The 72089-nt window shown below is 41.4% G+C and overlaps 1 protein-coding gene across 1 annotated transcript; it reads right to left on the bottom strand.

The window, feature by feature from the left end:
- Nucleotides 1-43413: 43413 nt before the first annotated feature.
- Nucleotides 43414-52903, bottom strand: Ccng2 (cyclin G2). Its single transcript, XM_042678280.1, has 8 exons — nucleotides 52677-52903; nucleotides 51548-51685; nucleotides 50766-50903; nucleotides 49437-49687; nucleotides 49147-49225; nucleotides 48964-49062; nucleotides 46376-46581; nucleotides 43414-44842 (listed from the first exon to the last, which is right to left on the bottom strand). The coding sequence occupies exons 2-8, from the start codon at nucleotides 51683-51685 to the stop codon at nucleotides 44719-44721; spliced, it is 1035 nt and encodes a 344-aa protein (XP_042534214.1). The 5' UTR covers nucleotides 52677-52903; the 3' UTR covers nucleotides 43414-44718.
- Between the last annotated feature and the right edge of the window lie 19186 nt (nucleotides 52904-72089).

Raw genomic sequence — 72089 nt, 5'->3', positions numbered from 1 at the left:
AATAGTAAATAAAAGGTCTGGAAACTGGTGTTCTGTTTTCAGGTACACTGTAGCTTCCATGTCTGCCACACTATTTTCCCATTTGCTCATGGATGTTGGCTGATACTAACAGACAGAACCAATATAGTTGTCAATATTTGGGTGCTTATAGTGGGTCTTAGCATGTGATATGAATGTGTGCATGGACTGCCGATTCATATTCCCTTCCATTGGCCCCTTGGTCTCTTGACTTAAGGCTGCTGAAAGGTGACAATCCATTGACCATGACCAAACATCAGTGCACTTTGTCACCAATTTGAACCATGTTCCTAGTCCATGAATAATTTATTAGTCTGTGCCTTGTAATTATGAGGTGAAAGTAGTGATTTTCTCAATTAGGGCTGTATTGTGTTCTCTGGACCTGCTTGTATCCAATGATAGATCTACTTATCACCCCCAGCACTGTTGCTGATGGGTTGTATGATTTATGTGGTTTAAAAAATTCCTACAATCTAAACCTACAATGAGTCCTTTTATTGGGTGCCCCATTCAAGATCGGAAGTTTCCTCCCCAACCTGGGTATCACCACAAAACACATTGAACAAGGCATTATGTACGTACACATTCCTTTCATACATGTCTGTTTATATAAAGGAATTGACTTCTGTGACCAAGGGCTGCTTACATAAGTCTGAAATTAATAGAGACAGACGTGTGCCAATAAAACAGAGCTCTTAACCGGGCGCCGGTGTCTCACGCCTGTAATCCTAGCTACTCAGGAGGCTGAGATATGAGGATCGCGGTTCAAAGCCAGCCTGGGGAAGAAAACCTGTGAGACTCTTATCTCCAATAAACGACCAGAAAACTGGAAGTGGTGCTGTGGCTCAAGTGGTAGAGCACTACCCCTGAGCTGAAGAGCTGAGGGACAGCACCTAAGCCCAGGGTTCAAGCCCCATGACCGGAAAAAAAAAATCCCAACACTATTATTCCTATTAAAAATAACATAGTTGTACAAAGAGATTATACTTCCATAAGGCAGGTTATGAGTACAATGTTTCTTGGTCAGTATCACCCCTTCCTTTGTCTCTCCTCATTCCTCCCCTCCCATCCCTGCCTTCAAGTTGAATAGTTCATTCGTGAAATGGCTTTGATCTTCAGTGTTTTGCCTTTGTTTTCATAAATATGGGAGGGGAAGTTGTTTTTAATTTAGACTAAGGAAATGTGGCTCAACTATTACAGCACTTGCCCAGCAAAAGTAAGGCCCTGAGTTTAAGCCTCAGTATTGGCACCAAAGAAAGAGAAAAGACACTTCTTTGTGTGTACAGACTTCCTGTGTTCTTTGAGTCTTAGCACTTACCAGATTGCAAGTCCTTTTAACCTGGGTGAAAAGTTAAAAGTACATTTTATGTAGCAACTAATGTACACATGCAACATAACTGAAGAACAAAGCCTTGTCTGTTTGTTTGTATGCTAGGGATCAAACCCAACGCCCCAACACCTATTGGCAAGAGCTCTACTATTGACCTACACAGAAAGTTACAAAGTGCAAGTGTTATGAAAACAATACCTATTCTGATTATGTACTGTGCCCTCACTCAGATGTGTGTGGTGCTAGGGATCAAACCCAGAGCCTTGTGTATGCTAGGTGAGGGCCCTACTATTGAAGCTCCGCCATGCTTATCATGAAGCAAGCTATATTCTGAGGAGTTAGTTTCTTAAATTCTCAGTCCAATAATTAGAAACATAACCTCAATAAGAGATTTTTTTCTTTGTTTTTTTCTTTTCTTTTTGTTTGTTTTTCTTGTCTTGTTTGTTTCTGTCTTTGGGAGGGTAAGCAGGGGGCGCACAGAAATGAAGAGACCCTTTAAAAATATATTTAAAGTGTTAGAGGCATGTCCCAAGTGGTAGAGTGACTGTAGACTAAAGACTTGAAATTCAAACTTCAGTGCCAAAAAAAAAAAAGAGGAAGAATTTTTAAAAATTCAAAGATATAAAGAGCAAGTGCAGAGAATTCTTTCATTCCTATTCTGTGGCTATCACACCTTTCTCTGAGTCCTTCTGGAGATAGGTTAGGCATTATCTTGGTCCAGGTGAACTACAGTAAGTAAAGACCGTAGGCTGAGTAGCTTATGAACAACCGAAGTTGGTTATTCCTGGGTTGTGAAGCTGGGAAGTCAAGGATAAAGGCCCTGGCAGATGTCATGTCCTGTGAGCACCCCTTGCAGGATCATTATGAAAGAGCACAGTCCTGGTCCTGCGCCACTCTGTGTTATACAGAACAGCCACTCTCAGGCTGTCCTGAGTGACTCTATTCCACAAAGCAACAATTTTGCTCCATTTTAGAACTTGACATTTTATCTTGGTAAATAAATAATCACCAGCGGCTGGACACACAGAACTTTTTTCTTTTCTTTTTTTTTTTTTGGGGGGGGGGGGGGCGGGGTCTGGTCATGGAACCTGAACTCTGGGCCTGGGCGCTGTCCCTCAGCTGTTCAGCTCAAGGCTAGCACGCTACCAGCGCCACTTCTGGCCTATAGATAATATAGTTAGTACAAATTATGCAATTGGGCCTTACCAAGTAAAGGAGAGGTTTGTGGCTTTAGTATTGCTCCTAAATGTGTTCTCATCTAGTTAAGACTGATTGATAGAAAAGGTAAAGCAACCTGAACAGATATGAGCCAAGAATACAGTGGGGAAAGCAAGAGGTTAGCTGTGTGTCCCAGGCTGTGTGTCTCAAGGCCACTCTTCCAAATAAAGGAGCATCCAGGCTTAATTCTTTCCCTGTATCATTACGTAGGGTCTTTTTCAGCAAAGACATTGGTGGCCAGTTGACTTCCTGATGCAGCCATGGCCAGAGCTCTACATCTTGGTTTTTAGTGTTCTTTGGGGTTCTCCTTCTCCCTTTTAGTGTCACTGTTATTGTGGCATTTGAGGTCCTGGAAAAGGCAGTTCAGCCCTTCACTCCTGCTTCAACAGTCTCATTTTTGTTCTTTAGTTTGCCACTCTCTGTATTAGAAATGACAAATTCCTTTGTTTTCCATTAAGTTTTTATTATGGCAAAACACATGTAACACCGACTGTTAGTTATCTTCAAGAGTACAAATCAGTGGTAGTAAGTATATTCACACTTACACAACCATTATTACTATCTCCAGAACCTTTTCTCAATGTGACTTCTTGCCTATAAAACAATCTGTTCCCACCCATCACTACTCCAGCTCTTAAGTTAACTAATGTGTCTATAAATTTGACTATTCTAGACAACTTATTCTAGACAACTCATCCAGTTTTGGCCTTCTGTCCCTAATCACTGTTCACTTAGCTCTCTTCAAGGTTCATTTATGGTATGTCATGGATCCATTCTATTCTCTTACAAAGCAGAAAATTTCAGCAGCAAATCCAATGTATTTAACTACCTGGAATGGCCTCCACTTTTCCCCTCTAGATTTCAAATCCAGTTTTGAAATCCACTGTCTATGATGCTGGCCACAATATAGGCATTTTGGAAATGGAATTCCATTTTTTTGCAGCTTTTTTTTTTTTTTTTTCTGGTTGTGGGTCTGAACTCTGGACCTGGGTGCTGTCCCTCAGCTCTTCAGCTCAAGGCTAGCGCTCTACCACTAGAGCCACAGGTCCACTTCCAGCTTCTTCTGCTTATGTGGTGCTGAGGAATTGAACCCAGGACCTCATGCATGCAAGGCAAGCACTCTACCACTGAGCCACCTTCCAGCCCTACTTTCCATCTTAATCCACTCCAGCCTGACACTGTCTCCATGAAAGAGCCAGCTGCCTGCAAGATTGTGGAGATGGTTGTCCTTTCAGCAGCTAACTGAAGCTAGTATCTCTTACACCTCCATCCATGGACATTTCTAGAATCCTATAGTCAACAGATGGCCAATAATGATACCTCACTGGGAACTGAATTCTCTTTGCCTCTACAGCCATCTCACTGTTCCCAAGAGCCTTGGAAAAGTGAGCTGAACAAATCCACAGTAGACAATGCAAGTTTGTTTCCCAGTTGTTAACACTTAAAGCCCAGCTAACACACTGGGGAGACAAGACTATCAGGTGCCTCCATAAATCAAGAGATAGTCTGCCAGGAGACACAGAGGTAGAAATCAGGCAATCATAACAGACCCCCAGTTAGCAAAATAGACTATTCCAAACTTTCAGTGGCTGGTTAGGTTTTAGTGCAATCTGGATGGTATTCCCATACCATGAAATAAGCCTTTCCTCTAGGCTATGCTTACCCTTGGACACCCACCCCCAACAGGCATTTTACCTGTGCTAGATCAAAGCATTGACAAGTAAGAATGTGGTCTGCTGGGCCTATTTTTTCCTAGTTCCTAGTGAGCTTCCCTGATACAATCGCTGAAACCCCCAAGTTAAATACAGTCCCAAGTTCCTTCCACTTTGGGAAGCAGAATCAACCCATTTAAATAGAAGCTTATGTCCTGACAAGTGGTACAGATTTCCATACAAGTTAAAGAATTACCCTTGAAGAATGCATCAGGCCAATGATAACACAAAGCTAGGTCTCAGTGGCCCATGTCACAGCAAGTGAAATCATTTAGATGTTCAATCTAGAGAACACAGGTAGTCAAAGTAATACTTTAATAAACCTAATGGAGGTTTAATAAACCCTAGGAGAGTTTTCTCCATGTTAGGCAGGGCATCCTACCAGAGTTCATCCTGAGGAACTGCTTATGTCTTGAGGCATTCTGTGGTTCTAAAAATATTCGGTGAAGTTACCTGTAAGTTCAGGAAAAAAATGCCTCTCTAACTCCAAGCTAACACCCTCCTCCTAGAATCTGTTAGATCACATAGTCCTATCATCCTGGAGGTAAAGATAGTGAAATCTCTGGTAAACCTGAATACTTAAGATGTAGATCCATAGGGTTCTAGAGCAATGTCAAACCTATGGTGCAGAATTATTCCCCATCTGAGAAACAGATGATTATCTCTCCTAGGGCCCAGTAGTTTTGAGTCCTGAACATGGAGACCATTTCTCCCTTGAAATTCGCATGAAACTCTGAGCTAGATTTTCCTGTCATAGAATCATATGTAACATGGTGCATTCTTCCTAGTCTTACCCTTCTATAGTTAATAATGACACTCTTTTATTCAGATGGCTCATACCAGGAACCTGGGAGCCAATTATGATCTCTTACTGCCCACTCCTGCAATATATCTGTATTCAGTTCTGAAGTATGGCTATGTTGAACATGGGAGTCTGACTCCTTTGCCCAACACTAGTGTCTTTCCTGTTGAGTAAGTACAAACACTTATCCCGCTCCTTATCCTGATACTGGTAATAGCACTGTGGCTGCAGACCCCATAGTCTTTCTTCTGTCTACCAAGACACTTTACGCCTCTCATATGGGAACACTTCTAAGAAGTGACTTTCCTTCTCTAACTCCCAATTACGTACTTTGGTATATCTTCCCTAATATTAACTACTCTCTTTCATCACCATAATATATATTTTATCTTGATTCCTGAAACAGGGTGTCCAGTGCTCCAAGCTTTAAAGACACAGTAGGTGTTACTAGTCACCTGAGCACATAAAGGGTTGTGAATGCAATCGGTTCCTATAGCCTTTTGTTTGCATTAATATGCATGTAAGGGGAACTCAAGAATACTAGATATCGCCGGGCGCTGGTGGCTCACGCCTGTAATCCTAGCTACTCAGGAGGCTGAGATCTGAGAATCGCGGTTCAAAGCCAGCCAGGGCAGAAGAGACCATGAGACTCCTATCTCCAATAAACCACCAGAAAACCGGAAGTGGCGCTGTAGCTCAAGTGGTAGAGAGCTCGCCTTGAGCTGAAGAGCTGAGGGACAATGCCCAGGCCCAGAGTTCAAGCCCCACGACCGACAAAAAAAAAAAAAAAAAGAATACTAGATATTTATCTGTAGCCTAGCATGGCCACATGTTAAAATGCAGATAAGACTTACATCATTTATTAGAGTTGTGCTTTGGTCAACTGGTCTAATTGGTGTGGGGCCCATCTAGACCTCCCTTGTCTGGGCACATAATTGAGGTTAACATATGTCTCATTTGGAATACGCACAAATGCATCAATGAAATATGAATGCATTACAGTTCATAAGGCCAGTTAGAAACTTCTGATAAACTGTCTCTATGCCCAGCTAAAAGTGAATAAAATGATCCACTGTGGGAGATGGCTAAGATTATAATTCAAGTCCAGCCTGAAAAGTTCAAATTATGTTATCTTCAATCTATCTTCAAAATAAGCAACAAAAAAGCCAGGCAGGAGGTATGTCTCAAGCAGTAGACCACCAACTTAGTATGTCTAAGAATCTTATTCAAGTCCCAGTATCACCACCCCCTCAAATATTGAACAGAAGAGTTGGTGGTTCTTCTATCTTGGTTCTAAACTGCAGCCTACAAAGCAATTGAAACAAGGAGAATGAAGAAACTACTACAATTTCACCAATATTAGCCCTGGTACCCTTGGATAAGATTTCAAACAATATAACTCATCATGTCCTGTGTAAGGGATAAAGAGTCCTAACAATTTACACAGACATCTAGGGAGTGGCCAGTAGCATTGCTGACCAGGTATCAACCTAGAAGAAAACCTGAACGATCAGTAACCAAGATTTGGGTAAGAGAAATGTGGATGAAGTAGTGAAGGTTGGGGCTGAAATGTGAAGTTGTCACATTAATCCTCAGTAGAAAGGTGTATTACAGGGAGAGAGAATAACATTTCCCTTCATCTGAGACTGCATGATAGAGCCACACTGCACTCTGATGCTTATCTTCTAGAGTTAGCAGGATAGGAAGAACATTAAAGGGTCTCGCTTTAAGGCCTAAAGAGTTTCTGTGTCTACTTCTGTTCAATCTTTTTCCACCACCGGCACTACCTCCATTAAGTCTCTTGCATTTTTAACTCCAAACAATCTCAACGAATAGAATTGCTTCCTGTTCATTCTGTGACTGCTGCCTGTAGATGCATACCATAGACTTGCATTCAGCACTGCTCACTATAGTGAGACAAATCTCCTAGGAGACATTTTCCCATACCTTGAACAGATCATGAAACTGGCCACAACATCATAAATCCACGCATAAGTCTCTGAAATACATCTGTTTTAGTTCAGATGTCCTCTAAACCTTTCTTAGAAGGTTAACTCAAACTGTATCATTCATAACTTCTTCCAGGATAGCAGGAAGCCTTTCCACAGTCTCTCAGGGGCCTTGCTGCTCTAACGTGTGCAGATTTAATCAGAGAGATCTTATAAAAAGTACTCCACTTCTGCTCCTAAGTTTTAACCCTGCCAACCCCACATTCCCTCCAAAAGAGATCAAGACACATATAGCAGGCCCTTCCTTCAAAGAATGCTGGTCTATACTCTGCTTAAAAAAAAAAAAAAAGCTTTTGAAAACTGAGTTACAGATTGCAACATGGGAAAGGCAACTGCAGATTATCTGTAGTGACCAATGTAACATCAAACGGTAGCTTTTCATCAACGTCTTAACACCTTCTGATTAAGCTGAATCTTACAGCTAACAGAGCGGATTCTCAGATTGCTCAATTCTTGGCTATTCCAGCCATAGCCAAGTCAGTATGTATGGGAAATTATTTACTAGAGTTAACAAATACTAGAGTCACTTGCATGAGCAGTAGAACTGGTCAAGTTCCAGGTTTGTCCTGGCATACCTATGTATTAGTTATCTGGAACAGTATTACCCATCTTTATCGGGGAGAAGCATGAGAGGGCAATCAGAAATCCTCAGCCTAGATTATATTGAACACCATTACAGAGCCTCAGACAGAGGACCAGCAGCAATATGGAGATGGCATTCCATTTGGAAAGGAACCCGTCAGCTTGAAATCCAGGTTAGGACTTGAGGTACCATTCACATTTCCCCCCCCCCATGTGGTTCAGTCTGAGGCAACTCAGGACTACACCCACAGTCAGGTAAGAGACTACAAGTAACTATGCTGAATTAAAGAACCAAGGCTGGACATAAGGGTCCTCCTGAATTAGACCAAGTGAGCCCTTTCATGATGAGGTGGAGACACTGCTCAGACAACGGCACTTTAGAACACAGTTTCAACTACATATGCTCTTATAGTCATCCATTGCTCTGCATTTAGCCCCTGTTAAAAATCTTTTGCTCATTCTAGCTGGACATCACTCATTCTTTGGGCTGTTGCCATTAATGCGGTTTGGAGGCACTATTTTTTAGGCCTCCCAATAAAATTCACACAAGCCAAGAATTGGGGTGATCAACTATTTCCTAGTCCCACTCAAAATATCTTGCATATATTTTAATACCAATAACTCAGATTTATATTTTAAAACAAACAACCAAGGCTTTAAGCGTAATAGATTTGTCAGTGGATTCCATTAAAAGATGAAGATAGAGAATTCCTGCTGAAGAGGCTTGGAAGGTAGCTCTGTGGTAGAGGGCTTGCCTTGCATGCATGAGGCCCTGGGTTCTTTTCCTCAGCACCACATAAGCAAAAAGAAAGAAAGAAAGAAAAGCTAGAAGTGTGGCACTGTGGCTCAAGTGGTAGAGTGCTAGCTTTGAGCTGAAGAGCTGAGCGACAGTGCCCAAGCCCAGAGTTCAGGCCCCACGACCACCCTCCCCCCCCCCCAAAAAAAAAGAATTACTGCTGAAGACTACCTGCTGAACCTATGTTTTACCCAGACTACATAGCCCCCCTGAAAAGTTCATTCCCAGGTAACTCAGATTTCCAGATGGGTTTAGGGAGCAACATCTGATTTGTAGTATACGTGAAAGTATAGTTAGATACATTGAGAGTCAAATGAGTTGTTACAGGTATATGGAAGGAAGAGGAAGCAGATACTTCACTTTGGTATGTTTAGTCACTTAAGGAAATGGAGAGTATGGCATTAAATAGGGTTCTATTCTAGTATTCAGACACTTTTAAATCCCTAGTGAAAAAGTTAAAGCCCTTCCCAAAATTTTAGTCCTTCAGCAATATGAGACTACAAGATAAAAGAGCTTCAACAATTGATTCATTTACTTATGTCTTTAAGTTCCTTCACTAATTCCAAGTATGATCAAGTTGTATTATCATTTGTGAGCAGTATTGCTGTCAATCCAACCTAGATTCAATCTAGGCAGTGGTGGCTCATGCCTGTAATCCTAGCTACTCAAGAGGCTGAGATCTGAGGATCACAGTTCAAAGCCAGCCTGAGCAGGAAAGCCTGTGAGACTCTTATCTCCAATTAATCACCAGAAAACCAGAAGTGGAGCTTTGTTCAACGTTGTAGAGTACTACGCTTGAGCAAAAGAGCTCAGGGACAGCACCCAGGCCCCAAGTTCAAGTCTCATGGTGGAAAAAAAACAACCAAAAAACAAAAATACAAGTAACATAGTATTTGTTAATGTTACCATAAATTATGCTTCATTTAACTTTATTATACAATATAATTATGGTTGTAACTCATTAACACTGTAGTTTTGTACTTTCCCTTGAGCTGCATATCGACATTTTCTAATAATCTGTCATTATGCAAAGTATTAATCTACCAAAGGTCAGAACCCACCTGTCCTTCATCAAATCTTCCGTAAAACACTAGTTTTGGGGTCCCTCCAACCTTACACTCATTTGTTAAAGAGGGGTGCTCACCTACCTAGAGTGTCAACCAAATTACTCCTTTCATTCCAGCATTAGACCAGCCCTGAGCCTTCTATCCAAGAACAGGCAGGTATTATAGAAAGGCTTTTCCCTCAAGAGTTACCAGCCTAGTTTCCAGCTCTACACTTCCTCAATGTCTTAGGTAAAGAAAAAATTCCCCTTGCATGGGAGGACTAGAATGACAATATTGCCAATGATCAAAGGCCAGTTCTGAAAGCATTCCCAGGGGGGAATGGAGGAGATGACCTCATGGGGTCTAATCTCATGGCTTCACCTTTGTAGAGCCTAGTCCTCTTCAGGAATTCGGCAGGGCTATGATCTGGCATATTCACCAGTTAGAACTTTACATTTATCTACCAACAGGGGGCACTTGGTAACCACAGGGGAAAAAGGCTTCACTGAACCATAGTTTATTACTGAGAACTCATGGTGAATGTCTTCTCAGTGGGAAAGATGGGGTGGTGGGGTAGACCGCGAGGCAGAGTCAGAGGGTAAGACATTTGTTCAGTTCTATACAGTCTTCTAGAGCACAGGTGAGCCACAGCTATCCATTGAGCAGGTTCAAAAGACAGCAGTTCAAGTTTTCCCTTTTAGCTATAGAACTTTCATAATTCTTGAATTAGTTTAAAGAGTGTGCCACATGACAGACTCCATCAATCAGAAGCACCAGAGAAACAGGCTCAGACAGGAACAGGAAGGAGCCAGTAGCTGGAACCCCTTTTATAACATGGCAGCAGTGGAAGAAATTGGTGATCATATATAAGCCCATAACAAGTGTCCAATTCTCCTGTTTTGGTTTTTCTCACTAGCTTATAATCTGAGCTCAAAGGGAAGCTTTTGGTGAAAGAAAACAGCAAAAGTTCGCAACCTAGAATAGCCTACTCATCAAGACAACCTTGGTTTTCTGCCTTCTCTTTCTACACTCTTCTCTTTAATAGCTGGCAGCTAGGGGAATACACTGGAAGTTGGTGGTGAGTTTAGAGGCATAAACCTGCCAGAATCTAATTCAGCCACACTCTACCTTTCCAATTCAATTCATGTAGGGCTGTATTCAGAAAGGCACAAAAACTGTGCTGTAAGATGGTTACTTGAAGAGGGTTAACAAGAAAATAAAGGTAACAGTTGGTCCCTGGAGATAAACCAAGGCAGTCAAAAGATTAGAGGCTACATGATAATGAAAGACAGTCTTAACAAACGGGGGAAGAACTGAATAAGCAAGGTGGAAAGGAACCTAGGGCCAGTGAGAAAATCTGGTTAGTTATTTGGAGGCACAAAGTACCAGGTGTTAGCTATCTATTCAAGAGGCAGAGTTGATGGTAAGGCATGCTAGGGCAAGGGGGAGTGTCTCCAATAAGTCTATCACCTCGTCTCACAATAGAGACATCTTTGGAATCAGACCTAGGATTAAAAACTGACTGCCTTTAATAAAATAAATGTTCAAGGAATTAGTATCCATGGAAGTTACTATGGACTAGATAGTTATCTAGGACTAGAAGTACTAAGACTGCGTAGTTGAGAAACGTATCAGGCATTTGAGTACTCTCCAATTAAGTCAGTTTAAATAGAAACTGGATGTGGCACTACTACGATTTCTAGCTTATCAGGTGACGCATACTTATTGACTCACTAATCAGTCAAGTATTCTGTCAAAGTGAACCTAGATCTTACTAAACTACTCAGAAGATGTACACAGCATTTGTCATAGATGACAAGCAGCAACCTTTAACTGGCTTTATTTTCTCAAAGCCAGCCTAAAGCAATCAGGTACAGTTACATCCCAAATCAAAACAGGGAGACAGACAACAGAGCTACTCCACCCTGGGTCTCTCTATTTGGTTACTGAGTCTAAGGCAAACAAGTACATGACTAAGCTCATGACCAGTGACCCATCATCTTGCCACACCAAGCTTCTATTCACATAATACAAGCCCCATATTTCCTATTGACATGTGAGTCAGCATGCACAGGAGCCGGGCAAACACAGGACTTTGTGCCACAGGAAGTGAGTTCCCCAGACATGCTGCTTCCTGCTGACCAAGGTAGGACTGACATCAGCCTGACTGTAGTTCTATTTAGCTTCTTGCTGTTTCAATGATACTAAATCTTTAGTCATATAAAGCATTAGATGAAATATTTGTTCTGGGGACACATTGTAGCCAATTACTTCAAGGGCAGTTTAACTGTCTCTGCAGGGACAATAAACCAAGTGAACTGCTTCCTGGGATAAGAGATTTAGCAGAGTGACCATCTCTGGCCCTGGTTTTTCCTCTATTAAGTTAAAGAGTTTTAACTCTGGTGAATTAGATGAGTCAGTATATAGAATAGTGTTATAAAGGCTTAGCAACTGTTGGGTATTTTTATTGATTGCTTGGCTTCCCACAGCTCTCCAGCATAAGGCAATAACCCCAACCTACTTGAGTAGGGAGCCCAAACTTAGCTTGGGTAAAACAGTGAACTTTTAAGACAGTGGAGGAAATTGCCAGTAGATCCTGAGATCTGAACTTTTCCAAACAATCCAAGAAAACATCAACAGGCTAAATTCAAAGAGATTGTATTGACTGTCCTAGGCTGGAACATTAAGAGGACCAAGTTCCTATTGGTGTATTTTTTTTTTTTTTGAGCAGGGGTGGGGGGTATTGGTCATGGGACTTGAACTCTGGGCCTAGGCACTGTCCCTGAACTCTTCAGCTTGAGGCAAGCCCTCTACCACTTAAGCCACAGTGCCACTTCCAGTTTTCTGGTGGTTAATTGGAGATAAGATTCTCATTGACTTTCCTGCCCAGGCTGGCTTTGAACTGTGATCATCAGATCTCAGCCTCCTGAGTAGCTAGGATTACAGGCGTGAGCCACTAGTGCCCAGCTCTATTGGTGTATTTCTACTTTGAGAAGATCTTCCTCTCACCTTCTTAACTTGTGTATCCTCTGATCACCATAGCTGGTGGCCAATTTCAAACACCACAGGTGTTTAAAACCTCCTGTCAAGGTAACTTGGAGGCCAGAGAGGATTGTGTGAACTGCAATTTCTTCATAGATCTAGAGATGAAAAATAAGTCAAAGTTCCTTAAGTGAACTTTTGACAGTAAAGAACTGAGACATGAAAGGCTGAAGACCTAGTGTGCTCAGTCCTGCTGTTCACTGATGTGTACATTTACATCCACAACCAAGATCAAGCCTAGAAATGGTGATCCCCACACATGGGCAGCCTAAGAATTTGAAGTGAAGTCTATGACCATGAGAGGTAGGTCTTCAACCAAGTTCACTTTTTAGATAGATAAGGTAGTTAAGCTTTGTAAGAAAGTAACCTCTGTCCTGTGGTATTGAGTACCGCTTCTAGGTAGATGCTGGATACCCAAGCAGAAACCCAAAGAATGAGCAGGACCCAAAGCAGCCTTAGGACAACTTGGACAGGATTTGTGTTGGTTAAGGGTCACAGGCTGAAGACATAAGCAGAGGTGGAGTTCAATCACAACACAAATCACAAGCCAGGCTAAAGCTCATATAGGGTCCACACAAATGAGGTACTTCCAGTACAGCCATTTGTTGACATTGAGTCTTGCCCAATTCCTAAAAGAATACTGACTTGAAAAGGTTGGTTGTTTTGTTTTTTTTTTCCAGCTCCCTCTTCCCACTTTCAAAGATGGCGCCTCCTAAGCCATACCACATGCAAGAGCCATGCTGCACTCTAAATCCTACAGCAACACTAGCTATACATGGCAGTGTCCTCAGACTCATGTGAAGTTGAGCCTGTGGTTGAGTTAATAGATGGCAGCTGTTTTGCCCTTCATTTGGCACCAAAGAACTATCTGTTCTCAGATAATACACTGATAATACACTGATGTATTATGATGTATTATGATGTATTATGATGTATTATGTATTATGATGTAGTATGATAATACTGATGATAATACACTGGCATATCTGTATATGGAGTTGTAGACTTGTGATCTCACCCATTTCCATTGGCTCCTGTAGTAGGTTACAAAAAGGAAGGAGATTAGAAGACAACATTCATATCATGTACTTAATACCTTAGAATTTGCACTACATCTGACCAAATTATGTCACCAATATACCAACTTTTGGGATTTGTAAAAGTGCACATGTGAATGCTACAAGATAATCAGAGCTAGTTTTCAGTGACAAGCTGTGGAGAAACTATTTGCTACACAACCTTCTTCTTGCAGGAACCTCTCCTGCCCCACTCTCCAGTTGTCATTTTAACAACTAGTTGTGTTCCTTTACAGATTAAGAGCTTCACAATCCCAGAGCGTCAAGATCCTAGATCTAGTCTATTGAGTGATTCTATTTCAAGAGCATTGCCTAGTCAGAGCACCATGTCATTTGAGCAGAAATAGCCACATAAAACAACTTTTCAAGCCCTTTCTTTTTTTTTTTTTTTTTTGGGTCCGGTTGTGGGGCCGGAACTCTGGGCCTGGGCGCTGTCCCTCAGCTCTTCAGCTCAAGGCTAGCGCTCTACCACTTGAGCCACAGCGCCACTTCCGGCTTTTTGCTTATGTGGTGCTGAGGAATCGAACCCAGGGCCTCGAGCATGCAAGGCAAGCGCTCTACCACTGAGCCACCTTCCCAGCCCAAGCCCTTTCTTTTTTAAAGACATAAAATAGCTCTCCCACTGATTAGAAGAGGAGACAGACCTCATAATGTTAAAGACAGCCCTGTCTTCAATTTGCAATCTTGCCTTAAACTCTTTAGTGTAGGAATTACAGGCACGTGTCACTACAGCCAGCCTACAATTTTTAAATTTTAAGGCTGATATCTAGTAGCATCTGGGTAGTATGGCCTTCCTTATGCTGGGACTAGGGGCTTGAACTCAGGGGTCTCTCAGCTTTTTCACTCATCAAATGGCACTCCACCACTTAAGCCATGCCTCCAGTCTAGCATATTTGCTAACTGGAAATAGTCTCTCAGACTAGCTTCAAATCTTGATCCTTATTATCAGATCTAAGATTATAGGCCTGAGTCACAAGCAACCAGCTTTGATTTTTTTTTTCTTAAAGTCCAACACTTTAAGGAGGCAAAGGACAAAGAAAGGGAGGCAGGGAGGGTGAACAAATGTAACCATGTTCTTCATTAAACACTATATGGAAAATTAGCTATATAACTCATGGGTCATGATGGGAGGGGAAATGTGAGGGAAGAAAGGAAGGGGTGACATAGTCCAAAACAATTACTTATTACCTGACTTATGAAATTGTAACCAGTCTGCACAACACCTTAAAAATTATATGTTTAGGGCTGGGAAGGTGGCTCGGTGGTAGAGAGCTTGCCTTGCATGCCTGAGGCCCTGGGTTCGATTCCTCAGCACCACATAAGCAAAAAGAAAAAAGCCGGAAGTGGCGCTGTCGCTCAAGTGGTAGAGTGCTAGCCTTGAGCTGAAGAGCTGAGGGACAGCGCCCAAGCCCAGAGTTCAGGCCCCACGACCGGACGCAAAAAAATATATATATATATTATATGTTTAGCGGGGTGCCAGTGGCTCATGCTTATAATCCTAACTACTCAGAAGGCTGAGATCTGAGGATCACGATCCAAAGCCATCCCGGGCAGGAAAGTCCATGAGACTTTTATCTCCAATAAACCACTAGAAAACTGAAAGTGGCGTTATGGATCAAGTGGTAGAGCACTTGCCTTGAGCTGAAGAGCACAGGGACAGCGCCCAAGCCCAGATTTCAAGCCCCACGACCAACAAAAACTATATATATATTTGAACTGTGATCCTCAGATCTCAGCCTCCTGAATAGCTAGGATTACAGGTGTGAGCCACCGGCACCCAGCTTAAAAATTTTTTTAATGTAAAAGTATGTAAATGCACTAGGACATGTAAACTGTGCAATCTGCTATGCTGCCATAGTCGGTGTGACCTTGCCTATGACATGACTATGTTCTTAGCAAGCCTGTCAACTAAGATGCCACTTCATTCCTTTTCCTGAAGCAGGGAAGATTCTCATCTTCCTTAGCAAACTCAGAATCCTTTTACTTCTCATGATGTTCCAGATTATTCCATCCCTAACCAAATGTTTCCTTTTTATCCTAGGCATACAAGCTCTTGCCCATTTACCTTTTAGGTCTGGTGAGTACTACAAGACCCAAGGAACACTTGCCCTGGTGAAGGGCAAGTGTCAGACCACGGGCTGTCAATGACTTCTAAGATGTAAAACCTTTACTCCGTGGATTGTAGGTGGCAGAACTTAAATGCCAGGTTATGCTTCAAGCGGTTCTGATTTTCACAGAAGACACTGCTTTCCTCTGAGAATCAAAAATAAACCTAAGTTTACCACCTATGGCATTTGTCTAAACAAATCCAGTCTTCAGTCTGGATCTTTAGCAGCTAGCTTTCAGATGTTTTCTGCCATTGACCCATTAGGTTTTGTTCTGCAGTATTGGGGGTACTGTACTTTGTATTTAGGCTCTCGGGTAAGCATTTTGCCACTTGACCCAACACTTGGCCTTTTTGTTTTATACAGGACCTGGAGGTCTATTCCAGCTGTCCACAAAGACTAATTCTAATACCATTGCCTCCCAGGGAGCCAGGATTGATTACAGGTATTTACTAAGAAGCTTTTCAATTAAGTCTACAAGTCAGTTAGAAACTGAAGATGAAGATTGCCCAGCTCTCTTTGAACATAGAACCATTAAGCTTGTTTAAGGAAAAAAGTCAGCTAGAAAAGTGATTTTGGTAAAGTATATTAGAAGTCAAACAGAAAAAAAAAAAGGCAAGCAGGTAATGGCTAAGACTTCAGTATAAGAAATCACTGCCTGAAAAGAGCTTAGGGACAGTGCCCAGACAGTGCCCAGGACCAGCAACCCAAAATAAATAAATAAATAAATAATGCTTAAAGATGAAACCCTATAACCTATACAATTTTTAATCATTTGAAAATCTTTTCTGTGCTTAAGGTTACACTAATAAATATTAGTCACTATGACTATACAATAGATAATGCAGATGTAGAGAAAGAAGTAGTCAAATGATAAAATAAGAATTATTCTTTTACTATAGTAAACGATTGTTGTTATGAATGCTTTTATTTAAAAGTCATCTGTGGGGCTGGAAAGGTGGCTCAGTGGTAGAGTGCTTGCCTTGCATGCATGAAGCCCTGGGTTTGATTCCTCAGCACCACATAAGTAGAAAAAGCTGAAGTGGCGCTGTGGCTCAAGTGGTAGAGTCACTAGCCCTGAGCTGAAGAACTGAGGGACAGGGCCCATGCCCAAAGTTCAGGCCCAATGATCAAAAAAAAAAAAGTCATCTGTAAGATTAAAAAAGAAAGAAAGAAATCCCTGAAGTAATTTCTCTGCACTCAGAGGAAGAGAAAGTTTGCCTGGTAGAGATCTTAGGAAATTACTGTGACGTCTTCAGAGGTATTTTCTGTCTACACCCAGTGACTGGTTCCCTTTCAGTCCCTCAATGTATGTGCTTATATTCCTTTGCCTATTCGTTGCTTTCACTTTTGAATTAAGCTAGCTAAATTACTTCCACCCACTTCCCAACTCCCCAGACATCAGATTTTAAGTTTCAGGTCCTGAAGCTTAAACCCAGGAGCTGGACACTGCCCCTGAGTTTTGTTTTGTTTTTTTTTTTTTTGCTTGAGGCTGCTTTGTACCATTGAAGCCGAACCTCTACTTTTCCCTTTTAGTTGTATAGTTGGAGATAAAATGTCTCTAGGATTTTCCTTCTCGGGCTGGCTTTGAATAATAACCCTCAGATTTCTTCTTCCTGAGTCGCTATGATTACAAGAGTGAGCCACCAGCACCTGGCTCTTCAGAGAACCTTTTAAGATGCAGCACTTCTTCAGAACCTCGGCCTTTGCACAATTACTAGAAAGAAAACAAAAACAGCACGCTCCAAGCCTCGTTCCCTCCTCCGGCACCAGCAAAGCAGCGCAGAGGCCCCCTTTTTTATACTCAGAGTCCCTCCTTCTTCTTGAATATAGACCAATGAGAATGCATAGGAGCTACTTCTGCCCTGCAATTGGTCCCAGACTGTGAACAGGTGAAACCAAGCCTCCAACTGCCCAAGAGCTTTCTCTTCAGGTTTGCTGATTTTAAGTATTGCTCTCCTGGTGGCCACTCTTTTTTGCTATGTTGTTAGACTTCTGAATTATTTAAGACACATTTTAAGGCTGTATAGTTTAGTCACCTTCTAAAGGTGGCTGAATCAAGTTTCCTTCTAAGCATTTAGTCTTAGTATGGAAGAGGCTTAGTATGCCCTGAGGAGTTTCAGGAGGATCATAAGTAGCTATGTGGTCAGACTCTGATTAGGCTTAAAGGTGCTGCCCCAGGCAAAACTCTGATGAACACGTGGCTCATCTATCATTCATTTTCATGAATTCAAACATATTATTAACGCTTATGATTCAACAGGAGCAAGGAGGAATGGAGCAAGTCTGCTCTTCACACACATGCTAGTAAGTATGAGATTCTCAGCCTGCAGATGGTTCTAGAAAGTCTATTTAATTTGTACATTTGAGGGTACAATAGTAATCCAAACCAATATAAAGAAATGATTTAATAAATAGAAGAGATAAATCTCCTATACTAGTGAGTTTCCAATAATACATATGCACACTCTCCCCTCAAGTAGTAGAGAAAGGAAAAATTAACTTTACGGTAAAGTTGCTATGATGATGACTCCAGGTAGCCAGGGGGAAAAGCTCCCTAATGTGATATGGGGAGAAGAGACCTTCACCCTTGTGGTATGCTTCAAAACTCATTACTCCAATCAAATCATGAGGCATGTATCAGATAGGTCTCCCATTTATACAGCTGGCAGGAGGCAGAGTGAGGACTGAAAAACAGGTGGTTTGAATTCCAAGGTCCTGATTGCTCTTAAGCATTATGTGTTCCACTTGGGGCTGTTACAAACAAGACCATACCAAAGCTCCCAGCACAACTATGTTTATTGCAGCATTGTTTACCATAGCTAAGATATGGAACCAACCCATATGCCCCTCAGTAGATGAATGGATCAAGAAAATGTGGTATATACACAATGGAATTCTACGCCTCCATCAGAAAGAATGACATTGCCCCATTTGTTAGGAAATGGAAAGACTTGGAAAAAATTATATTAAGTGAAGTAAGCCAAGCCCAAAGAAACATAGGTCCCATGCTTTCCCTTATTTGCAATAACTAGTATATGTATGAGACAAGCAGAAAAGGTCAGGTAAGTTGATGTTAGGTGAAATGAACCCCAAGATAAGTATTCAAATGTTTTTTTTTTTGTTTCTTGTGATTGTTTCTAACATATTTTTATAAGATGATTTCTTTGTTGCTTTGTATGCCCCTCCCCCACGGTATAATTTGATGTTGATATAATTTGTGGAGGGGAAGGGAAAAAACAAATCGTTTAAATAGAGGTACAGGTGGACCCATTGCAACAATGAGATGTACAAGTCCTTATGTCACAAAACAAACTTTACAACTTTGGCCGGGGTGGGGGTAGGGGGGGTAGAGATAGGAAGGGATGGGAAGGGGAAACAAAGGAGGAGGCAACAATGCTTGATAAGAAATGTACTCATTACCTTACCCATGTAATTGTAAGCCCTCTGTATGGTATTTTCACAAAAAAAAAAAAAAAAGTGGATTCAATCCTGTAATATGAACTACTTGGAAGTTGAGGATCATGGTTCAAGGCCAGCTGGAACAAAGAGTTTTTGAGTCACCTCCTCCATCTCAAACAATTCAAATCTGGGCATAGTGATGTCATCCTAGCTATACAAAAAGATAAATAAGAGGATCTCCATCTAGGCTGACCCAGACATAAATAGGCAATCCTATTCAAAAACTATTGAAAAGCAAAAAAACAGAGGGGTCAGGAGCATGGCTCAAATAGTTGAGAAGCTACCAAGCACAAGTTCTGAGTTCAAACCCCAGTACCACCCAAAAGGAATTTAGATGGGTGTATGGAGTTAGCAGAGCCTATAATAGCTGTCATAGCTCCATGATCCAGAAAGCTCTGAAACTCTAAAAGTAGGAAAGATAAAATGTTCGTTCTTGTTGCCACAGAAGCTATCTTTAGGGATGGACGCAGAGAGAGACATGACAGAGCATCCAATTTTTATTTCTAGAGTCTTATTTTTAATTCTATTGCTCTTGAGATAAAACAAACTGCATCCCCCTGCCCCTGACACACACACACACACACACACACACACACACACACACACACACAACCTAGGTCAGTAGAGGAAGAGACAGGAAAGGGTAATGGGCATTGTGCAAGGAATGATTCTAGTTCCAGTTTTCCTAACTCTGAGGTGGACTTCGAGTTGATGATAGCTGCCTGGATCCTGGGTGTGCAGAGAACAGGTCAGCCAGAGGAGCAGGTGGCAGGAGGCCCCTGCCCACCCCATCCCAGCCCTGAAGGAAGATCTCTGTGTCTGCTCGTTGGAAACTTTGTTACTGTCTAAATCAGTATTTGGATGCAACTGGTCACTAAGGTTCTCTACGCAGATATTCAACAGTATGTATTCAGTCTTACAGTGTTCATATATTGGATTCCAGAATGTGCTAGCTTAACAGAAGATATACAGTGTTTGAGCTCTCCGATTCAATGCCAATGATAGCTTTCTATTTATCATTGAAGCTTGGTGATAGTATAAGGGCTTATTTAGCATGCTTAATGCCCTGAGTTCGGCCTCCAGCACCACAAAAACAAAACAACACAACACAAAATGCCCACATCAAATGAGAAATCAGGTGCAAGTTCTATAGTAATGATGCTACACCAGGAAATGCTCCCTCCCATCTCAGCATCTGCTCTATGATCCCTAGCTCAGGTTCCTGCTTCTCACCCGTTCCTTTGTGCTCTAGTTTTCAATTTCCTTCACTACCTTTGGGTCATATTTTTTTGACTATTGTCTATGCTACATCCTGAGAGATGATGATGATGATGATGATGATGATGATGATGATGGTGATGATGATGATGATGATGATGGTGATGATGATGATGATGATGAAGTGTGTGTGAGAGAGAGAGAGAAGAGGCGGGAAGAAAGAGAGAGGAGCGGGGGCGAAGGGGAAGATAGAGATAGAGAGAGTATGTGCTGGTCCTGGGGCCTGAACTCAGGTCTGGCCCTGTTTCTGAGGGTTTGTTCAAGACTCATGGTCTGTCACTTGAGTCAGAGCTCTACTTCTGGCTTTTTGGTGGCTAACTGGAGAAAAGACTGTCACAAACTCTCCTGCCTGGTATGGCTTTGAACAGCAATGCTCAGATCCCATCGTCCTGAGTAGTTAGAATTACAGGTGAGCCACTGATGCCTAGACAGAGATGATGTTAAGCCACAAACCTTTTCTGGATTGCCCAGCATGTTGATAAAGACAAAATTCCTGCCATGTCAATAAATAAATGAATAGGCCATTTTCTCCCAGATCATGATCCTTCAGTCATTCAAATGCCATCTAGTTTCTGGTGCTGTTCCCTCCATCAGGTCATTCCCTCCTCTTTGACAACCTCCCATATAGCCAACGAATGAACATTTCTCATTCAAGGTCACAGAAAGTGTTCTGTTTGTCTGAAAACATTTCTTTGCCTGGGTCAAGTGTTAGATGGCCTGTCTAACAAGGTGCAAAGCCCTGAGTTCAAACTCTAGAACTGCCAAAAAAAATTAAAGCAGAACAAGAACCAGAAAGGATTTCTCTGTTCAGCCCTATCAGTCCATTTAGGATGCTCTTGGAGAAAAAATACCATAAGTTCTAGCCTCCTGGTATCCATTTTGTTAAGATGACTTTGGTATCAGGAAGAGTTGGGTCAAAGGGAGGAGAGTAGACAAATGGAGAAGGAAAGGGTAGGAAAATGTAGTCACCATGGTCAATGTATATATGTGAAAAGAGAACCAGGAAAAATGTCTGGGAGAGATGAGACATGCACTGTACTCAAAAACTGTGGAATTGAAGCCCTGTGTACAACTACTTAAAGATGTTTTTAATACTTTTTAAAAATGCCATAAACTAGGTAGCTTGTAAACTGCAGTTTTTCACAGACTGTGACATCTAGATCAAAGTGCCATCAGACTTGGTGTCTTGGAGGGCTGTTCTCTGGATCATGGGTGGCACCTGGTTGCTGCGGTCCTTCACTTGAAAGATGGGGCCAGTGAAGTCATGGGCTCTCTTATGAGCTACTACTCCCTTTCATAAAAGCTCTATCCCCCTCATGACTCAATCATCTCCTGAAGACCCTTCTCCTTAAAACATTTACCTTGGCAGTGAGCGTTTGGACATAGGAGGTCTGGGTCATAAACATTCAGGCCATCGCTAATCCCCAAGGACACAGTCTTCCTTGCATTCTCTCAGAATAAAAACGCTCGCATGGATCTTACATACTTCTGATGTCACCACCTAGTCACTTTTCTGGGTTTTTGCCAGATCTGGACTCATGGAAAATACAATGACTTGTTTGTCTTCATATCCCCAATCCCTATAATAGTTCCCATCTAGAAATGGTTACTAAGTCATGATTTTTGTGGGAATGGAGGAATGAGGGATGAATAAATGTCTGACATGTTTCATTTGAAAGTATATAACACCCTCCAATGGCATAATTGAAGTGCATTTAATGAATACATTTATGAAGTTGTAGACAGGTGAAGAATTTCTAGTCAGGTCGAGCTGAAGCTGTGGCTACCATTAGGGCCTTTAGGTACAAGAGGAAATAGTAATTCTCAGAACCCAGAAAAGGCCACAGCAAGAAAACCAACCACCAGGAAATGTGGCCTTTAGCAGAGGGAATGCTCAATCGACAATGATCTGGCACAGAGCAAGACAATGTGGATGAAAAAATGAAAAATGTTCAATCTACTGTCTCTTTAAGAAAAATCATTATCTGCAATCTATAGGCTAAGGAGTTCAAGAATATTACCACAGGGAAAAAAATCACCTTAACAGCTGGTAAGAGAGTTAATTCTATAAAGACTTTGATCAACAAGTTGTGATAAAGAAAAGAGCCATAGGATGGTATCTAGGTTTCACACAGAAGTGCATTTCTCAGGGTAAGAAAGGTGAATAAGGGAAGAGAAAGGGACTGAAAGCTGTCCTAGGGGAAGTTTAAGAGTAAGAGTGAAGTCAATGGTAGAGAGGCCAGGAAGAAAGGTTTGGGGGGAAAATGTCAGTCTAATGGGGATTTTTCTAGTGAAGCTGTGGGAATTCCCTATGATGAGGTATCTCTTTATGATCATATGAACCAAAGCAAGAATGAAAGAAAAAGGGATATGCTCAGTTTGGTACATTTCTTACAGAAGCTAATGACAGGATTGAGTTTGGTTATGGGGCTGCCAGTGGGAAGGATCCAAGAAGAAAGATATGCTTCTTTAACAAAAACAACTGGGGATCAAAGAGGTAAAGTGAGTCAGGCATCAGTGGTTCACATCTGTAATCCTAGCTGCTTAGGAGGTAGAGAGCTGAGATCTGAGGGTCAAGTTTGTGAGACTCTCATTCTCAATTAGTCACCAGAAAAGCCAGAACTATAGATCAGGTGGTAGAGCACTGACCTTGATCAAAAAAGCTAAGGGACAATGCCTAGGCACTGATTTCAAGCTCCAGTACAAGCACATACATACAACAAAAAGAGGAGGAAAGTGTCTGACCAAATGATACATGTTAGAAAAGCCAGAGCAGGACCAAAACCTCAGCTGATTTCAACTTTGGGTCTTCCCAAGTGTGCCCTTTCCATTACATCTATAACACAGAAGCAGGAGGTGAGCATATGCTCACTCTCTAATTGTAGAAACTACACAGTACTGCTATAATTCTTCTGGGGTTTGGTTGTTGTTGTTGTTTTGCTGTTACTCGCCCTCTTTGAGTTACAGTGCCACTTTCAGTTTTCTGGTGGTAAATTGAAGGTAAGAGTCTAAAGGACTTTTCTGCAGTGGCTGGCATTGAACAATGATTCTCAGATCTCAGCTTCCTAAATAGCTAGGATTACAGATATGAGCCACCAGCACCCAGCTTCTATAATTCTTCTAGTTGATAGATACAAAGCAATCTATAGATTATAGCTATACGCTAATATACAGTTTATGGAGTATATACACTTGCCATAGACTTTACAGGAATTGTCTTTTCAAATTAAAAAAATAGTGGCTACTACATTCCATTTTACAGATAGGTAACTGATTAGAAAAAAAAAGGCAACTTTCCCCACAGTTGCCTAGCTACTACATTTGAATTCAAAATTCAAATGTATTCTGTATGTCTAGATGATCTCAACAGCCAACCTGAATACATTTACTTGTTTTAAGGCTGCTAAAAGTGAGGAGTACATTCAAATCCTTTACAAGAAGGCCTGTAATTTGAGATGTTTTTGAAGTTGTATTGCTTCCAGTTCTAAAACATCATTGACCTGTCATCAAGAGCCTCCCTTGGTTTTCAGTCCTGATCCCTGCTGTCCAGCATACCGCAATACTTGCTAGAGCTGTAGTGTTCACATTTTCCTTTGCAATGTGTGGCAACCCTGGATTCCCACAGAGTCTCCTTGGAATGGCATGTGTTGGCAGAGGCCCCCCACCATGATGCTAGCAGATCTCATCCCACACTTGAATCAGTCTGCAGGACAGCTCCAGGCCCAGGAGCTCTAAAAGGGAGCGAGTGCTCTTTTGAAAAGGAAAATGAGGAGGAAACATGAATCTTCGGTGGCTCATGTTCCTCATATAAATTTCTCACTGTGTAATCCCATTGTTACTGCATCTAGTAGAATCTGGAATGTTCTTGATGAACACTGCTCTAAAATGTTGGCTTGACATGTTAGACTTTTCCCTAACACACATAATCTGTGAGAAGCAAAGCATTTGTTAACATTGTTATTTCACATCCTCCATGAGTTTTGAGAAGTGGAATGATTCTCTTTTATAAACAATAGCAGAATGTCACCCAGCAAAGCACCAGAGTAATTACTGGTCTCAGTCTGTGGCAAAACTGGTGAAATTAATCTCCTCTCCCTACCACCACCACCACCACCCCCTGCTGCCTAAAATATCCTGTTTCTCCTTCTCCATATGTCCAAAGCTATCCTTACCTAAAGATAAACTACCAGTATTTTCAGTGGGAGGAGGCACAGTACTGGGGTTTCAACTCACAATCTCATACCACTCTATCAATTTAGCCACACCTCCAGGCCAGCGTTTTGCTGGTTTTCTATAGATGGAATTTCTCAGAGTTTTCTGGCTCAGGCTGACTTCAAGCCACGATCCTCTGGATCTCAGCCTCCTGAGGCATCTAAGCTGGCAGTCTTTAATGTTTCATGCTGAAGCAAGAAGCCAGCATCATCCCATCACCACAACCCTATAACCTAGGAAAACACAAACATTTGCTTTGGAGTCCAAATGAGTTCCAGCTCGATCACTCGTTGTGAATGTGTGGGTAAATTCCTTTACATCTCTGCTTTTCCTTCCCAGTTAGATGTAGACATGCTAGTTGCCTGCTAGTATTAAGACTTTCCTGTCTTGCCGGGCGCTGGTGGCTCACGCCTGTAATCCTAGCTACTCAGGAGGCTGAGATCTGAGGATTGCGGTTCAAAGCCAGCCCGGGCAGGAGACACCGTGAGACTCCTATCTCCAATAAATCGCCAGAAAACCGGAAGTGGCGCTGTGGCTCAAGTGGTAGAGCGCTCGCCTTGAGCTGAAGAGCTGAGGGACAGTGCCCAGGCCCAGAGTTCAAGCCCCACGACTGACCAAAAAAAAAAAAAGACTTTCCTGTCTCCTATCAGAAACCTAAGTTCAAAGCATCAACACACCCAGGAAGAAATACCTACTTGTGCTACACAAAGAAGCAGCCAGAGGTGCTTATCTCTTAGTTCATAATGCTCTGGACAATGAGATGTAATCTGAGGTTTCTAGACAGCTTTATTTCCCTCTGCAGGTGCTTGCCCACTTCCTCTTCTTCTTCCTGCTTGTCCCTCCTTACATTTTTTCATTCACGACTTGAATACTCATTTCCCTTCATGTTTCCATTACATTATCTCTTGGACAAAATACCTAGTTGAAACGAGTGCTGTTCCTCTTGCTTTAATACCAACCAAAGATTTTCCAAACCCACTCTGCAACACCTCCCTGGAGAGTCATTTGTGCCTCTACTTTGCAAGCCTGGAGTTAGAATGATGTCAGAATTTCACCACTTTTTAGGAGCAAGTTATACCCTCAGCAGAGGATCTAGTCCCAGGTTCCTTATTCTCCTCTTTCTCTCAGTCCTAGAGATGTTTAGTGCCATCTCTACAGGAGGATAAACAAAAGATCAGGAGTGGCTACCCCTCAGCTTTATCCCCACTCTCTACTCAGCTCTATTGGATTTTTTTTATCCAGGAAATCAATGCACTCCACCTATAAGGTTCTTTAATTTCTAGTTGGGCCAATGGGGAGCCCTAGCTAAGATTGAAGGGAGGGAGACATAGGAGGTCATATTTATTCCCTTGGCAACTTGTCTCAGGCAAGCTGTATCCTCTCAACTGAGCCTTCATCCTTCGGAGTGACACACCCCTTGTTTTAGATTCTAGTAATCCTATCTTCTTGTCTTCTCTTTGGGCCTAATTTGCTCACAGTTTCACTGTTTCTAGTGCTGATTTACTACTCAGTCCCTTTTGACTTTCCTGTGCTCCACCTTGGCCTTTGGAAATAATCCTTTTATTAAAGCATCTAAAATTCCCTAGTTTGAGTGTGTTGTGTTTCTCTGGGAATACTGATGGATCTGTATGAAAATCAAAATGGACTCATTGTACTTCTAACTAGAGCTTCTCAGATATCCCACAGTTCAGACTCCTCATATGAAGGGACAGGTAGCTAGAATTCCTTCTATAGCAGCACAGCAATTCACTATCTCCCATGTTGCCTCTTTTGCTCTCACACATACTTTCTTCAGACATGGTTAATATTTACTATTCTATGTCCTTTTCCCGTGACAATGAGAAAATGCACTTGTGGGTACCAGTGCATTTAGGGAAAAGGACTGACACAATGCTTAATAGTCTCCCATAAATAAGTGCATCTTCTAAACAATGTCCACTGGCCCTCATAGTCTAAATATTCTGCTGCTGTCCCACAGATTCTAATGAATCAAATGGATTATATTTGCCTAAGAAAAAAATATAGGCTCTATTTATTGTTTTATTGCAGGTTTCAAGCTTTTGGTATTTAAATATTATTGCTGTCTGGGACATATTACCTTAGTTTGCTTTGGGGCTTAAATAAATGCAACCCTTCTTGCTAAAATTGGAAAGCTGGACTCTGAGTGAAAACACATGTTCACCCCTTTCCAGGTTTAGTCGTTAGCTTTTCAGACCTTAAAACAACTTTCTAAGTAAATAGAGATTTGATGAAGAGTGATTTATTCTATCCAAGGTATTAAGAAATTAGTGTGTAAAAGCAGAATGTCAACATATGAATAAGACCTGTGAGCTGGGAATTTATGTATAAATTATGAGTCCAAGCAATAAATGTAGTATTAGCTAGTTGCAAATAAAAAAAATCAATAGACTAAACCATAAGAATATCACTTATCTATTTAATAAGATAGTAGTCACATCAATGTAATGAGAGATTACGTCTTCTAACATTTGTGTGTATGTGTGTATGCCAGTACTGGCTTAAATTCTGGGCCTGGGCTCTGTCATTTACCTTTTTCACTCAAGGATAGTGCTCTAACACTTGAGCCACTCCTCCACTTCTGGAATTTTGATGGTGAATTGAAGAGAAAAGTCTCATGAACTTTCCTACCTGGGCTGTCTATACACCATAATTCTCAGATCTCAGCCTCCTGAGTAGCTAGGGTGGCAGGTGCTAGCCACCAATGCCTGGCTATAATACTTTTTGTTTGTTTAATGGACTCATGGGCCCTAGCTTCACTGAAGATCCATTAGCCAGAACTGGACCATATGCTCAGCTAATGAGAACCAGATCACATTGTCATGCCAATTGTAAGGGAGCCCAGAAAGCAAACATCTCACTCCCCAGCCACTATTCTACAGCATAAGATGTTCAGAAATAGCATTGGCAGCTGTGGGGTTGTGCTACACAGACTTCCCTTCATAAAGACTCGATGTTGAGCCATAAGGAATGATATTGCCTGACTGCCTTTAGCTGAGTTCCTGGAGACTGTGCCACAACCCTTCTGTATGTCCCAAGCAATACTGCTCAAGCTGGTTGCACCAGGGTCTGGGTACATCTGCTAATATGAGTCTCCTCTGCAGGGCAAGCTTTATGTCATCAAGGTTCATCTATATATGCAGATCGGCATACAGGCTGCAGCCCCCCCGTCCAATTCTGCTTTCTTCTTTTCCTTTTACAGGTGACTGCAAAAGGAAAAACAGCTGTGAAGAGTTTCCTGTCCATTCCCATTTCCTGTCTCTTTAGGATAGGAATGGCCATTAATCTTAATAAGCCTCTTAATAAACATCCCAGTTTCATTTCAGCATCTGCTCAGAAGAGGAACTGAGCTGAGAGCAAAGGGCAACATCAATGCATTTCTTTCCTACCAGGAAATCTCTATAGAAATCCAGAAAGACTCATGCTAAGAGAGTACAGGAGGAAAACAAGCCAAGAGAGTGTCATCAGACTAGCCAATCACTTTTCTCTGAAAGGACATTCCCAACTTAGATAATCCCTTCTTATTTCAGAAACAACATTGATGCCTTGATCTCCCTCCATTGGCAAACAATGGCAAAGTTGGACTCAGATTCTCAGATTCTTGATTTGCTGTTTCTATTTAAATCATGTCTGTTCTGTTTGATCTATGCTGTCTTAGTCACACTGAGGCCACATAGTTTGCTATAGCCACGCCCTGTTTTTCCCACCTTTGGGCCTAGAAGATATTGTTTTTCCTTCTTTCTTCTTTTCTTTTTTTCTTTCTCTCTTTCATTTTTTTTTGTCAAGTTGTTTCTCTTGTGTTGCTTTAAGGGACCATTTCCAAATAACTTATTTTTTTTCCATTATGCATTGACATTATAATTGCAATTCTCAGAGGTAATGCCTTAGGAGCATCAGTTCCTGAACCATAGACAACCAAAGAACTCTAAACATCTATTCTGTGATAGGCATTCAGGTAGCAGCTGGTTATCTAACAATGTGGGCACAGGTAATCTCTCAAGAAGCTCACAGAAGCTGTTTTTATTACTACATTTTGTGTGTATACCAGTATGGGGGCTTAAACTCAAGGCCTCTTGTCCCACTCAGTTTTCTTGCTCATGGTGGACTCTCTACAACTTGAGTTATGCCTCCAGCCCAGCATTTTGCTGGCTAATTGGTGATGGAGTCTCTCAGATTTTTCTGCCTGGGTTGGCTTTGAAACACAATCCTCCAGGTGTCAGCCTCCCAAGTAGCTAGGATTATAGGTATGAGGTACCAACACTCAGCAGGAAGCTTTTCTGACTTTAGTTTTTGTTTTCTTGTTTTTGTTTTGGGATTTTCTTGTTTGTTTATTGAAACCAAACCCATGCCAAAAGAGTTAAGATTTATATCAATGGAGGAGTCACACACTCCTATAGTCTATCTTTTAACCCATTCTTCCATTCCTCAGGCCAGCACAGTCTCTCTACTTCCACAAGACATCACACATGGATGTGGCCGTTTGTCTGCCCACTTGTGCTACTTATCATTGACTGGCGCCACCCTCAGATCCCCTCAACTGATAGCTGTCTGCCTGAGATGATGTATTTCTCATCAGGGCACAGAGATTTCTGTACCAGTAACACTTGCAGCATGCTTGCAAACTTGTCTGTGTGTGAGTCTTTATCCTTGTCTTTATTTAGGAATGCTTTTCTGCTGAATGAGCTCCTTTATAAAGACCTGCCATTCCATGTTCCCACCATAGTTATTTACACAATCATTTATTGGTTCTCACCTTCTAAGTAAAAATTTACAAAGCTCAAGACAGACATGTTTAGATCACAGACTAGATTGTAATCTTGAAAAAAAAAAAGATTACAGCTAGAAATAATGACAGGCCTCTAGCTGGCATTTAAGAAACACTTTCCTAGAAGATAGGAGTCTCGGGTGCCTTGTAAGTTTTGGAATGAGAACGGTAAGGCTACAATCAACTTCAGACCTAGACCAAACCCTTCATTTTATAAAGAACAAATTGAACTCCAGAGCAGTGAAATTATGTTCTTACATCAGGCAGCTATTGACAGATCTGAGACTAAATCCCAAGATTCTCCCTCCCAGCCCAGACTTTTTTCAACAGCCACCCTACCCTGCTTCTGCTCGGTCTCACTGGCTCCCACAGCTAATTCTGCCTTTCACATTTTAGTCCTATCATGTTCCATCTCTCTCATCCACTGTCACCCTACAACTTCCTTTCCTTCCATCTTCCCTTTGCAGGATTGTTTACATTGCCATTGGTCTGGCTTGCTCCCCCTTTGAACACATTTCTCCCCTTTTTTTCTGTCATTGCAATCAGCAAAGAAAATAAAGTCATACACATGCCTATCTCTCTATCATCTACCTTCAGTTCTACATACATGCTTTTTAAGCGATGATAGATGTAGAAATTCTGAACTCTTGCTACAATTGCATTTCTATAAACGTATTGCAGGATGAGTATCCCTTAATTGAAATGTTTAGATTTGGAATTTTAAAATAAATATATATGTATATATCTGCAAACATATTGGATATGTTGGGTAGGATCCAACTCTAAATAGTAAATTCATTTATTTTTTCACATCACCTAAAGGTAATTTTACATAGGAACAATTTTGTTCATATATCCAAGTGTAAAATTTTCACTTGTCACATCAGCCCTTAAACATGTTTAGATTTTGGGACATTTCAGATTTAGGATTTCAGATTAGGGATGTTCAACCTGTATGAAGTCTACTGAGAAAATAACACTAAATTCCCAAGATTAAATCCTTCAAGAACACTTCTGGATTGGCAGAATATGACTGCATGGAAGCTTCTAGACTTTGAGCCATCTCTGGTTTCTGCAAGTTGATAAAAACAAGAGTCCCATGAGCACACCTTTGTGGCACTAAATTTACTCTCTGGGAGCAAAGCCCTCCTAGAGGGCTAAATGAGTGTAGGAAGTAGATACGGCTGCTTTCCAATGCACCATCTTTTTCTGTTGTTTTGTTGTTGTTGTTGTTGTTGTTTTGTACTTTTTCCTAGCAGCATCATGAAAGAAAGGGAAACAGCCTTAAAAGTCAGCTGGGCTGGCCCTGGCTGAGCAAATTATATCCATTCTTGGAACTCCTAGACCAGGAAACTGCATCAGGGAGCCATGTCATTTGACCTTAGACAAGGCTCCTACCCTAAGTCTAGCCAACAGCTGTTAAGCAGCTGCACCATTGTGCTCTAAAGCTGCTTAGGGTAACATGCACAGGAAAAAGAGAGAAGCCTTCTGAAGCTATGTGAACAATACAAACCCTTCTGACAACAGCTGGCAGGTAATAGATACCACGAAGGCAACTATGAGTTTGAGTGGTTATACAAGGTGTAGTCATGGTGACACATATCTGTAATCCCAGCTACTCAGAAGGTAATTGAGGATCAAGAGTTCAAGGCCAGCCCTGTCAAAAGTTAGTAAAGCCCTATGTCAAGTGCTTTAATCCTCAGTATTGAAATTTTAAAATGTTTAACTGCATAATGGGTGATATTTGAAAGTCTTAAAAGATTTTCCTCACAAGAGTCTCATACTCAAATCTTTCTCAATTTAAGAAAAAATAGTTTTTAAATTTTATTTTATTGTAAAGGTGCTGCACAAGGGGGTTGCACAGTTACATGAGTAAGGTAATGAGTGTACTTCTTGTCGAACAATGGTACCCCCTTCTTTTTTTTCTTCTACTTCCTCCCTTACTTCACCCCTCTCCCACTCCTCCCCCACCAGAAGTTGTAAAGTTCATTTCCAGCATAGTGTCCTGTGAGCATCATTGTTGCAATGGGTCATCCTGTGTCCTTGTGTCAGCATTTTGTTATTTCCCTTCCCCTCCCCGTTAGATAAATGTATATACAAGATGCAGGGTACCAAAATCAAGCACAGTGACAATGGGGGATATAGTATAGGGGGAAGAACATACAAATGAAACAAAAATCACATAGCACATTAAAAACAACAACAACAAAGAAAAACCTCTTGTGTCCATATCTTGGAGTTAATTTCATTTAGTATCATGTTATATGGTCATATGTACATAGCTCTTGAGCTTTTCTTCTCATCTGATAAGATTGTCCCAGATGTATACTAATTATTGCAAATAAGGGAAACCATGAGATCTATATTTCTTTGGGTCTGGCTTACTTCAATTAATATGATTTTTTCTAAGTCTTTCCATTTCCTAATAAATGGGGCAGTATCATTCTTTCTGATGGAAGCATACCACATAGAAAAAATAATTTTGAAGCAGTGGCCAAGCTATGTAGGAGACATAGAAGGAGGATTATATTCTGAGGTCTATCTGGGCAAAAGCACAAGAACTCATCTAAAAAAATAAAAATGCTGGGGTTATGGCTCAAGTGGTAGAGCACCTGCCTACCAAGCACAAGACTGTCCCCCCACCAAAAAAAAATTTAAAGGGTAAAGGAAGACTGATGGCAGCTGGTATAATACCATCTGGAGACAAGGAAAATATCCACATCTTCTTCCTTGCCTTGGGGCCCTACCCAAGAATGGTATGAATGGTTTTTCTAGAGCAACTAAGATGAATGTCTGCTACAAAGCCAGGCCCCAAGTTTAGGCAGAGACCACTTCTTAGAGTTGGCAGCTTGACTAGCCTTTGATCTGCTTTCCTCGAGTCAAACGTGTTCCTAGAATGTACAAGATAGGACAAGAGCTCAGGTCAGGCAAGTATGGCTCTAGGCAGGGCTTCTTCAATGCTACACAGAAATGCTTTGGCCGGCCCAAGCCGGAGGGTGGCCTCTGTGATTGCTTGTCTGCTCTCTCTATGGGAAACATCTGGCTGTTCTGGTGGCTCAGAATGGATGTTGCACAATAGTAGGCAAGCTGGGACCTGGGAGTAAATGAAAGGGATAGCCTGGCTATTTCACCTTCCTCTGAGCCCTTTAGAAATCTAATGAGCCCCATTTTCTGAGCTCTCCCATCTCCATCAAAACTTTTTGGCATGAAAAGAAGGAAACTATCCCTGGCATGTATTATTTGTGGCATATAAATCCATACTCCCCATCAAGAGAGCAGTTCAACAATATATAAATTTTATTTTATTTTATTTATTTATTTTTTTGCCAGTCGTGGGGCTTGAACTCTGGGCCTGGGCACTGTCCCTCAGTTCTTCAGATAAAGGCTAGCACTCTACCACTTGAGCCACAGCACCACTTCCAGCTTTTTCTGCTTATGTGGTGCTGAGGAATTGAACCCAGGGCCTCATACATGCAAGGCATGCACTCTACCACTGAGCCAACTTCCCAGCCCGACAATATATGAATTTTAAGTGTGTGTGCCCTTAAGCCAATGAGTCTCACTTCTGAGAAGCAGAAATGTACATACAAGAAATGCATTAGAAGATTGTTTTCTACCAGACTCCAGAGATTCACACCTATAATCCTAGCTACTCAGGAAGTTGATATCGGAGAATCAAGGCTTGAAGCCAGCCCAGACTGAAAAAAAAAAAAAAACAGAAGACTCTTATCTCCAATTAACCAGCCAAAAGCCAGAAGTGGAAATATGGCTCAAGTGGTAAAGTACCAGCCTTGAGTAAAAAAGCCAAAGCCTTTAGTTCAATCCCTAGTACTGGTACACACAATACAAAACTTCTGCCACTTTGATTAAAAATACTGAACACAGAGCCTGGCACTGATGGCTCACTCCTGTAATCACAACTACTCGAGATCCCAAGATCCAGAGGGTAGAAGTTCAAAGACAGCCTGGGCAGAAAAGTCCTTGAAATTTTGCTCCATAGCAAAAGACCAGTTTTGAGTTATGGCTCAAGTATAACAGTACCAGCCTGGCAAACCTAAAACCCTGAGTTTAAAAATCTCAATATCACAAAAAATAAAAATGGAAACTAGTCTTAAAAAAAAAAAAATAGAAGATGATGAAGAAGTAAGAAAGAATGAGCAAAGTCTCCGGAAACAATTTCCAAGGCTCTATCGGTATAAATGTGATTAATCAGAAGTTAAGCTTTTTATTCCCCCATAAAGACAGGGAGATAGCCATTTCAAAAAAAAATAACTTTCAGGTTCTCCCAAAAGACATTCATTTGTATGAGAGACATATATATCTTAAAAGGACAGAGAAAGAATTCACCATTTTAAACTCTCCTTAGGCAAGGGAGCTCAGAGGCCTGTCAGCAAAGATCAGCTAGAACAAGCAGCAACTTCTTTCTTCAACTCTGAATTTCCCCAAACAGAAATTCAGAAACAGGGCTGAGTTGTCCCAGGGACATAACCTGAGGCATGGAGAAGGCGTGCTAAGTTTGGTCATGTGTCTTCACATAGAGATCTCAATGGAGTGTTTGTGCTGTACTCCATATCCCTTTTTCAGATTAAAAAAATATACATATATCAGTTCTCAGAGAAAGCGTGTAGTGTGGCGTGTTGGAAGTGTGCCACAAGGATCTCTCTTCCAGTAGGAACTTGCTTCCACACTGCAAGGAGGGCAGAGCTCACAGCCTCCAGCTACAGAACCATCTGATGCCACTTCAGCCTTTAAGCTCAGACAAGCTTCTCCTGGCTAGTCTTCTGCCAACAATTGAGCACTAAGCTTTGCTTAGTGAACACTAAGTTCTGCTCCAAATAGGCACGTGGGTGTCCAGAGTCCTCCCTTACTTGACTCTTTGTCATATATTCATCACAAAGGCTTCCTGCCCAACTCTGTTGTCTCCCCCAAACATAACACAAGCATCACCCCCCCGACACACACACACACACCAAAAATGTGTACTTCTGACTCTATCTGCCTCATGGGGCACTCTGAATTAACAAATCAGGATGTCCAAAACTACGTTCACAGGGAACAGAGACTCAAACAGAGACCCCCTTAAATTAATGTTTCTGAATCCTGTGAAAGTGTATACCCGACTGGAGATACTTGTACTTTAACAAGACAAAGGAGCCAGGCACTGATGGCTCACATCTGTAATTCTAACTACCCAGGTGGCTGAGGTCTGAGGATCGCCATTCAAAGTTAGCCAGGGCAGGAGAGCCTATGAGACTCTTATTTCCAATTAAATACCAAAAAGCTGGAAGTAGGGTATAGCTCAAGTGGCACAGCACTAGCCTAGAGCAAAAAAAAGCTAAGGGACAGTGACACACACACACACACACACACACACACAGTAGGACAAGCAATCTGAAAGTGGAATGATGGAATGAGTTTGATATGAGGAGCTCCCCCAAGAAAACAAGCCAAGAGGGCCTCCCTAGAGAGGCTGGAATCATGGGCTGGGAAGGTGGCTCAGTGGTAGAGTGCTTGCCTTGCATGCCTGAGGCCCTGGGTTCCATTCCTCAACACCACATAAGCAAAAAGAAAACAGCTGGAAGTGGTGCTGTGGCTCAAGTGGTAGAGCATTAGTCTTGAGCTGAAGAGCTGAGGGACAGCGCCCAGACCCAGAATACAAGCCCCACGACTGGACCCAAAAAAAAAAATTGTGGAGAGGCTGGAATTACCACATATCTTTTTTGTTGTTGTTGTTTTCAATTATATTTTTAATGTTTATGGTATAGGATGATTCATGTAAGATTTTTTACATTTCTATTGTTATTGTAAAGATGATATACAGAGGGGTTGCAGCTAAATAGGTTAGATAAAGAGTATATTTCTTTTTTTTTTCTTTTTGTGGTGGGGGTCCAGTCGTGGGGCCTGAACAATGGGCCTGGGCGCTGTCCCTCAGCTCTTCAGCTCAAGGCTTGCGCTCTACCACTTGAGCCACAGCGCCATTTTCGGCTTTTTTCTTTTTGCTTATATGGTGCTGAGGAATCGAACCCAGGGCCTCATGCATGCAAGGCAAGCGCTCTACCACTGAGCCACCTTCCCAGCCCAAAGAGTATATTTCTTTTTAACACTGTTACCCTTTGCTTCACTCACTCCCAATTTTTCCCTCCTGTCCCCACCCACAAGTTGTATAGTTCATTTTTAACATAGAGTCTAGTGAGTATCACTGCTGCATTTGTTTACTCTTTGTCCCTCCATATGTGTCACTCCTTATCCTCCCTAAGACTGATAAACAAAGACAGCAACAAAGAAAAATACGCTAGTTCTCATTTCCTGGAGTTCATTTCAATAAATATTATTATTTATGATCCGATGCACATAGCTATTGTGTCATTGTGTTCTTTTTCATCCCATGCAGAAGTCCAGGGTGCCAACAGCACTTGTACATATTACTATTCTTGTCATCATACCTTACAACTGAGTCTCCTTTTAGAAGAAGGTTCAAGGGTAAAAATTGCACTGAATTCCTTTTTCATATTTCCTGCCTAGGATAACACTCTACCTCATAGTTGTTTAACAAAAAGTGCATAATTGAGTTTTATTTAGCAGGAAGGCTAAGTAGGAGCACAGTAGAGTAATAATTGTTAAAGCCAATATTTACTGTGGGTTTCAGGCATTGTTCCAAATTAATTATTGTTGTACCATCTTGTTTAGTAACACAGTAGCCTTGGTGGTGCCAATGACACAGACTCTAAATAAAATCTAGGATGCATAATGTTTATTAGGGAGAGCCCTTGAGGTTGGCACCAATGGAAAGAAGGGAATAGAGGCAAGATTGGATAGAGGGAACTGAACTACAGTAGGAACTCAACAACAGTCTCAGCCCCAGGAAGCTTTGGAAGCCAGACCCATCTAGATTGTTCTGAGTGACCTTGGGTAGGCCACACCCCACCATCTCCACAGCTGGTGCATTTGGTAGCAGACTTCAGTGTAGATGCTGTTATTAATCCTTTTATACAGAGGAAGAAACTGAGATAGATGCAACTTGATTTAACACCTAGCCTGGTCAGAGAGTTTGTGGCTCTACCCAGACTCAAATGCTAATGTTTGTCATCCTACAGCTTGTTCTTAAATAAGGTATGCATATTGTGACAACGGGCTGTGACCTCCCACCCTCTCTAGGAATGATCTACAGTCCTAGCTTTGGGGAGAGTGAATTTGTCATACACATACACAAGTTTACCTTTGACATAAAGGAAGTGGAATACATGGTCTCCCTCCCAAGAAAGGAAGTTTACAGTTAAACCAAAGACACATGGACACTATTGGAAAAATCTCAAGCCTAGATGATTGAGTGGGATTTATTATGTTAGATAACAAATAGTGAAACAGGTAAAGGGGAAACAAAACAGCTTTCTACTGTGACAAATTTACACACATGCATGCATGTGCGTGCGCACGCGCGTGCACACACACACACACACACACACACACATTAACACTGAGTGACTGTTCCTTAGGGACCCAGAGCAATGATAAAGAATAAACAACATATAAAAAGAAGGCCCAGAGACCAGAGTGCAAAGAAGTTTCTAAGGCAAGTTCCAAGTCCCTGCTTGGAGACAGCAGTATGGGCAGTGCTTTAAGTGTATATTTAGCGTGTAATAAGCCCTACGGTCATCCCCAGTATGCACACATACAGACACAGACACAGCCAGCCAGCCAGCCAGACACACAACACATACACACACACACACACACACACACACACATACACACACACACACCAGTGCTCTTGATTTCTTGTCAGTCTTAGCTTTTCATATCACCATCCTAATCACGTTTTCTAAGTAAGCAAAGAAATTTTAAGCCTAATCTTCACATTTTTCCTTTACATGAGTGAAAGAAGCAATTAAAGTTAGAACAGGAGAATCATGTGATTTATTTTACGAATATTTTAAGTAAGGTATTCTTATATGAATTTCTTTTATTCATTCAGCAATAGTTTGAATTTCAACAGCTTTTAAATTGTTTAGCCTTGTGGTTAAAAATGTAGAGTTTGGCCCAGAAATGATCCCACAGACTTATGGCTACCTAATCTTTGATAAGGGAGCGAAAAACATCAGACGGAAGAAAGACAGCCTCTTCAGCAAATGGTGCTGTCAGTATTGGCTATAGACATGTAAAAAACTGAAGTTAGATCCTTATATATCACCCTGCACCAGAATCAATTCCAAAGGGATCAAAGACTGAGGTAAGAGCAGAAACCCTGAAAATATTACCAGAAGTGTTAGGGGAAACACTAGAGCTCCTTGGCACAGGTTGAAACTTCCTAAATAAAGATGCAGAAACACAACAATCAAAGAAAGGCTGAATAAATGGGATTGCATTAAACTGCAGAGCTTCTGCATGACAAAGGACATAGCTATCAAGATAAAGAGAAAGCCCACAGATTAAGAGAAGATCTTCACTAGCTATACAACAGACAAGGGCTTCAAATCAAAAATATGCTTAAAGCTAAAAAAAAAATTAAACCACAAAAAGCAAATCCTCAAAGAAACAACTACCCCATTAATAAATGGGCTAAAGAATTAAAAAGAGATGTATTTGGAGAGGAAATAAGAATGGCTAGTAAACACATGAAAAATGTTCAACATCTCTGGCCATAAAAGAAATGCAAATCAAAACCACATTGAGATTCCACATCATCACAGTTAGAATGGACATTATCAAGAAAACAAATGATAACAGATGCAGGTGGGGATGTGACCAAAAAAGGAACACTACCACACTATTGGTGGGAATGTAAACTTGTTCAACCACTCTGGAAAGCAGTATGGAGGTTCCTCAAAAGACTAAACATGACCCAGCAATCCCACTCCTGTGCATTTACCCAAATAATTACAAACAAGGCCACACTAAAGCTACCAGCACAACCATGTTCATTGAAGCAATATTTACCATAGCTAAGATATGGAATCAACCCAGATGCCCCTCCATAGATGAATAGATCAAGAAAATGTAGTATATATACACAATAGAATTCTATGCTCCATCAGAAAGAATGACATCATCCCATTTAAAAGGAAATGCAATGGAGGGGGTAACAATGTTCAAGAGGAAGTGTACTCATTACCTCACTCATGTAACTGTAACCCTCTGTATAGTATCTTTACAATAAAAAAAAAAAAAGGAAATGGAGAAACCTGGAACAAAATCATATTAAGTATAGTAAGCCAGCCCCAAAGAAACATAAGCTGTCTGGTTTCCTAATTTGTAATAATTGGTATATGCCTAGGATAGTCCTAGTAGAGGTTCACAATAGCCCAATAACTGAACATATGACTACATAAAATGATGCTAATCAAAATGATCTCCACGATATGGAAACAAGAGGGTTTTGTTGTTGTTCTTGTTCTTGTTCCTTTGTTTTTCTTTTCTTTTTTTTTTTTTAGTGTACTGTTTGCAGTCATTTCTTTTGTCTTCTCTTTTTTTTTTTCCTTCTCTGGTTTATTCCTTGTGCATGAGTGACCAGTATTTCTGATTTCAGTAGCTTTTGTCTTCTATATCAGTTTATCTGATTTGGGGAAGGGAAAGGGAATCTTAGAAATTAACATGATTACTTATGAGGGAGGGAAACTGGGGGAAACGAGGGAGGATGTAACTGCTCAAAAAGAAATGTACTCATTGCCTTAATTATGTAACTGTAACCCCTCTGTACATCGCCTTTACAATAATAGTTTTTTAAGTATGTAGGGTTTGGCAGGCAGAGTTGGTTTGAAGTATAACCCCACCACTTATTAAATGTGTGTTAAGGTACTTAACTTCTCTAATCTTTATTCTCTTCATGTAAAAGGACACTGGTATTTGTCAAATAGCATTGTGATAAAGATTAAGGACTTTATGTAAAGTGCCTGGGACATAATAAGTGGTTAGTAACATTTCTCATTACCATAAGGCAGAGGCCGTATAATGCATAAGTGGCAACTGCAGCTATAGGAGTGTAGACCAGATATGGGCATTCATTAAAGCACGAGCGACAAAGGGCCCCTGCCTTCTCAGAGTAGATGGGTAAAGTATGCAGATGAGAGGAGAGAAAGGCAGACAAACCAGATAGTAACTTCTAGGTTAACTGCTAGGGTTTTGTGAAAAACAGGACTCAAAGAAAATCAAGAAATTTTTCTCAGAAGAAAAGATTATTATAACCTTTAAGTGGGTGAGTGAACAAAGTGAATGAATGTACTCATTTGGAGGGAGAGCCTCCAAAGGTAAGTCAGTAGGAGTTTGCCACTTAATGAGGGTAACTGGTGTTTCAGCCAGAGGAATCAATGTGCGTGCAGATGCTGTAAGGAGACTGTAAGGAGACTGGCAAGCATCTGTGTATGGATGTCATGAGAGGAACAGGAAAAGGCAGCAGAGACTTACTAAGAAGGGTCTGGGAAGTCACAGAAAGGTGTTTGAACTTGATGAACAGCCAACAGTGAAAAGCCATAAAGGATTTTCATCAAAGGAAGAATATAACTGGTGCAATGTTTTTATGGTTCATCCTTGCTTCTGTTAAAACAGCAATTGTTTGGCTCAGGTGCATTAACTGACACCAGTGGTCTCACCTACTTGGGAGGCATACTTAGGAGGGCTGCATTCTGATGCCAGTTCTAGGCAAAAATGTGAGACCCTATCTAAAATAAAGAAAGAAAGAAAAACTAAAGAAGAGAAAGGTTAGGGGCATGGCTCAAGTGATAGATTGGCTGCCTAGCAAACATAAGGCCCTGAGTTCAAACTTCAGTAGCACAATAAAAGCAACAACAACAAAACCGAAATCATTAAACTCCACTTTCAAATCCATTTTAAGGAAAAGAAAAAGAAAGAACTACAGATGGTCATCTTGAAAAAAGAATCACATGAATCTTGCCACTTGGATCACCACGTAACCATTTTCTCTCTCCATTTTAGTTTACTGTTTAACAAACCATCCAAAAACCTCGTGACATAAAACAATGACTTATTTCTCACAAGACTGTTGATTGCGACCATTAAGTGGTTCTTCCACTTTCTGTGGGGTAACTGAGGAAATAGTTTATCTTTACAAACTATGAATCACCAGCCAGAATGGAAATGACATGTTGGGCAGAATTATCAACACAGAAAAATGTTAACACATTTCAGGATACATTAGTTGACACAAGGGGGTTACAACACAGAAAAATGTCATCTGGGAGCTCAGACTATCTAAGATGGCCCATGTTCCTCAAATGCCTCTCTCTCTCATCTCCTCTGCAGCCTGGCATTACCTTCCAAGAGGGATGAAAAGGTGGCTGCCAGCCAGTCCTCTTAAAGCTAAGGCTTAAGCTGTACACTGAGTATCTTCTATTTCATGTTAGTAGGCAAAGCCAATCACAAGGCCAGCCAAAATTCAAGGAAAATAGACTCCATTCATTGATGGGAATAGTCACATGTATGCCAAGAATGAAATTTACTTTATTGAGAAGCTATCTACCCTATAAGCTGACCTTCTAAAAACAAGTTATTTACTATTTGCGGTACTAAATAATGATCAAACCAAGAATTCAAAAGTGACAAATTCAAACTATAATGCCTTTATATCATATAAAAATTTAAGTGGCTAGCCCAGGTAGACAAATCCCCAAGACTTCTATCTCAAATTAACCAATAGAAAGTCAAAAATAGAGATGTGGCTCAAGTGGTAGACCGCCTGCCTTGAGCGACAAAACTATGGGACAAATTCAAGAGCCACTGCTGGCACAAAAAATTTAGATGGGTTATCTAAATAAGGTGTAAGTAGTGGGGTTATGTAGAATGGGGCACCATATTGGAACATAGGTTAAGATGAAGGCAGTGAAGGAAAAAAGCAGATGCTAGATCATGAAAATGGTTCAAATTGCCAAGAGTACATAGCCAGCTGAGATCCCTACACTTAGCCTGAGTATTAACTGAGTGTGCGAGGTGATTGAAACACATCTTTTGTCCAATCTCACTTCCTGGGGACAGAATAGAAGCATGCCAAATGTTAAGAGACTCAGGGACCTGGAGCAATACCTCACTGCACACTGGAACAGAAGCAGCAGACACATACCACATCCAAATTAATGCCACCCAAACCAGAAACAACCAATCTTGCCAAATCAAGGGGAGCAAATATGAAGCCAAAAGAGTAGCTTTCCCTCACTCTTTGAGCTCAGTGGAAGGATGTTTAAGTCCCCATTTTGTATCATAGTCTTGGGAAAGCTACCTGATTGAATGGCACAGGAATGTATAACTAGTTTCTGGACTTGTCTGTGCATCCTTGAATAATTCTCAAGAGAAAGGACCAGGCCTGTCAATCTCCACCTCTGTTACTCCTGCTGACTTTGTTCAGTTCACCAGCAGTCTTCCATTTGGGTAGGATTCCTGATGGGTCTTAACGCCACTCATCTCTACCTCCTCCAGTCCATCTTCCACAGAACTGCCAGACATATCTTTCTTTTGTTGTTGTTGTTGTTGTTGGATAGTCTCAAATTTGCCTGAGCCAGCCTGGCCCTGGATTCTCCTACCTACTGCTTCCTGCATATGGGATCATTGCCACATCTGGCTTATGATTTAGATGTAGTCAGAATCTGGAGAGCTAAAGAGGATCAGATGGATTAGAAACCAAGCAACTTTTACAAATAAACAAATCATAATGTGAAAACAGAATACATGTCCACTAGTTACCAAAATTACTCAGGAAGGCAGTTCATCTTCAGACTCTCCCTGGAGAGGGCAGGAAAATAACATTCAGTAAATCTAACTTTTCTACCCAACTAGAGAAAACAGTCACATAATCAATCCAGGTGGGGGAGGGCTAAAAGCATGGCTTGAATGGTAAAACATCTGCCTGGCAAGCACAAGGCCCTGAGTACAATTGCCAATACTGAAAAAAAAAAAGACTGAATTTTAACCCTGAAATTTACAAAGACATTTCCAAAGCCAGAGGTTGGCAGGGCTCCAATAATAAACCACAACAATAATCCATGCTTATCGTTTACTTCCCAAACCATGTTCTGATTAGGACTTGATTTCTCTCTATGAAGAGATGGCACAACCTGCCAAGCTGAACATTCTTGCCTACTTGATACCTGTTGCTCTTCACTGTAAATTGATTATCATTCAAGTTAATATACCATTTCTGAAATTTTTTTTTTTTGGGGGGGGGGGTCTGGTCATGGGGCCTGAACTCTGGGCCTGGGCACTGTCCCTCAGCTCTTCAGCTCAAGGCTAGCGCTTTACCACTTGAGCCATAGCGCCACTTCCGGCTTTTTTCTTTTTGCTTATGTGGTGCTGGGGAATCGAACCCAGGGCCTCAGGCATGCAAGGCAAGCGCTCTACCACTGAGCCACCTTCCCAGCCACAACTTCTGAAATCTTGTTGAGATGAATCCACCCCAGTGAGAAGTTAATTCTTATGACAGATTCACTTTTGGTATTTCCAAGATTAAGTCTCAAGCTTTGGTGAGAAACAATTACCTATAACACTGTTTATAACTAATCAGAAGTCACTTCTAGCCCCCCTCTAACCCTTCTCTACAGGCACTTTTATCAAAATATTCATAGATTAAACACTGAATCCAGGGCTGATTTGTAAGCTCAATGACAAAGCACTTGCCTAGCAAGCGCAACGTCCTGGGTTCAATTCCCAGTACCAAAAAAGACAAAAACAAAAAACTGAATCCAGAAATCAGTGGCTCACACCTATAACCCTTGCTACTCAGGAGGAAAAGATCCAGAAAATGGAGTTCAAACCCAGCCTGGGAAGAAAAGTCTGTAAACCCCAGTTCCCATTAATGAGCAAAAAGTCAGGCTGGAGGTGTGGCTCAAGTGATACAATACCAGCCCAGCAAGTAAGCAAGCTAAGCAAGCAAGTTAAATAAGCAAGCACAAAGCCAAGTTCAACACCCCTACCCAGCCACAAAAAAAGTTTTAAAAATACAATATAATGGAAACAAGGAGAATTTGTTTTTATTTGGAATTATAATCTACCGTCACTTCAAAAAGACCCACCTCAGGAAACATCCAATAGATGTTGACTTACCAATACAAAAGTAAGCCATCATCGTCTGATTATAATACAGAGTACACAATAAATTATATTTACATGCAATGCCTACATTATCACACACAGAGTAAAAAAAATACAGCATTTTATATACATTTAAAAAGATTTACATTTTCATATACAATTTAAAAAGTTAAAAGTTCTCTGTACAAAATCTTATGTGTACAGAGGTAAAATATCCCAATTTTCATGGCTGTATAATCACAGCAATTGGCGTAAAACTGTAACACTACAAACACTTGGGCTCTTTTCACTTCATATTCAAAGCTTGGCACCCATACAATAATACATTATTTCTGAAATGTGAATTAAAGGAAGGAAATATAACCATGCAGACATTTTCTAATGTAAGAAAAGGAGAAAAAATTTGCTACTAAATCAACAGTTATCAATTCCCTTGGTACCTAGCCCTGCTCAACTCCTGTCTACTCTTATACAGGTGCATGCAAAACTAGCAAATTATGGATTTTTAATAATGTTTAATGATAATACCATAGTCAGACAATACTTAAGCTTTAAGAATGCAGCTATCTAACAGTGCTAGCCTAACATTTATTTCTGCTTTAGCAGAACCTTTATGAAGACATTACAAAGTAAAGTTCACAGAAATGTCGATACTTTCCTTAATTTATAGAATCTGAGTCAGACAGTAGGCTGACCATTTGAAAAACAAACTGACAACACAGCATTTGACATCCAAGATACTTTGCAGTCTCTGTTCTGAGGATTCTGGGAAAGGAAATCTAGGACAAACCACTCAAAGATTATCTACTGTCCCTGAAAGGAAGCACCTGCAAGCTTCCAATCTGTTAACTAGACATCTGATGGCTTTATAAAAAGTTCAAGGTAAGCTACACTATTCATCTTTAAAAATCTTGAAAAGTAATAAAGGTATCAGCACCTTCCCTCCTCCCCAAAGTAGCTAAAGATCTCAACAAGAAAAATAAAGTGCCAATGTCTAAAGTATTGTTAATTGTTTAAGAGGCACTAACCCATTTGATGGCTTAGGATTAAATATGAAAATAGGCCAGATCTGATCTGAATAATAAATAGAAGGTAGGTATTCCAGTCTTAAGTAATCCCTGCCTAGATGGGGGCTGAACCAGAAAACTACCTACTCCCCCATTTATTGCTTTGAAACCGGTACACATACTTTCGATTCTAACACACAACAAGCAGAGTTCTAAGACGGAAAGCACAAGGTCTGCGCCACTTTGAAGTCAAAAAAGAAGGTGCACTCTTGATCACAGGGTGGAGAGCTGCTGAGACTCTCTTCTCCACAACTCATGTCTTCACAAGAGTCCTCACTGAAAAGAAAGAAACAAAAACAGGTGTCATGGCTTAAAATGCACAAATGCTTATAAGCAAAATAAAATAGCTGCTGTTAATCTACATGGGTATCTCTAGTGTTAGGACTTTGTATTCAATAGTTAATCTTTATTTTAGAGAGCCAAATTTAACTTCTAAGGAGTTCCTAAAGTCAATTATAATCTCATTAGAAAATAGTGACTTCTTAAAAGAGGTTTACTCAAGTTACTTTTTGCCAAATAATCATGTACCAATTCATAACTTAGTTTTATAGTTTATTTAAACTTGTTTTAATAGTTTAATAATTCTAGCAATAACTAACTGCAATCCAAAATGCAAACTAGAAACCACCTATCTCCCATCCCATGATCTGATGTCTTTTTTTATATCAATAATTGCGTCACTGATTGCTCAAATACTAAAGCAAGAAAATAACAAGCTATGAAGCTGGAACTTATGATCTTCCCTCCATAGAATAAAATGTAAAATGTAAAAGTAACTGATTTTACAAAAATAAACTCCGAACCAATGACATCTGACAAAATTGTTGGAACACCTGTGGAAGGCAATGGTAGCCTTAGTTTTCATCAACTAACTCCCCATCGGTCCCCTGCCCATAGAGACATTAACGTTATATTAATACTAACAGCAAAAGGCCTAGAATGCCATTCTGTTGTTGTTTTACTTTGGATTTGTTGGAGGTAATGGGCTTTAAACTCGGGGCATATATTTGATAAACCAGTATTCTTCTGCTTGAACCACAGCTTCCAACCTTTTTGCTCCAGTTGTTTCTGAGACAGATCCTTGCTTTTTGCTGGACAGATGGACTGTGATTCTACTTTATGAATGATAGATATATACCACCACAGCCAGTTCTTTTCTTTTGGGATGGCACCTTGTGAACATTTTGCCCATGTAACTGTATCACCACATCATAGTAACTATTAGCTAAGATGGGGTCTTGAAAACTTTTTTCTTGGGGTGACCTCAAACTACCATCTTTTTTTTTTTTTGGTCAATTGTGGGGGCTTGAACTCAGGGCCTGGACACTGTCCCTGAGCCTCTTTGTGCTCAAGGCGAGCACTCTAACACTTGAGCCACAGTGCCACTTTTGGTTTTTGAGTGGTTAATTGGAGATAAGAGTCTCATGGGGCCTTTTCTGACTAGGCTAGCTTCAAATCAAGATCCTTAGATCTCACCTTCTTGAGTAGCTAGGATTACAGGTGTGAGCCACCAGCATCTAGCAATCTCAATCTTTTAAGTAGCTAAGCTCATAGGTGAGAGTCACCAGCACCTGGCACTTGGCTGTTTTGTTGTTGTTTTTAAAATACTTGAATTGTATTTCAAAGAGTTAAGGTGAATGAGGTAAGAAATATAGGAATTTTAAAAGTGAGGTATATAAATCACTATTTTAAATAAAACTATTGCTGATGACAGTACAGTAGGATATTTCTCTGATGCCTTATTTTCTAGTATTACACTATTAACATATGGAGTCTGCAGAAGTCTAATAAGCCAGGATACTTGCTTACCTTTCACTTTCATCCAAGCAGCCTCCCTCTGGGATTGTTGGCAGCTCGGGAACGCTGTAGTAGCTGTTATGAAGGTTCTGCGCCGTACGCCTTGAAACAATCCAAACCAACTTCTTAAGATCTGGTTTGCAACATTCAGGAGAAGAATATTCTGCGAGGCATTTGGAAACTAACTCCCTCCAGTAAAAGAACTCGGTGTCATTAATCTAAAAAAACAAAACAAAACAAGAAGTTACAGAAGTTACAAGTTTTCCAAATCTTGCCACACCTTGTAATCACCAGGTAATATATAAAAATGCTGGTAACTGCTCTCACACCCAGACAGTTTTTTCTAAGTCCCCAAAGTGGCTGGAATGAGCAGCCAAAACTAAATGTAATTTACACAGGATCACACACAAAGGTTTGCTGACTCTAAGAAAACACATTGGCCTAAAAATACCAAGTCTGTTAAAGCAACTACTAATACATTCTTTAACAATCAACACCTCATAGGAATTCAACATTCCTTTTGTTACAGGCTTCTGTACAAAGGACTGTTTGGTGTGCTAATAATACATAGTTATATTATGACACTGTTTACAAAGGGAAGAAGTCAGCAATCTGAAAGGAGTTTCCCCAAAAAGACTTAGTTCCTCCAGTCCTGGGAGAATGCTTCAATTTGTCTGACAGAAACTTACCCTGATGATGCTTCTCTAAATTACTATCACTGTAAAGTGTAGATGAAAAGAACACTGTGACTGAAACGAAAACCTAATGTCCCAAACAAAATGTTTCATACCATATAGACCTCCACAAGCAAAGACTTTGTTTTTTTGAGACAGTGTCTTATTAGTACAAGCTGGCCTCAAATTCATAATGTAGTCCAGGCTGGTACTGAACTCTTGATCCTCCTGCTTCTCTGCTTCCAAAGTGCTGGGATTAAAGACCTATGCTACCACAGATATTTCCTATCACCTAGACCTCCATTTCCCCCACCTCTATAAGCTGGTTTCTACCACTCTTTTCTCCCCACTCTACTGGTATCACTTCTGAGCTGTCAGTGACCTCTTTCAGTTTTCACTATACTAGCACTCATGTAAGAGAATGGGTGCACTGTCCAAAAAGAAAGAAGTCTTTACCAGACTTATGTAACTGTAACCCCGCTGTTTATCACCTTTATAGTAACAATTTAAAAAAAAATCAGCACTCTTGGCCACCTTTCTTTAAAACCTCTTTTCAACCCAACAGTACATATCTTCCTTCACTTGGTTCCTAAGCAGGGGAAAGCCAACCATGAAAACCCCAGAGCTTCAACTGACCTCTAAGCAAACGGTACACAAGTTCTTTATGGTTTCAACTACCCCTTCCTTCTTCATGAGAAACTCCAAATCTCAACGGTGGCTGAGATTTTACCAAGTCGAATGCAGTTTATCTTTTGAGTTGGAAAGGCAACTAACTACCTGAGTATATAAGACCCTAAAATCACACTTCTCTCACAACATATTAACTTTTCCTAAGTTTCTTTTATTTATTTATTTATTTATTTTTGGGTCTAGTCGTGGGGCCTGAACTCTGGGCCTGGGCGCTGTCCCTCAGCTCTTCAGCTCCAGGCTAGCGCTCTACCACTTGAGCCACAGCGCCACTTCCGGCTTTTTTCTTTTTGCTTATGTGGTGCTGAGGAATCGAACCCAGGGCCTCAAGCATGCAAAGCAAGCACTCTACCACTGAGCCACCTTCCCAGCGCTCCTAAGTTTCTTTTAATGATGACAGAATTATCTCCATCATTGGGGCCAAATCTTTATTACTTATGATTCCTCAGCTCAGCTTTCAAAATTAGTTTGAATGTCCTTATTTTTCTGCTTAAAACAATCACCTAGACAGTCTATCGGCAAGCCTTCCCTGAAATTGTTTTTTAAACTGATCCAGTCCCACCAGTTTCTTAGCCATAAGAATCTGCTGTCCAAATCTTCAGTCTCAATGCCTCTGCTAACTGCCCTGATTCTTTACTAACAACCCCCTAGTACTTTTAGAGTCAATTATCTGGCACTGAGACACAATAACAGAGAGAACATACCATCTTAAATTAAGCCTCACAGTTCCCCATCTAGAATATAAGTGTATGAAAGAAAAAGTACTGTGCTTTTGCTTTGTACTTCTCTCAAACTGTAGATAACGACTGAACTGGCCTTCCTCCGAGCTAAAGAAACATACCTAATGTTTTTTAAGTCATGCTACTAATGAAGTAATCACAGCCTTACAGGTGTTAGGGATACACCATCCTACCCCAAACCCACTAGTGTTTGCATTGTCTATTTTCTAGTATGCAGTCTAGAACAATGTGCAGATGGCAGTGTAGGCAACTATGTTACCATATGACATAAGTATTACAGAAGGGACATCTGCCTGCAAAAAGAGGCTAGCAGTAGCAACATAGTTCTCTTCCAGCTAATACTATCTGAACCCTGGGAACTGTAACACTTAAGATACTAGAAAACAGTGAATATAGTAGTGTAGAAAATAAAATACAGGTAATGTTTAAGACACAAGGAAAAAAAAGGAAACCTCAGTTAAGAAATTTAAAGAAAAAATTAAGGACTGAAGATATTTACCTTGGAATGTTTTTTAACATGCAGGACAGTTTCCAGTAATTCAACGGATTTTAAAGTTTCTACTTCCAAATTGAGAAGGCACAGAGCTAATATAGATGGCTACAAAAAATAAATAATAATTTTTTTAAAAGTCAAAACAAAAGTCAAAACTGTAAGACACATGTAAACAAGACTTAGACTTACTTTTGCTTTTGAAAAGACAAGTCGGCAGTGGCAAGCTTTTAGCTGGGCTTCTAGTTTATCAAGGCTCAGTATTTCTTTCCTATGCAATGAAAAGATGGACAAAGATTCATTGAACTTTCAAACTCATTAAACTTTCAAAACTTTAAATAACTTCAAGGACTTGTCATTCACAGTCCAAGTTGCAAGTGTAGAGGGAATAAAAATAATAAAAATAAAATTTTCCAGGTATTCTAAACTTTTAGTTATAGCAGAATTCTAAGTAGTTGCATAATATTGTTAATCCCACTCACCGTTCTGAAGTATGACAAAGGACAATCGTATGGTATAAGTGCAAAAAGTTTAAGGCAGTAGTAGCTTCCAATTCATAGTGCAACTTTTCTGAAATTATTTTTTCCATCCGCTTAATGTCAGAAGCAGTGCATTTACACTGACTAATACGGATCACATCATGAACACAGGGAATATTACACTCTTCTTCCACTATTCCAGCAGCCAGCAGAAAACAACAGACACCAATGCAAGACAGATGTTTAGGTTTCACCTAAAAAAGATTGGAAGGGGTTTTATAAATCACTGTCACTCTGATTTAACAAAGTAGACACTTAAAAAAATAATTGTAATGATGCTTCTACTCTTAACCAAGCTACTTCTCTTCTGTATAGTTTCTCTTACCCACAATTATAGTCATTTTTACAGTTAGGTCTTCTTAACCTGACTTTTTAAAAGGCTACCTAAATAAGTTAAATGTAAGTGAAATATTTTTCAATGCAGGTTCAAAGTCTATATTTCTAGTGCTGAGTAATAGACTTAGTAAAATTCTAAATAGCACATTCTTCCTCAAAATAAAGCCTTCCAACATACAAAAAAATACTACTTATGAGTATGTGTGTATATATACAAAAATATACTTTCTACATTTTATCTTCTCATGCAAAACATCTGTAGGAATCATTCTATTCTTCAGTGTCAATTTACCCCAAAAGCAGCCATCAATATGTGCATTGTGGGGACATATGGACAGGCTGCCATGGGCAGATGGCTGTCCTTTACAGTGCCCTGAAAACTGACCCAGCAGCTGACAAGGATCCTACGGACAGAAGAATTACCACATTTTCTATCGGTTGTTGTTGATTTTAGTAACACTGTGGCTCTCTGCTTTAAAGACTTATGGGAAGGCAGTGGGTCACCTTTACTATACTATTTTTCCTAACCTGTCAAGCTTCAGTATTAAATCATCTCAACACCAACAAAAACACAATGATATAAAATGAAAACCTCATTTTGAGGAACATGAATGAACACACATACACACACACACACACACACACACACAGAATACCTAAGAAAACACACACAGAGAATACCTAAGAAAGGAATAGTCTTTATTTTAGCATATTTTTCAAGAGAAAAGAATTGAATAGGTACAGCAAAACCTAACAAAAGACGTCTGGTTAGCACTACGCTCACAACTTTGATTACTGTAAATGTTTATGCACAAAAGACTACTGCATTTTTTTGATAAATGTTAATTGAACTATTGTGTGCTAGGCACTGCAGTAGGCACAAGGGCATGTAGAGATTAAAAAATGAGAAGATAGACCATAAAAACCCTTAAATACCTTCATAAGAGCCAAAAATCTGTCCAAAATATTGACAGCCAGGACAAAGGTTTCAGTGCAAGATCCAAAAAAGTTGGCTAAACTCCTTAAATCTTCTACTTTGGCATTTCTCAATCTTGAACACAAGGTGTTATCATTCTGCAATGAAAACCATGAGTCAAAGTTAACTATTTTACTAGAATTAGAGAAATAATACAAAGATTCAAAAAAGGATGTAATTTTCACCATGCTATCAGCTACCTAAAGGTATACATGTCACAGAGGTAAGATGTAAATCACCACTTTTTCTAAAATATACAACCGAGCTGGAAGCATACATTTAGCTTCTTCTAGAGCACCTGTCAAGCAAGGGCAATACCGATTTAAACCCCATTACTGCCGAAATAAAATATAATAATAAAAATTAACACAGAGAGCTTTTAGTAATTCAATATGAGGTGAACTGTTGCCATATTCCAGGTTACAGCAAAAACAGCTTATTTTAGTAATTTGATTCCCTAGATAGATACAACTCCTTGTTTTATCCTTTTTAAAATAGTAAGATTCTACTATAAATATCTCATACACAGAGGCTTGAGATACAAAGTAAAGGCCAACATTTGAAGAAACATTTCAATACTTCCTATTACTTCCATTCTTGCTAAGAAACCAAAGCATAATCCTGGTACAGTATAAAATTGGAGGACTAACGGCAGGCTTTGGTCTTGATTGAAGGGCAGGGGTGGGAAGGGGGGCGGGGATGGCTGGGAGCGTCTGCTTAAGTATGTTTTCTGCAAACTTACCTCTGGGGTAGCCTCGATCAAGCTCAGCCCTTTTTCTCGAGGTTGGAATCTCTGTTCTTGTTCCAGGTAGAAGCTCAACAATCCCAGGAGCTGGACTCCTTCACCACCTGCAAGGCTCTCTGTCCCCAGATCCTTCATCTGCGGCAAAGACACCAGGAGAGGCTGAGAATAATCTGGGGGTAGACGTGAGGAGGACAGGGCCGAGAAGGCCCGGTGGTAATACCTCTGGCGGCCAGGAACTGGTGAAGGGGATCAGTCACGTTGCCCGAGCCCCGTGGGAATCCTCCCCCACCACTGAGGAGGTGTGGCTGGGGGGGGGGGAGGAGTTGGGACCGTGGTCACGTCCGCCGGCCAGCGCTGGATCGAACTGGCCGGCCGGGCTAAGGAAGGGCCTTTCACAAACAGGAAACTCCACAGGCGGCGGTGGCCCCACCGTCCACCCCACGGGCATCTGCGGGGGGGGGGGGGGGGGGAAGGAGGGGAACTTCTGCGGGGGGAGGGGAGGAGGAGAGAGAGAAAGGAGAGGTGGGGGGGGAGAGTGCGTGTGTTTGGGGGAAGCTCACTGAAGCGGGGTGAGGCTTGACACAATGGGGGTGGGGGGGAGCCTCCCGACTGAACAAAGAACCGGAGGGAGGAGACTTGGAAGCCCCGCCCCTCCCGGGAAATCCAGCTCCGGACCCCCCCCACCCCCTCCCCCCTGTGCTGGACCTGGGTCCCCAACCTTTCCCGGTCCGCTCCCAAATGGCAAGCACCCCGGGTTTAGGGGATGAGGGGCGTGGCGCACCCCAGCTGGGGTCGGGAAAGAGACAACCAGTCTGCCCCACGCCCCCAACACTCCCAGTTCAGCCACCGAGGTACCCCGGTTCCGCAGATTCGGGGAGCCTAGGGCTGTCAATCCCCAAAGCACCCACCGAGACAAAGAGCCCGGAGGAGGCGGGCCTTTCGCTCCGTCACCCCCTCCGTCCGCCTCGCCAGCGTCGGTCTGTCTCCAGCGCAGAGGCGGGGGGGGGGGGGGGGGGGGGGCGGAGGTGGGCAGCGGTCGGGACACCCGGATCGCCCCTCCCCTCCTCCACCGCCACCCGACCACAGACAAAGAAACCCGAAGCCAGTGCGGACGGCCCCCACTCACCGTGCCTGAGATGCACCCCTACCGGCCCGGCGCCTCGGTCCGGGGCGGACAGGCGAGCCGGCGGTCCGAACCCGTGTTCGGAGGTCGGGGTGTCCCCCGCCGCCTCAGCGATGCCCCGGGACGGGCATCCAACCCTTCTCCTCCAGCCCCCGCCGCCGCCCCGGCCTCACAGCCCGGGCCTCACAACTTGGGCCTCATCCCGCTCCCGGCGCGCGCACCCCGGGCGCAACTCCGGCCCCCCACCCCCCAAGCCCCTCCACGTCCGCCGGCCCCGCCGCAGCCTCCGCGCTGCCCCCAGCAAACCCCTTGTTTTCGTTTTGAGTTTGCGACGCCCCTAAAGGGGGCGGGGCACGTGACTCCCCGCGGAGGGATTCCTCGCTGCCTAACAGACCTTGAAAAAGAGTCCCTCCTCCGAGCCACCGTGTCCAGCCTCTCTTTGGGCCGCCCCAGCTCTCCTTGGCTTTACTGAGCCCGGTTTCAAGGCGCAGAATGTAATCTGTACGACTACTTTATTCCACGATTGATCCGGAGCGGAAGGAGAGAAGGGGTAGGTAGGGTGAGTGCGGAAGGAGATCCTGGTCCTGGTCGAATTGCGCCTTTTAAAGGTCCCCGATTTGTTTTGTTTTCGCTGTTTTGAAAAGTCCGCCCAAAGTAGCCGGCTCTCTGATTGGATACGCGTGGGGCCGGCAGATTGCTGGGGGGAGCAAATTTAATCTCGAAACTGGATTGGCTGGTTGATTGGGCCTGGAGCTCTGATTGGCTCTCACCGTACCCAGAGCTTCTGTCTTCCTCCGTGACCCTAGCAACTCCGCGGTCTTGATTGCCTGGGCTGGGTGAGGTGGATTAGAAGGTTTTCAGATACTTGCACTGGGTTTCTCTGCTCTTTCTCTCCTCTTTCTTCCACCTGCGCAGGAAGAATGCCACGCACTGGGTGGCACCTTCAAGTGGCAACCACTTCCTCCAAATGAACGTGTTCCACGTTCCTTTATTTGTCCCATGTCTGTTTTACAAAAGCAATCAAATTAGAACATTATCAGGGCGCAGACTGCACGTCACCAGTGAAATGCTATTGTGCCCTGTTATTTGTTTTAAAACCTCGCTGACAGAGAAAACAAACAAATCAAACAACGGACTAAGTGCACCCAGATTGGCAAAAGGCTGAGCTGTTGAAGCTGAGCGAGGACTGCACGGTTTCCGATGCCATTGTTTTTACCGATGTGCATAAGTTTTCCATTAAAAAAAAAAAGTTCAAAGGAGAGACTTTTCAATAAAAACTACATTGACGAGGACATATAAGCATCTAATCATTATAATAGCCTTCCTCCAGAAGTTGTAGTTGTACAGTTGTTTTAATGAGGACTCCCACAGCCTCTTGGTCCTTGGTCGGCAGACATTATCATTTATTGCCCATTATAATTAGCATTGTTATGAAGGTTGACACCTCTCCCAAGGTGGGGCAAAAAGCCAGCCAACAAGGTACCTTAGGCTGGAGAAACTTTCACACGGAATATCTTTGAGAGATGTAAGAGATTTCCCTGGAACATTTATAGTGGATTTCTTTTCTGCCTCAATCCTTACCTCCCACCAAATAAACATGCAAATTAGTAAAAAAAAAAAAAAAAGTACATCCGTGAGTTCTAATGTAAATAACCAGCCCCAAGAAATGACTTTTCTGTGTTCTTGTATGTATTTCCTATGAGTTGATCATACAGCTATAACAGCAGCTCTCTTCTTTCTAGAACAGCTAGGGAATTCCCAGGAAGTGGGAATTCCCACTTTTTTTGGGGGGGGGTCGGTCGTGGGGCCTGAACTCTGGGCCTGGGCGCTGTCCCTCAGCTCTTCAGCTCAAGGCTAGCGCTCTACCACTTGAGCCACAGTGCCACTTCCGGCTTTTTTCTTTTTGCTTATATGGTGCTGAGGAATCGAACCCAGAGCCTCATGCATGCAAGAGAAGCCACTCTACCGCTGAGCCACCTTCCCAGCTCCCCAGGAGTGAATGCCTTTATGTATTAGCTAGAACTAGGCAATGACATCTGTCTGAGCATAGGAGCAACTGGGAGTAGGAAGTTAAAGTTCTTATTTCAGACAAGCATGGCCTTCTTAAGGGTTTGGAAAAGTAAAATAAAATTAACACTCTACTTTTAAATGATCTATGTGTTCTGTAATGTGATTCAGTGCTTCTTTGATCTTCTAAGTATTAAACTGTTACCTTGATTGACAGACTCCTCTCAACGGAATTCCATGCTAATAAACATTAACAAGTACATGCAACTAATTTGGAGAATAGAGCTAAGATTAGAATTTAGATGACAGTTGTCATCTTGACAGGATAAAGAGGCTCACTGAGCAGAGTCCACAAAGACAGAAGCAGCTGGCAGACACACACCATGACCAAAAGAGGAAGACATCTGGGGACTTTTTCTAAGATGGCAAAGGTAGTAAAGGAACATAGATATAAAATTAGATGTGAAAGAGGAAATGTGGTGTGAAATGTAAGAAGTAACAGAACACACACAAAAATGGAAAGATCTAGAAATTGTCCACTTAAACCATAACTAGGATAAAGTTATACAAAACACTGTTTTGTAACTGGCTTTTTACATATCTTTGAAGGCAATCTCTAAGGTAAAGTTTTGTGAATGGTGTTAAACTTCCCATTCTTTGCCATACCTGCTCTGCAAAAATCAAGGCCTGGCCAAGTTATCCATATGGAGCACTTTTTCCACTATTTCTTTCCACCCATCTCTTTAAGATTGAAGGAAAGCAATCCTTAATAGTTTGATCTAGTCATCACATCATCCTTTTGTTGTGTTTTCGAAGCAATTTCTTCTGTGTTTGCTCATACTGGGGCTTGAACTCAGGGCTTTCTTTTTCTTTTCTTTTTTTCTTGGTCACGGGGCTTGAACTCGGGGCCTGGGCGCTGTCCCTGAGCTCTTCAGCTCAAGGCTAGTGCTCTACCACTTGAGCCACAGCGCCACTTCCAGTTTTCTGAGTGGTTTATTGGAGATAAGAGTCTCACAGACTTTCCTGCCCTAGCTAGCTTTGAAATGCTATCCTCAGATCTCAGCCTCCTGAGTAGCTAGGATTACAGGCACCTGGCAAACTCAGGGCTTTTTGCTAACACTCTACCACTTGAGCCACCTCCACTTTTCTGGTTAAGTGGAAATAAGAGTCTCACTTTCTGGCTTAAACTGTCTTTGAAGCAGGACCCTCAGATTTCAGCCTCCTAAGTAGTTAGGATTACAGGAGTGAGCCCCAAATAAAAAACAAATGAAAACAATGCTGACATTCTAAAAAGAGTGTAAACTTTCTAGGTTCAATGATTATTTTGTTTGCTAATTTATCTTTTATTGTTTTATAGTACTTCTCTAGACTCTCAATGTCCTTATAACTTTGGCACACAGTGCCACAGTATAGGTGGTATTTACTTAAAAGACATTCTCTGTAATCAGATTTTATGCACATTAGCTACTGTTTAGCCTTTCTTGAGCAAGTCACCATTACAAGATAAGGAACTAAAGCTTGCAGCCTCCCAAAAAGTCTGAGGGAATGCATTTTAAGATACTTGGTTTTGTAGAGTGCACATTGTGTGCAATGGGATTGGGTGATACTCTGAAACAGAACCTGTTGTCTATCCTCAGTGACATCTGACACTGAAACTAGAGGGTGGGGACAAAAGTGAAAACCAGCAGTGCAGCACCCACAGAGACAGTGCTTTCATTCAGCAAATTCTTGACTCCATGAGGTGTGTCTTTCAAACCTACCCACACTGCAGCTCTAGTGAAGGAATATAGGGCATGGCAGGGGTCTGCTGCACATCCCTAACTACATATATAGTGCATCAATTATCCCACATGCATCTATCCCAACTGCATCTCTATCATCAGAAATGATGGCTTGTGATAGCCAATATTAATTTTCTTCTGTGCTTCAGATCAAACCCAGGGCCTTGTACTTGCTAGGCAAGCACTCTACTACTGAGCTACATCTCCAGCTCCTGTACAAGACATTTAATGAACACATGCTATGTTCTAGATATTGTCCTAGGCCTTGGGATATAAAAGTTGATGAACAAAATAAGGTCCCAGAATTTACCCTAGTATATCTACAGTAAGGCCTCAATGCTTGCTGGCTGGCTAAGGGATCAGCATGGCTTTGAGTCTCTGTTTTTCTACTCCCTGGGGACAGTACCTTTGAATAATTGCAAGACTTTCCTTTGTCCTCAGTTTCAGCTTGCTTTCTAATATTAAATAAAAACAAAACTACGGGGATAGTTGGGTCTAGTTCACTAGAAAAAACACAAATGTTTATGAAAGCAATTTGCTCTCCACAGTAATGGTTTTCACTTATGTTGGGATCAGCTCAGGAAAGAAATCTGCTGGAAAGCAGCCCTTAGAGGAAAGAAATTCAACATCAGGACTGTAAAGCTGATGTGAACTGCCCCTACCCCCACCCCATTCTTTTTGGCTCCCTGTCTGGATGGTTTTGAAGCACAAACTTCCTGCTTAGATTAACTTCAACAGAACCCACAAAGGAGACAGGAATGCCTGTCCCAGGGACTGGAACAGGGAAGTTATAACCTAACCCAGATGCCATCTGTTAGTGATTCAGATTTTTCAACCAAGAGCTTATTTTTTAATCTGAACCTAGAAGAATTAAGCTAAGTATATACTAGACAATTCATCCCTCTCAGCATTTAATCCTCAGACTAAATCAATTAAGCACTCCACTAGTCTTTAATCTCTTTTCTGATTTTGCGTAGGAAAAGATCTTTTCAAATCTGAAATCAGCAAGCCCAATGGTTTTGTTTGTTTGTGTTGGTTGTGAGGCTTGAACTCAGATCTTGGGTGCTGTCTCTGAGCTTTTGTGCTCAAGGCTTGAGAACTTGAACCCCAGCTCTACTTCTGGCTTTTTAGTCCATAATCAGAAGGAGATAAATGTTTCATGGACTTTTCTGCCAAGGTTGGCTTTGAACCTAGATCCTCAGATTTCAGTCTCCTGAGTTAGCTAAAATTACAGGTGTGAGCCAACAGTACCTGGCCAAGCCCAACATTTAACAATCTACTTACCAAAACAGACATTGTATTTCTGTTGTTAATGACAATAGCATGCTATTGCTTTCTGGGAAGGGTTTATGAACACATGCAAGCACAATACAGTCATTTCCCAGATATTGATGTGCTCAGACCCAGAACTATGGAAATTATCCACACCTTAGTGACTACCAGAATGCCTACAGCTAGAAGACTGGGTTTATTTATTTTTTTTTATGTCAATACAGGGGTTTGAACTCAGGGTCTAGGTGTTATCCCTTAGCTTTTTCACTCAAGGCTGGCACTCTAACACTTGAGCTACAACTCCATTTGTGGGTTTTTGTTGTTGTTGTTGTTGTTTTGCTTGTTTATTTTGTTGCTGGCTAATTGAAAATAAGTTTCTCGGATTTGTCTGTCCCAGTTGGCTTCCAATGGCGATCCTCAAATCTCAGCTTCCTGAGTAGCTAAGATTATTGGCATGAGCCACTGGAGCCAACAAAGACCTGTTTTTCTAGCTAGGCAGTTTAGCTCCTTCCAGTTCTACTAGCTTGTGTGAGAGGGAGTTAGCCTTGGGTAAACTAGCCCTGAATCCTTAGACTCAATGTTCTTTACTGTCCAGAGCTCTTTCTTTCAGGCTAAAACTCAACTGAAACAAGTGAAATAGCTTTGACTTGGTGTGAAAGGCTGGGGAAGAAGAAGTAAAAATATGGTAGTTTTCTTAGATCAAAGCTGTATCTGTTCCCAAATAAATCTCCTCTCCTTCTACCCCTCCCTCTCCCTCCCCACCCCCGACTCCATATCTCTTGTCTGTCTCTGTGTGTGTGTATCTTCTCTCTGTTTCTGTTTATCTCTGTCTCTCTCTGACTCTGCCTTTGACACTCCTTTGTCTTTCTGTCTCTGTCTTTCTTGCTGTCTGTCTTTGTCTCTGTCCCTGTCTCTGTCTCTCTGTCTCTGTCTGCCTGCCTGTTTATCTTTCTGTCTGTCAATCTGTCTGTCTGTCTGTCTGTCTCTCTCTCTCTCTCTCTCTCCCCCTCTCCTCTCCTACTGGGGATTGAATTTAGGCCTGGGCCCTATTCCTGAACACTATAGGACTTGGGCTATACCTCCACTTTGCTAGTTAAGTGGAGATAAAAGTTTCCAGGACTTTCGGGCTAGCTTTGAATGACAACCTTCAGATCTCAACCCCCTGAGAAGCAGGGATTACAGGCATGAGTCACAAGCACCTGGCTCTTTTTTTTTTTTTTAACCAAGTCTCAATATGCTGCTCAGGCCAGAACTAAACCCCTCAGCTTGATGATCCTCTTTCCTCTTTCCTCAGACCCCTGCCCCCTGCAAGTAGCTGGACCCATGGTACCAACTTCCAAAGTAAATTCACCTTTTAACTGACCCAGATTACATTCTGGAACATCCTACATGATTATTTGCATGACACATTCAGATATTTCCTGTCTTTTCTTGATGTTCCAGTCCTATGGGAAGCTGATACTCAGTAAAAAACCAGTTAGGAGACATCTGTTGAATTTATCATCTTATTCCCAAAAGAAGCTTCACTATCTGTGAAAGTAATGACTTTTATTTTATCTCAAATGAAGAGACAGATGACATTTAAAGTGATATGAATAAGGAGTATAAGTATAAATTTTGCTCTTGTTCACTAAAAGTGTTTTCAGAATTAGGGGCTTTTTCAACCTCTAAAAAGAATAATTACCCTATAATAAAGATTTATGAGACTTTAATTATATAGGTTATGTTTCAATCACCTTCTTAATTATGGCTACATGCTGGAGTAAAAACAATTTTGGGGGCTGGGCGCTGGTGGCTCACGCCTGTAATCCTAGCTACTCAGGAGGCTAAGATCTGAGGATCGTGGTTCAAAGCCAGCCCGGGAAGGAAAGACTGTGAGACTCCTATCTCTAATAAACCACCAGAAAACCGGAAGTGGTGCTGTAGCTCAAGTGGTAGATCGCTTGCCTTGAGCTGAAGAGCTGAGAGACAGCGCCCAGGCCCAGAGTTCAAGTCCCAGGACCAACAAAAAAACAAAAACAAAAACAATTTTTGGGAGAGGAAAGTTTGAAACAGACAATCTTGAGGGATTTTCTCTAGGAAAGAGAGAATTGGCAAATACAAAATTAAAATGAGATGAATCCATACAGACAATAAAAGTTGATATTTTCCCACCATTGCAATGAAGAAAACCCAAATTTAGTAGATTAAAGCAATAACTTTTATCATTATCACCCATAGTTCTGTAACTCTGGGGAGTGAGTTGGCCAAGCTCAAGAGGTTAACCTTTTCTAAGGCTCCCTCTCTCCCCTACCTCTCTCTGTGTGAGAGCTTCTTGCTATAGAGCCCAGGCTGACCCACAACTTGTGATCCACCCTGCCTCAACTGCTCAAAATGCTGCAATTACAGTCATAAACCACTTATGAAGCTCCAGTCAGGTGTTGGCGAAAGCCACGGTCATCTTGTGGCTCACATGATCATTGTCTAAGTCAGTACTGACTGTAGGCTGGGACCTCAGCTAGGCTAAGTAACTAGAGTTCTTTTTTATGTAGTGTCTCCATGTGATCTTTCCACTTCCTCATGCCACGGTGACATGGCTAAAGTAAGTCAGGTAAACACTGTGTCTCCTTTTATGACTAGCCTTGCCAAACACATCCTATCTGTACAATACATCTTGAGTCTCTTATGGTTTTAGAGGTAAGAAGTTCAAAACGGTTCTCAAATGAGCTCAAATAAAGGTGTTCGCTGTGCTGTGCTCCTTCTGAAGGCTCTAGGGAAGATACACTCCTTGCCTTCGCTGCTATCCTCAGGTCATCCCTGGGCTTGTGGCCACTCCCGTCATCCTCAAAGCCAGCATCTTCACATCATGTCTTCAAACTTTTCTTTTTTTCTTTTTGCCAGACCTGGGGCTTTGACTTTGGGCCTGGGCATTGTCCCTGACCTTCTTTTGCTCAAGGGTAGCACTTTACCACTAGTCACAGCACCACTTCTGGCTTTTTGTATTTACGTGGGACTGAGGAATCAAACCCTGGGCTTCATGCATGCAAGGCAAACACTCTACCACTAAGCCACATTCCCAGCCCTTCAAACTTTTCTTGACTAATTCTTTCCGCTATGTGGATTCTGTCATTGCATTGGACCTACCCAGACAATGTCCCTTTTGATTTTATGATTTTTAATTAGTATCATATTACATGTTAGGGCTGATTTGATATTGTGTCAAATCGTTTAAAATTCCATTTTTTTCAATACTAATTTATGATTGCTTCCTCTTTATTAACTGGAACACTGACTGAGCATAGTAGCACACTCTTGTAATCCCAGCTACTTGGGAAGCAGAAGCAGGAAGGATGATGAGTTCAAGGCCATCAGGCTAAGATAGTAGTAAGATTCTTGTCTCAAAATAAAAAACCAAAAGGGCCGGGGCTGTGACTCAAGTAGGAGAGCACTTACCTGTCACCTGTTAATGCTAAGGCCCTCAGCATTGAAAACAAAACAACAAAAACCATAATCCAAAAACCTACCCATTCTGCTCTCTACAAATTCCCTCTCCCTCTTTTCGCCTTTCCCTCTTCCCTTCTCACCCTTCCTCCCTTCCTCCCCCCCTCATGTCTGTCTGTCTGTCTGTCTGTCCCTCTCTCCCTCTCTTTCACTTGGTCCGGCTGCTCAGGCTCATCTTTAGCATGTGGGCTGAAGCAATCCTCTCACCTACATCTCCCAAGTGCTGTGATTACAAGCATGTACTAACAAGCCCAGATCATCTCTCTTCCTTTTAAGGAAATACTGCTTTTGACATTATCTAGAGAAAAAAAAAAAGAAAATCTGTGACATTTTGTTTCTTAATGTCCAAACACATGCTACCAATTTCATCATACATTTTATTACTTTTACTTCATGTTACATTCATTTTGTGTCTGAATTCTCTCTCTTTTTTAAATAAAAACATTTGTAAGTGGGGAAAAAAGGTACTTTGAGGCTAGGGATCTGATACCATGAAAGAATGTTTGCCCAGAATGTAGGAAGCCTTGGTTTCTATCTCAACACCACAAACAAATAAATAAGCTGATAAAAATTATATTCTTTTTACATACAAGCTAGGAGTCTATATTTTTCCGTTATTTCATTGTAATGTCTCAAAATGTATTTTCAAATTTCAGTTTTAAATAGAATGTCTCCAATTTATTTCCAGTCAGATTTCAGATGCTCATGGACATTGATACCTCCAAATCCCCCTCCACACACACACACAAAGACACACACACACACACACACACACACACACACACACACACACACACGCACGCACACGCACGCACGTATACACAGAGACAACAGCACAGGCAGCAGCCTTAACTGACTGCAGTGAAAATCTCTTCCTTTTACAAAACTCAGAAAAATAGGGCTAGGGTATAGCTCAAGTGGCAGAATTCTCTAGGTTCAATTCCCCAGGATAGGAGTGGAAAGGTTAGAAAAACATATTTGTGAATTGTTAGTTTATTAGTTGTGTTCTTCAGCAATCAACGAATCTGTAGAGCCATACAGCACACGGAAGAAATTCTTTTCTGAGACTAGCAAGTTGATGCGACACCTCACCCCAACCTCTTAATCACTATTTTACATAGTAATTTTAGAATTCAGGAAAAAGAAGACTGGTTTGGACCTACCCCATTCATTCAGCTATATTTTGTATTACATGTATATTCACAATGGTTGCATTTGATAGTTTGTATTAGTCTCAACCACGACAACTTAGCTTGCTGTTTTATTAACACATTTAATCAATAAACCATTTAACAGCATACTTGCTTATATTTTTCTTTATTCCTTCTTTTTTAAAAAAAAATCCTTAGCAGATAGGAGATATACTTATGAATGTATTTTTTGGCAAATTTCTTTCTTCCCTTTCCTTGCTTTCTCCTTCCTTCCTTCCTCTTTGTTTTTTCATTTATTCTTTTTTCTTTCCTTCCTTTTCTTTCCATCCCTCCCTCCCACCCTCCTTTCCTCCCTCTCTCTTCCCTCCCTCTTTCTTCCCTCCCTCCCTCCCTCCCTTCCTTCCTTCCTTCCTTCCTTCCTTCCTTCCTTCCTTCCTTCCTCCCTATCATCTTGTGCTTGTCCTAGGGCTTGAACTCAGGACCTGGGCTCTGTCCCTGAGGTTTTTGCTCAAGGCCAACAACACACTATTACTGAAGCCATAGTTCCACTTCCAGCCAGGATGGCTTTGAATCATGATTTTCAGATCTCAGTCTCCTGAGTAGCTAGGATAACAGGCATAAACCACCAGCACCTGGTTTTAGGCAAATTTAGGCAAATTTCTAACAAAGCTGGGTCACTACAGACCCACCACACAAAATCCAAGGAAACCATGAGGGAAAGAAAAAAGATCCTTCTTACTTTCATGGAGGAGCTGTCAAAAGACTGGTCACATCATGGAAGAATGCTGTGTCAATCTCTGGCAAAGGCTTAGGCCCTAGAGTGAATTGTCAGTATGTTCTATGCAGTCCTGATTGGGTCTATTTAGTAGATGTGTGGGCTGGAGCAACACATTTTCTAATTCTTTTCAACAGAAGATGGCAATCAGCACATTCTTCACTCTCCTGGCGCTTTTTCTACCCCCATGTTCTCGGCATCTGCAACCCATAGTTGTAAGAGGAAGCCAAGACAAGTGAGAACTCATTGTTTAAAACCAGTAAGGTCGCAGGGAGCTGGAAGCTCATGCCTGTAATCCTACCTACTTAAGAGGCTGAGATCTGAGGATCATGGTTCAAACCCAGGCCGGGCAGAAAGGTCTGTGAGGCTCTTATCTCCAATTCATCACTGGAAAAACCCGAAGTAGAGCTGCGGCTCAAAGTGGTAGAGCACTAACCTTGAGCAAAAGAGCTCTGGGACAGCACCTAGGCCCTGAGTTCAAGAACCACAATAGAAAAAAAAAAAAAAAAACCAGCAAGGTCAAGATAGATATGGTGAGGAGAACTCACACTGAGCATATGAGAACCAGGAGTTGTCAATTTAGCATGACTAATGTGCCTGGTAAATACTTGTGATATAAAAATATGTTATCTCAATAGGAAGTGTACTCATTACCTTACTCATGTAACTGTACCCCTCTGTACAGTATCTTTACAATAAAAAAATAAAAAATTATATTAAAAAATGTTATCTCAAGATCTTGAATTTAAATGTAATAGAAACTTACCACTCATTTTACAATAACATGAACATTTTAGAATATGCAGACTCTCCTAGATGTTTTCAAAATGCCACCATCATCCCCCACCAAACACATGGCTTCGAAATCCTTGTTGCGTCATTTATTCAACTTTAAAAAACGTGAGCAACGAAGGGTAAACAAAGGAGGAGGCTGCAATGCTTGGTAAGAAATGTATGCATTATCCTGCCCATGTAATTGTAACCCCTCTGTACAGTATGTTCTCAAATAAAATAAAATAAGATTTAAAAAAAAAAAAAAAAAAAAAAAACGTGAGCAGCTACTTTATTGTAGGCCCAAGGTGTCTGTCTGGTGGAAAGATAGATAAAAGTGAGTATAGTTTAGGCCCTGTGCTTAGAGAATTCTGAGTGTAATGGGAAGGAATAAAGTCAACAAACAACACAACAGGGAATGGATTTGTACAAATCGCAGTGTGTAGGAAGCAACAAAAAAGGGATTGAAGAGTTTATTCTTAGGACGGGGAGGAGGCTAGAGAAACCTTTCCAGAGGAGGTAATCCATGGCTGCTTCTACAAAATTGCTTCTACTCTGGGATGCTGTCTTCTCTCTTAAACACTAACTGTTATATTCATGTTTTTAGGAGTCACCTGCTCTTCTCACACAAAACAGATGAACAGAATCCAAGCTACTCAACAGTATATGTTGGTAGCTGGGGTTGGTGGTGAATACCTATAATCCCAGCTACTCAGGCAGTGGATGCAGGAAGAAGATTGGGAATTAGAACTTACCCTGAGTAAAGGAAGCTCAGAGACTGAGTCTTTTTAAAAAATATTATTATTAGAATTTGTTTGGTGTCCTGTTTTTTTGTATTGTTTTGTTTTGTTTTTTGCTGGTCGTGGGGCCTGAACTCTCGGCCTGGGTATTGTTCCTCAGTTCTTCAACTCAAGGCTAGCGCTCTACCACTTGAGCCACAGCACCACTTCCAGTTTTTGCTTTTGTGATGCTGAGGAATAGAACCTAAGGCCTCATGCATGCAAGGCAAGCACTCTACCACTGGTAGAGTGGTAGAGTAGCACTCTACCACTGAGCCACCTTCCCAGCCCTGGTGTCCTGTTTTTTGGTTTTGTTTTTTATCAGTCTTAGGGCTTGAACTCAGGGGACTGAGCACTGTCCATGAGGTTCTTTTGCTCAAGGCTAGTGCTCTACCACTTGAGCCACAAAACCACTTCTAGCTTTTTTTGTGTACATGGTACTGGGGAATTGAATCCAGGGCTTCCTGCATGCTAGACAAGTACTCTACCACTAACCCACATTCCCAGCTCTATTATCATTATTATTATTATTTTAAGTAGTTATACAAAGAGGAGAGAATCAGTCTTGAAATGAAAAATAAAGAGCCAGGAATGGGCATTTCACATCTATAATCCTAGCTATTTGTTAATGAGAGCCATCTCAACCAATAAACTGAGCATGGTAGCTCTCCTGCAATCCCAACTACACAAGAATAGAGGATTGTGGCCTAAGGCCAACCCATGAGGAAATTATAAGACTTTTTACAAAATATCACAAACAAAGAAGAGCTGGAGGCATACTCAAACATTAGAGTGCCTGCCTAGTAAGATCCAGACCCAGAGTTCAAACTCCAATACCACACACACACACACACACACACACACACACACAGTACATATTGGTAGAATTTCTACCTTCAGGATGTTCTTTCTTAGCACTGTGCTTCCCAGATATTTATGGAATTTGTGGTCCTTAATCTGCTTCAAGTAACACTCTGTGATTGTTTAAGCTTTGTGACTATATTGTTATTTTCCTCTAAATGGATTACTTACCATTCTAACTATAAATGTAGTAAGTTTACATTACAGAAAATGTAGAAAAAGAAAACTAAACAAACTATACAAATTACATTATGGTAAATTCCTCTGGTCTCCTTTCTGATGTTTTAAAAATTATACTGGAAAATACACATACAAAACAGTATATATGACATATGCCTTTTTTACAAGGCTATTGATAAGCCAAGTAATTATATATCTACCCACAGAGTTACTAAATACAACATAATCTGAAACCATTAAATGCCTACTTGGATCATATCCTCTATTCCCACTCCTCAAAATAATTCTGGTATCCACAACTGGTTACTCTAACACCCTTTTCTTTTTAGAATAGGTTATGTTAGGTTAGGGATGCAGCTCTGGGCAACAGTTGTGCAAGGGCCTGGGCTCACTCCCCAGTACTACACACACACACACACACACACACACACACACACACACACACACACCTAGATTATATATGTTTGGGAATATAATATATATACTATATCTGCATAGGTAAATGTCTACATGCAATGCATATAGATAATATATTGTTATATAGTTATATACTATCTAATATATTATTTCATTCTATATTATACATAGTACATTCTTCAGTTTTTTAACTTTATGTAAGTAGAATCACACTAAACATATTTTAGTTTTTTAGTTATGTTTTTGAATTTATCCATGTTTTCCTATAACTGGCAATTTTTTTTTGCCAGTCCTGGGGCTTGAACTCAGGGCCTGGGTGCTGTCCCTGAGTTGTTTTTGCTCACTGCTAGTACTCTACCACTTGTGCCACAGCACTACCTCTGGCTTTTGCTGTTAATGTGATGTTAAGGAATCAAACTCAGGGCTTCATGCATGCTAGGCAAGCAATCTACCACTAAGCCACATTCCCAGCAACTATGGTGACTTTTATAGCAGTACAATTCAACCGTATAAAAAGACTATTTTCTAACTATCCATTGTACTTTGGACTTTTCAGTTTATTGCTGTCATAAGAAAGAATATTGCAACCCATGTTTTTGTTCCATTCCTTTGTGCACATACCCGGAAAACTCTCTATAATAAATACCTTCTTAGGAGCCAGGCATCATTGATTCACTGTAATCCTAGCTACTCAGGAGGCTGAGATCTGAGGATCACTGAAGTCAACCTGAGCAAGAAAGTCTATAAGACATTTATCTCCAATTAAATACCAAAAAAAGTCAAAAGTGGAGCTGTGGCTTGAGTGGTAGAGTCCCCGCCTTGAGTGACAAATCTAAGGGACAGCACACAGGTCCTGAGTTCAAGTACAATACTGGCGCACGTGCGTGCACACACACACACACACACATCTTAGAAATGGAATTTCTGGATCTCCAGATATGTGTGGCTTCATCTTGACTGAGAGCACCAATCAGTTTCCAGAGTAACTGAAGCATTTTCCACTCTCATCTGCAATCTAGAGGAGTTCTTGCAATTCTACCTATTGACTGAAATGTTACCTGTTCTTACACTAAGAGCCACAATGACCTTCTATTTCTTTAGCCTCCTCTTTACACAGAGCAGATAGTCAACAAAAATATTCTGGTTGCTTAATTAGGGGGATATATTCTATGAAGTCAGCAACAACTGTACTTAAATATACAAGGATCATTTAAATTACAGGCCAAAGCTTTATTTCTGCTGCTACTGGGCCTTGAACTCAGGGCCTTATTTCTCAATCAGCTTGTTCACAGCTGGTGCTTTGCCCCTTGAGCCATGCCTCTAGTTCCATTTTTTTCTCTGTTGGTTGTGGGTCTTGAACTCTGGGCCTAGGTGCTGTCCCTGAGCTCTTCAGCTCAAGGCTAGCATTCTACCTCTTGAGCCACAGCACCACTTCCAGTTTTTTGGTGGTTAATTGGAGATAAGAGTCTTATAGACTTTCCTGCCTGGGCTGGCTTTGAACTGCTATCCTCAGATCTCAGCCTCCTAAGTAGCTAAGATTACAGGTATGAGCCACCAGCGCCCAACTTCTAGTTCAGCATTTTGCTAGTTAATTAGACATGGAGTCTTCTGATTGAGCTGGTTTTAAATCTTGGTTCTCTAGATCTCAGCCTCCTGAGGAGCTAGGATTAACAACTAAGAGTGCAGCTCTGCTTTTATTTTTAAATTAATAAATATATGCATAAACACATCCAGACAAATACATTGACACAGAAACACATGAGTGAATTGTGTATACTTGCATGTAAACTAGAAGCAAGTAAATAGTACTTCTTTACTATATTGGTTACTTAGTCATCTCTGTGACAAAATCCTAAAGACAAAATCCTCCTTCAAGAGAGGAAGGGCTTACTTTGAATCATAGTTTCAGGGTTCAGTCCATGGTTTCTTGGCCTCATGTTCTTGGGTGGAACATAATGATGACCAGAGCCTGTGGCACAGAGATTTTTTGTTGTTGTTTTTTAACCTCATAGCTAACAGGAAAAAAAGAGTTGTTACAGGAAGGGGTGGGGCAATATATAATCCCTAAAGCCACTCCCCCAGTGACCCATTTCCACCAACTGGGCAGGAGTTTCCAGTACCTCCCATCACAGATTAAACCATTCATTAGGTAAGAGCCCTCTTGATTTACTTGTCTCTGAAATACCCTCACAGATACATCCAGAAATGTGCTTTAATAGTCTCCTAAGTGTCTGTCTCTCATACAACCGAGTTCATGATGATTAAGCATCATATTGAGTAGAAAAGAAGAAGATACTATTAAAGTTCATTAGCTTACACTCATGCATTGCATAAATGAGATGAATACCTATTTACATTTTGAGTCTGTGAATAAAATGGGTTCTAAAATACTGTCAGGTGAGGCCAGGCATGAGTGCTCAAAACTTATCATCTCAGCTACTTAGATACTGAGAGATTGGGAGGTCAGCCTGGGCAAAATGTTAACTATCAAGCCAGATATGGTGGCAAGTGCCTGTGGTCCAAGCTATGTGGAAGGCACTAGTAGGAGGATCACAGTCTGAGGCTGGTGACAGGCCAAAATGAGAGACCTTATCCAAAATAATAACTATAAAGGAGTGGGAGAGGTTAGAGGCATAGCTCAAATCACAGAGCACCTGTCATACAAGCTCTGATCACTAAAAAATAACTAAACATGGTTACAGGTGGCGACAAAGGGAAAGGCTGGGAGAGAGTGAGGGACAAGGTGACACTGTACAAAATGAAATGTACTCATTACCCGGCTTCCATAACTGTGATCCCTCTGTGCATCACATTTATAATAACAACAAAGTAAAAAAAGAAATTCAAAATAAAACCCCCTAAACATTAGTAAAAGTACTGTCATTTGAACATAGTAATCCACTTCAGAAGCTCATCATTTGTAACCACTCACTACAAGTTGTTGTTTTTTTTACTATTATTGTCAAGGTGATGTACAGAGGGTTACAGTTCCATAAGTAAGGTAATAAATATATTTCTTGTCAAACTTGTTACCCCTTGCCTCATTTTTCTCCTACTTTCCCTCCTCTCCCAACCCCCCCCCCCCAAGTGATACAGATCATTTCCAACGTGTTGCCTTGTCTATGTGGCTTTTGCAGTCAAGTTAAACATACATAACTTAAGCATAAGTATGCAACCATTCAAGCAGAAATAGGACTTCAGTGAGGTACTTGAAACTTTTCAGTTAGCCCTTAACTATAACACACAGTCATTTTCCTACTATCCCCAACTTTAAAACCAGCATTGTTTCTTAAGCATAAAACTTCTATTCAGCTGGGCACCAGTGGCTCACGCCTGTAATCCTAGCTACTCAGGAGACTGAGATCTGAGGATTGTGATTCAAAGGCAAGCCTGGGAAGGAACGTTCATGAGGCTCTTATGTCCGACTAGCCATCAGAAAACTGGAGGTGGTACTGTGGCCGAAGAGGTAGAGCTCTGGCTTTGAGCTGAAGAGCTCAGGAACACAGCCTAGGCCCACAGTTCAAGACCCATGACCGACAAAACAAACAAACAAAAGAAAATACTTGGGAAGTAGCGCTGTGGCTCAAGTGGTAGAGTGCTAGCCTTGGGCTGAAGAGCTCAGGGCCAGTGCCCAGAGTTCAAGCCCCATGACCAACCAAAAAAAGGGAAAAAAATTGTATTCATCTAACAAGATGATTTTAATACAAACCTTGAGAGTTTCAAAGCAAAAAGTACTATAATTTTGAGATTTTAATGATCAGCAAAAGATAAAAAAGTAAAATTATATTTCTAAAAAGGCCATGTCTTAATAGTCAAATACATAACTTTTAGCCAAAATTAAAATGGTTGCTAAACTATAATGCATTAAAAAATATGACAACTACAATTGTTATGTAGGATTGTGTGTGGGGGTGTGTGGGGGTGGGTGTGTGTGCCAGTACTAGGAGTTGAACTCAAGATCTGGGTATAGTCCCTTTTTGCTCAAAGCTAGTGTACTACCACTGGAGTCATAGCTCTACTTCAAGGTTTTTGGTAGTTAGCTGGAGAAAAGAGTGTCATAGACTTTCCAGCCCTGGATGGCTTCAAACCAGGATCCTTAGATCTCAGCGTCCTGAGTAGCTAGGATTACAGACATGAGATACTGGCACCCAACTGTTATGCAGGAATTTTGAGAGAGAAAAATAATACTTTTGAGATATGTCAGTTGAGAAGTGCTGTTCTACCAGTTAGAAAACATAATGAAATAAGTAGCCGAGAACATCAGCTTTCTAACAGCACTCCTAAGATGTTGCATATGCATCTAATATTTAAAGTATTGTATGTGCTTGATTAATAACATTTGACCTGTATTCTGCCTTTCATGAGGCAAAAACATAGTGTCTGAGCTCTGTGGGAGCCTCCATAACCTGAGTAAATTATGAAATCTATATTTAATTTTCTATCCTCAGGCTATAGCTTCACAATACACAGATGCGTAAGGTTGACTGTGTTAACACAGGTGTTAGGAGCGATCCGAACACCTGGCTTTCAGCATAGGCCCTAACACCTGCTAGCCTCATGGTCTAGGATAACAGCTCCTGACTATGATAAAAGACCATCTGGGAAAATGAAAGAATGTATATAAATGCTAAAAAATGTTAATTATCTCATGCTCACATTTCAGCCTTACTGTTTTATATCTGTGACTTATGTGGTAAGTTACTCCACTTTTTAAAGCCCGTTTACTCACTGAAAATGTTATCTTTATGAGGATTAAACAATAGGAAGTAAACCTTAAGTGCAGCATAGTATCAACAAAAGCTTACTAAGGCCAGGTACCGGTGGCTTATGCCTGTAACTCAGGCCTGTAATCCTAGCTACTCAGGAGTCTGAGAGGTGAGGATCGTGGTTCAAAGCCAGCTCGGGCAGGAAAGTCCGTGAAACTCTTTTTTGGGAGGGGGGGTCCAGTCGTGGGGCCTGAACTCTGGGCCTGGGCGCTGTCCCTCAGCTCTTCAGCTCAAGGCTAGGACTCTACCACTTGAGCCACAGCACCACTTCTGGTTTTTTGTTTGTTTGTTTGTTTATGTGGTGCTGAGGAATCAAACCCAGGGCCTCAGGCATGCAAGGCAAGCGCTCTACCACAGAGCCACCTTCCCAGCCCCTCCATGAAACTCTTTGTTTTTTTGTTTTTTTTGGGGGGTCCGGTCATGGGGCCTGAACTCTGGGCCTGGGCGCTGTCCCTCAGCTCTTCAGCTCAAGGCTAGCGCTCTACCACTTGAGCCACAGCGCCACTTCCAGCTTTTTTCTTTTTGCTTATGTGGTGCTGAGGAATCGAACCCAGGGCCTCAGGCATGCAAGGCATGCGCTCTACCACTGAGCCACCTTCCCAGCCCTTCCATGAAACTCTTATCTCCAATAAACCAAGGAAAACCAGAAGTGGTGCTGTAGCTCAAGTGGTAGAGCGCTAGCCTTGAGCTGAAGAGCTGAAGGACAGCGCTCAGGTCCAGAGTTCAAGCCCCATGACCTACCAAAAAAAAAAAAAGCTTACTAAGGCTGGGGACCAATGGCTCATGCCTATATGTCTAGCTACTCGGGAGGTTGAAATCTGATGATTACTGTTCAAAGACAACCTGGGCAGAAAAGTCTGTGAGGCTATCCAATCAACCAGCAAAAAGCAGAAGTGGGACTGTGACTCAAGTGATAGAGTTCCAACCTTGAGTGACAAAGCTAAAAAACAGCGCCCAGGTCCTGAGTTCAAGCACCAGTATTGCTGTCCCCTTGCCCCCAAGAAAGAGTAACTAGTATTTTGTTTGAGGGGATGTTGGTATTGAGAACTGAATCTGAGTCTTTGCACCTACTAGGCATTTACTGGAACACTTGAGCCTTTCCCTCCGCCCTTTCATTTTCATTTTGTTTTTGAGACAGGGACTTGTCATATTTCCCCAGCTAATCTCCAACTTCCA

The sequence above is a fragment of the Dipodomys spectabilis genome, unplaced genomic scaffold (genome assembly GCF_019054845.1).
Source record: "Dipodomys spectabilis isolate Male_0828 unplaced genomic scaffold, ASM1905484v1 ptg000043l, whole genome shotgun sequence".
Classification (NCBI taxonomy): domain Eukaryota; kingdom Metazoa; phylum Chordata; class Mammalia; order Rodentia; family Heteromyidae; genus Dipodomys; species Dipodomys spectabilis.
The sequence above is the reverse complement of the archived record's forward strand: the minus strand, read 5'-3'. Positions and strand labels throughout refer to the sequence as shown.

Coding starts and splice junctions, on each gene's coding strand:
- Ccng2 (XM_042678280.1), bottom strand. CDS start 51,685: ATGAAGGATCTGGGGACAGAGAGCCTTGCAGGTGGTGAAGGAGTCCAG. Junction 49,063..49,146: donor TTGTCTTTTCAAAAGCAAAA/GTAAGTCTAAGT, acceptor TATTTTTTGTAG/CCATCTATATTAGCTCTGTG. Junction 46,582..48,963: donor ATGTTAAAAAACATTCCAAG/GTAAATATCTTC, acceptor TTGTTTTTTTAG/ATTAATGACACCGAGTTCTT.